Consider the following 72,089-nt stretch of genomic DNA (forward strand, 5'->3'; position numbering starts at 1 on the left):
GAAAGGCATTAGTCTATCTTAACGAGCTATCATGTCTTAAAGGCACTACCTCTAAACACCACCACACTGGGGACCAAGACTCAACATGAATTTTGGTGGGGACAAACCATATTCAAACCACAGTAAATATCCCAAACTGGGAGTTACCCAAATGTCCATTAATAATTGAATGGATAAATACATTATGGTGTAGTCACATAATGGAATGCTGTAAGCCAATGAAAATAAATAATCTACCATTAAATACCACACTTATTTATTTTTATTTTATATTTTTGGAACTGCTTAAATTTCATTTTTAAAATTTTGCCACATATATTACTTTTTCTGTCACAAATTCAATTAAAAACTTTAAATGTATTAAGCCTAATTGATTGTTCTCAGAATCCTGAAAGAAAACAGATATGAAAGAATATATATTGTGTGATTCCATTTATATAAAAGGAAAAATAAAAGTCATAACCTATAGGTAGCAGGGGCAGTGGCTCTCACCTGTAATCCCAGAACCTTGAGAGGCTGAGGCCATGGATGACCTGAGATCAGGAGTTTGAGACCAGGCTGGCCAACATTGTGAAACTCTGTCTCTACTAAAAAAATAAAAATTAGCTGGGTGTGGTGGCGGGTGCCTGTAATCCCAACTACTCGGGAGGCTGAGGCAGGAGAATCACTTGAACCCAAGAGGCAGCAGTTGCAGTGAGCCAAGATTGCACCACTGCACTCCAGCCTAGGTGGCAGAGCAAGACTCCACCTCAAAACAACAACAACAAAAACAAACCCATGTGCTTTGAAGAACCTGAACAGACATTTCTCAAAAGAAGAGATACAAACAGCCAACAGATATATGAAAAAGTGCTCAACACCTCTAATCACTGGGGAAATGCAAACTAAAACCATAATGAGGTATCACCCCATACCTGTTAGAATGGGTCGTATCAAAAGGACAAATAATAACAAATGTTGGCAAGGTAGGGGTGTAAAGGGAACCCTTGTACACTGTTGGTGGGAATGTAAATTAGTGCAGCCATCTTGGAAAACAGCATGGAGGCTCCTCAAAAAATTAGAAATAGAATTACCATATGATACAGCAATCTCATTGCCAGGTATACATCCAAAAGAACTGAAATTAGTATGTCAAGGAGACATCTGCTCTGATTTCAGCATTATTTACAATAGCCAAAATATGGATGCAACCTAAGTGTCCATCAACAGCTAGATGGAAGAAGAAAATATGGTACATATATACATGGAATACTATACAGCCTTTAAAAAGAAAGAAATTCTGTCATTCAAGACAACATGGATGGAACTGGAGGACATTGTGCTAAGTGAAATAAACCAGGAGCAGAAAGACAAATTTATTTGAGACTGTATGATCTCATTTATATCTGAAATCTTAAAAAGTCTTTCTCATGGAAACAGAGAGTAGAAAAGCAGTCATCAGAGGCTGATGGAGAGGGAGAGAGATGGGAAAAGGAAAGATGTTGATCAAAAGGTACAAAGTTTCAGTTACTGGAGGAATACATTTTAGTGATCTGTTGCACTGCATGGTGACCACAGCTGATAACAACGTATTGTATATTTCAAAATGGCTAAAAAAATAGATTTTTAATGTTGTCACCACAAAAAAATAAAAAGTTAGTGAGATTACATGCTATTTAACTTGATCAACTCATTCTATAATGTATATGTAAATCAAAACATCACATTGTACACCATAACTATGCACAATTATTATTTGCCAATTAAAAATAAATTTTAAAAATCTATATGCTAATCCCAGCACTTTGGGAGACTGAGGCGGGTGGATCACAAGGTCAAGAGATCGAGACCATCTGGTCAACACGGTGAAATCCCGTCTCTACTAAAACTACAAAAATAATTAGCTGGGCACGGTGGCACGTGCCTGTAATCCCAGCTACTCAGGAGGCTGAGGCAGGAGAATTGCCTGAACCCAAGAGGCGGAGGTTGCAGTGAGCCAAGATCGTGCCGTTGCACTCCAGCCTGGGTAACAAGAGTGAAACTCCATCTCAAAAAAAATCTATATGCTGTCAGAAGATTGGAAAGGGTACCCTAGAGGGGGACCATGTTGGGGACATGGGGGTGCCTATTGCAGAGGTGTGTTCACTCTGTGAAAATTCAAGCTATACACTTATGCTATGTGCATTAAATTTCTTGAAAGATTCAAAGGTCTGATAAAAGACACAGACACATGTATGTCAGAATGTAATGTATGTATGTGTGCCTACATACCACACACACAGAGAACACCACTTTTATAGAGGGCCTAATAAACTTAGCAAAAATATTTTATTTTTTTATTATTATTGTTATTTTTGAGACAGACTCTTGTTCTGTCGCCAGGCACCAGGCTGGAGTGCAGTGGTGCGATCTCGGCTCACTGCAACATCCGTCTCCCGGAGTCAAGCAATTCTCCTACCTCAGCCTCCTGAGTAGCTGGGACTACAGGCACGCACCAGCATGCCCAGCTAATTTTTGTATTTTCTAGTAGAGACAGGGTTTCACCAGCTGGCCAGGATGGTCTCAATCTCTTGACCTCATGATCCATAAAGCTGAGCACTGAAATTCCTTGTGTCCTCTGTGCTGACTTGCCCTTTCTCATAATGTTATTTGAAGTCACACGAAATTTAGTATTTTGGTATTTCAGCACATTTCTTTTCTCTTGGTAGATGGAAAAAAGAAAATGTCACATGAAGACATATACTTCAAATGCAATTCTGCAAACAGTTCTAAATCATCCCCAGTTTTCATCTCTGAGCTATTCTTCTTGACTAAGAGGGCTTATTTTTAGCTAGTTGTGCAGTTGACAGTTGAGAATCCAGCCTCTCCCCTCGCCTCCCCCACCTCTCTTCCAGATCCTGCTCAGTTGGGAATTTACATTTTCAACTGTCCCGTAAGGATTTTTAATGATGTTGGGAATGAGCTGACGTGGAAAGCACAAGCATAGAATTGGACCAAAACTGATGTTTGCAATGGAACATTTAGAAACTAAAACAATGACTATTTAATTTAAAACTGAGGCATCAAGAATGAGAAATGAGCTATGAAATTTTCACCTCTAAGTCACTAGATCAAGTTACAATTCTAAGCCATAAGAAATGATTAGTCCCCAAATTAAGTATCAGTTTAGAAAAATCAAGCACCCAACTCTATACTATACATCAGTGGCTCCCAAAGCATGTTCCTCAGACCAGCAGCAGCAGCTGCAGCTCCTAGGAACTTGTTAGAAATGCACATTTTTAGGCCTACCCTGGACCTTCTTAATCAGAAACTCTAGGAGCTGGCAAACACTGTTGAGGAACTATATGAAAATAAGTGAGCGTATCAGAAACAGCCCCACGATGTGTCTCAACACGCCCTTAAGGTGATGATGATGCCTGCTAAGGTCTGAGAACCACTGCTGTAAATAAGTGTTTGTTCATAAAGAGTTAAAACAGAACCATTGTGTTACATCATGTAATTGCATTTTCCACATATTTTAAAAAGTATAATAGAATATTCATTAGCATTTCTTTTCCTGAATTTCCCAATAAGCCAGACATAGTTAAAGAATTACCTGGCAACCCAAACTTCCTTTAAGCACTAAGGCAGGGATGCGAGCGGACAGGTGGTGTGTCTCCATGCACGTGTGCACGCCTGCATTGGACCAATGGAGCCACAGCAGCCTGCCTCTGAACATGCTGGTGTCCACTGTAACCTGCAATTATTTCATTTGCTTAGGTTTGAAAACTGCTTTAATTTTTGAAAACTCTGCCTGCCACCTAAAGACTTATAGGAACACCCAAAATTAGATCTATAATTCCATAAATATGGTCCCGTTAAATTCAAGGCAGCAGGTGAAAGCTTAATTCTTTTTTTCATGGGAAATTGTGAATGCTGGAAAAAGCTCCCAGATTGGGTTTTGAAGGTAATCGCACAATGCCATTGAAGAAACCCAACTTGAGCTAAAGAGAGAGAAGCACTGAATCTAATTCCCCATGTAAAAAGCTCCGTCGTTTAAGTTTAGAGTTACGCATGTACTGAGGATCCGTACGTGTAAAGATCTGTGATAGCATTTTATGCAGAAGAGCAGTCTTCTGATGGGACAGTACATCCCGACCTCCTCTCGTAACAGGGAGGCTGTTATGGTAAATGACAGAAAATCAACATGAATTTGCTTAAGCAAAAACAGTTTAAAAAGAAAAAAGAGAGGAAAGAAAGGCATTGAGATTGCGTTGGTTCATCAAACCAAACTTTGGAGAGATCAAGGGCAGAATATACATAACAAAAGTTTAGAACCAGTAACTCAAAAACATTCATCTGCTTCTGTTATGGCTAGCATGACTCTATTTCTCTCTTTTTTAATTGCTTTATTGAGATATAATTTGCATGCCATACACTTGACCTATTTAAAGTGTACAATTTAATGACTACAGTATATTCACAGAGTTCTGCATCTGTCATGATAATAAATTTTAGGATATTTTCATTACTCCATAAAGAAACCTTCCACCCCTTAGCCATCAACCCTCCCCAAAACCATCACTCCCATTTCTAGGTAACCTCTAATTTATGTTCTATCTCAATAGATTTGTCTTTTCTGAATATTTCATATAAATGGAATCATAAAATACATGATTTTTTGTGACTGGCTTATTTCACTCAGCATAAAGTTTTTAAAGCACATCCATGTTGTAGCATGTGTCAGTAATTCATTCCTTTTAATGACTGAATAATATTCATTATTATGAATATACCACTTTGTATCTATTCATCAGTTGGCTTATTTTCACTTTTTGACTATTATGAAAAATGCTAGCAGTACTTTCCTAAAACAGTTTCTCTAGGTGGCAGGAATCTAGTCATCACCACTCCTACGTTCACATCAAGTCCCAAAAACTTCCCAATCAGACAGAAGTAAAATCTTCCCTACAGATTTCAGATTAAAAAAAGAAACGGGCAAGGCACGGTGGCTCACACCTGTAATCCCAGCACTGTGGGAGGCCAAGGTGGGCAGATCACCTGAGGTCAGGAGTTCGAGACCAGCCTGTCCAACATAGTGAAACCCCATCTCTACTAAAAATACAAAACTTAGCCAAGTGTGTTATGGTGGTGGATGCCTCTAATCCCAGCTACTCCAAAGGCTGAGACCTGTACTCCAGCCTGAGCAACAGAGTGCAACTCTGTCAAGAAAGAAAGAAGGGAGGAAGGAAGGAAGGAAGGAAGGAAGGAAGGAAGGAAGGAAGGAAGGAAGGAAGGAAGGAAGGAAGGAAGGAGAGAGAAAGGAGGGGAGGGAAAGAAAGAAAGAAAAAGAAAGAAAGAAAGAGAAAGAGAGAGAAACAAAAGAAACTAAAAGAAACGAAACAGGGAGGAAATATGACTAGGCTGACTCAGTGCAACTCTCAATCAACCTAACTGAAGGGCCAGAGAGAAGGAGGCACCTAATAAGACAGCCACTCCTATTCAGATCACTTGTTTAGAGCAGATGAATGCTGTTTCCTGAAAGAAGCAGGAGTAGCATAGACATGATTACTGTGAGAACTCTGAGTTGGACAGCTTCTTCCATTTTTATCTAGCTCTTTTTTGCATATTGCCTGAACCGCAGGGACATAAAGTCCACAGACTTGGCATCTTGAGATGTGAAACCATCCAGCTCTACAGTCCTTCAGAAAGATCCTAGAGTTCTCAAGAACAAAGTACACAGCCAGGTCCAGATTTAAAAGCAAAGAGACTACATTAAAGGAATTCATACAGTTAGTCAACTATGAGATATTTATTACTTATTTATGTACCATGAGTTAAACACCATTGTAGGTAACAAAGCTAATAAGACCCATGAAATGGTTTGGGGACTGAAGTGATCCTGCTAAGCGCTTCTTTTCTTTCTTGCTCTTTCTTCTGCTTCTCCTTTTAACTCATGGTGGCCTGAGTATACAGGTTTGACACAGTGTGAATTTGTTCCACTGTCCATCATGCAAGTTTGTTCTGTTTCATGGTATCAAAACGCAACAAGCTTTTCAAGACTTGGCTTTGGACCAGGAGAGAGAACAAAGGATTCTCGAATCTGGAACAAATCTATGCTGGAAAACCACGCAGAGGTTACCAGGCACTAGGATTTTTGTTTTGTTTTGTTTTTATCAAAGGTAAGGATTGAGCTTAGGAGGAATTTCAAAAAAGGTAAAGACCTTAGAATATGTGGTCCTGACTTCACACTGCTGCATTTCCCTTGGGACTCTATTACCACCCCCATTATTCCCCTGAGAAAGAGTCCTCTTTAAAAGTCTGGATAAACTCAGACAAAACCTTTAATAAAGGTGGGTTGGCAAATGCTATTTCAGAACAATATGAAAATAAGTAAAAGTATCAGAAATAGCTCTGAAGCTCATCAGAACTGTTGTAGCACTTCTGATTTGTGGGATCCTGGAAAAGTCATTTATACTCTTTTAAATTATTTCTTCTCTTCTGGAAAATACGGTTACTACTTATCTTAGGCCAAGTATAGTAGCTTATGCCTGTAATTCCAGTGCTTTGAAAGTCCTAGGTGGAAGGATCACTTGAGGCCAGGAGTCTGAAACCAACCTAGACTACATAGCAAGACACCATCTCTATAAAAAATATATATGCATATATATGTTTATATATAAATAATATATAATATATATTTTAAATATATTTTATAGATATATACAAATATATATATTTAAAATACATATTTTAGTCCTAGCTACTCAGGAGGCTGAGGCAGGAGGATCACTTGAGCCCAGGAGTTCAAGGTTACAGTGAGCTATGATCATGCCACTGCACTCCAGCCTAGGACAGAGCAAGACCCTATCTCTAAAAAATTTTTAAAGACAAAATATAATACTTATCCCATAAGCCTATATTGAAGGTTAAATAAGATTTATTCACTTGACAAATATATACTGAGCGACTAATAAGTGTCAGACACTGTTTTAAATATAGCAATGACACACATACATACACAAAAATCATACCCTGATGGAGCCTACATTCCAGCAAGGGAAGACAGACAATAAGCAATTAAATAGATGGAAGATTTGGGCTACATATATTTTACATAATATTTGCTACTATAACAAAATACCTGAGACTGGGTAATTGATAAAGAACAAAAGTTTATTCCTCACAGTTCTGGAGGCTGAGAAGTCCAAGATCATAGCACCAACATCTGATAAGGACTTCTTACAGTGTCTTCACATGGCAGAAGAACAGAAGAGAGCAAACTCGCTCCTACTAGCCTTTTATATAGTGGCATTAATCCGTTTATGAGGGCAGAGCCCTCATGACCTAAACACCTCCCACTAGGTCCCACCGCCCAACACAGTTGCATTGGAAATTAAGTTTCCAACACACAAATTTAGGGGGATATATTCAGATCATACCAATGTGTGTAGACATATCTAAGAAAAACTATATAGAGATACAGATATAGATCTATAATTACCATCTGAAAGCCACTTGCAATTTGTACCTGTTGCTCAAGAATGTACTGTTGGAAGAAGCTGACGCTTTTGTCTGTGAAGAACATTTCAAAGGGGATTTTGCTATCTGAAGGAAAAGGCCTTTGGAGAATGAGGAGCTAGACTTCTGTGCATGATGTAAAAGGCTGGTCTGGGACATTCAGACAGGTTGAGGGAAACTTGGCCTAAATCCAGTGAGTACAGAGTTGAGGGAAAGGGGACAGCCCCTGAGCAGGGTAGCAGACTGGGGCTCAGGAGGAAGCAACCAATCACTGATCCTTTGTGAAGGAGCTTGGTTTGTGTTTCCAAGAGTAGGAATGTCGAATATATATAGTCTGAATTTTCCATTTTGGCATTGTAATTGCCTTCTGTTATTCTCAAGCCATTTGTAAAGTGTTATCATGCATTAAAAATTGGTAGGTAGTAACCACCACACTTTCTAAGAAAAGGAGAAGGGTATTTGTTCACACCGAGAGTGTCTCAGGGTGAGGCGAAGCCAGAGGGGATTACAGAAATCAAAAAGTGTGGGGAGAAATGCCTGAAAGAGAAGTCTAATGTGAGAGATGATGAAAGCCAGATCAGAAGACTGAGGGGGCATTTTCTAGCAAATGCCAGGATTACTAAGGGGAAACTCAGGAAGATGAGAACCTGTAGATTGGAGCCTTGGGTTACATTTGCTGAGCATTTAAAAGAAACTCCAAAGGCAAGAGAATTTGGGAACTTTATGAGCACATCTGTAACACTCTGGACACGTAATAGACACTCAATAGATGTTCATTCCCCTCTCTTCTTCCCTCTACTTTATTTCCATGTTAAAATGATAGGGAAAAAAATCAAAGGTGTGAGAAACTATTCACCCATCAAGGTAACAAGGAGATCCCAGAGTTAATTTGGCTACAAGGCAAAGTCGATTCAAAAGGTTTACAGAAATCTTCAAGGACTCTTGCTTCCTAGTTTTTATCTTGCTGCCGCATGACAAATACCTTTTTTCTTTTTGCTACATAAGAGTCAGTGTCCAAACGGTCTTTTTCTTTGTCCCTATTTGAAGCCTATGAGGCTTCAAGTGAATTCTCACTGGTCAACCATTTCAACATCCTAGCTCAGTTCCTGTTCCTGGTTGTAAATGTCTTCTCTCCACATAATTAAGCATTTTATTTGATGAAATGCATGGTCTTATCTCTAAGACCAATCTTGCTTTTTAAATACAGGGTAGCCTGACAATATGACCTGTATCCAAAGAATACTTCAGTAAACACAGCCATACAGCTAATGAGCCAAAAACACTATTATCAGGGTAGTTGTTTTGACAGAATGTAGTGAAAATTATATTTTCTTTCCCAGAGATTCTCATGGCTCTTTATCCCTCATTTCAATGTTTCTCAGTGAAGCAATTAAAATTTGGTTTTCTCTCCCCTCCGGTATTTCTTTTTCTGCTCCCTGTGGTTGTGAGTTACCATTGACAGGTAAGACAGTAGACGGAGTTTGGCTATAGTGTCATAATTTCATCTGTTTAGCCTCATCAGGAAGCATGCTGGAAAGATCTTAGAGGTGGTGCACATTTTGCAGGCTAGTAAATACCTTGTGGTGCTTTAATGTACTTTATAGCTTTTTTCCAAGCCTGGTGCTTGTCTGCAAGAGAAGAGTCAGCTCTTCCTTTAAGTGATGGAAATAAGCCATTCTCAAGTAGAAGGAATGCGTATTTAAATTTATGATAGCTGAATTGGCTGCAGCAGCCACATTCTTGGTCTACTTTGAGCTTGGCAGGCCACCCTAATACTTGTGTTTGGTCCATAGACGAGGGAACTCTTTATTTTTCTTTGTTGGGATCTTATAAATCTCAAGAATATATTCTTCATTTGAGACTTTGATAAACCATGCAAAGATTATGTGAACAGTCAAGCTTTGACCAGCCTGACAAACCAGTAAAAATAATGTATTTACACTATGTTTGTGTTTCACTGCCATGAGACTAGAATGTCTGGCCAACCACCTTCTTTATATGGAGGCAGATTTACAGTCAAACTCTAAGAGCAAATTATTTTATTCTAAACTATCCATTCAATTGGTTCAGTATGGAAGTCTGGTTTTAACAGAAATAATATTTTTAAAAGCATATATGCCCACAGTATAAGTGGTCTAGTTTAAAATCTAGAGATATTGCACTTATTTGGCTCAAGTCCACATCCTAAAACCTGGGGCAAAGTAGTGAATTATACCAATCTTTCCTTCCATCTACCTCCACATATTCAAACACACTCACAAGAATGTTGTCACAACATATCAGGAGGAAATTTTATTATAAGAAACACATGAGTCATCAGTATTCTGCAACCTATCAAGAGAGCACTGTTTTTCAGACTTTACCTCATTTAATAAGTAATCACTAAACATCTATTATGTACCAGATTTGGGGGATACACGTAGCAGTAAGCCAAAAGACAAATTTTATATAATCCTGGAGCATTCTACAGGGAGGGCAAGGAGTGGGTGTAACGAAAGAAGATAATAATCAGATGACTGTGTAATATCAAGTTAGCTAGTGGTTACAGCTTGGAAGAAAAGTTAGTTTCCATGAGAATCAAATGGACACTTGTTTAAGATGCAGATACCTGAGTCCACCCACATTGAACTAGGGTATTTATTCTAACACCTCCCACTGTAACCTGGGAAGTGTCTCCAATGCCACCTCCAGTCTGGGGAAAGTCTGGTTCATCTAGACAGCCCTGGTAGGGGAAAGTAAAGCATCATCCATTGCAGCCTGCCCTCCACATGGCTACCTATGTCTAGTGGGTAATGATTAGTCAGAACTGATGATCAACCAGTAGACTTTCTACCAGCCCCACGCAGCTGCAGTTCTGTCTGAGACAGCAAACGCCTCTGAAGTTAACTGTGCCCTGTGCCCACTCATAAGTTTGCTGTAGGCAGGGGTCCCTTTAAAGAAAAGAAAGCGGAAGATGTTAAAGAGAAGCATTTATTATTGGAGGTGGGGAGGTGGAAAAGGTCAGTTAGATTCTCCTCCTAATAATACATGACCCAGATGTCCCAGATATCAGATCTATCCCAATCAAATGACAAGGCTTCTTTAAAGGGAAATTAAATAGCTCGATCCATTATGTGAGCCTTAAATGGTATATGTATGTGAGAGACAGACAGAAAGAGAGAGAGTAAAAACTACAGAGCCTCTTCAAGAGGGAGCAGCTTGTATCCCTAGAAGGACCAGGACCACTGAGGTCAATAATAAGAAGGGTGAGAAGCTTAAACTTTTTATTTTTTGAGACAGGGTCTTGAAGCTTAAGCTTAAACTTTTGAGACAGGGTCTTGAACCTTAAACTTTTTATTTTTTGAGACAGGGTCTTTTTTTATTTTTTGAGAAGGACCACTGAGGTCAATAACAGGAAGGGTTAGAAGCTTAAACTTTTTATTTTTTGAGACAGGGTCTTGCTCTATTGCCCAGGCTGGAATACAGTGGTACCATCACAGATCACTGCAGCCTTGACCTCCCAAGCAATCCTCCCACCTCAGCCCCCCAAGTAGCTGGGACTATAGGCATGCACTACCACACCTAGCTAATTTTTTAATTTTTTGTAGTCATGAGTTCTTGCTGTTGCCCAGGCTGGTCTCAAATTCCTGAGCTTAAGCAATCCACCCACCTTGGCCTCCCAAGGTGCTAGGATTACAGGCATGAGCCACCACGCTCACCAGTAGCTTAATTTCATGCATGCTCTTATAACTTACACGTGAGCAAATGAAAATGGTATCTGTAATTTCATAGGTAAGTCAGTTCTGGAGGGAACTTTAAACAACATCTACCCAATATATAAGCAAGGAAAATGAGGACTAGAGGGGTGAATGATGTCTCCAAGTGTTCATGACAAGTTGAAGGAAAAGCCCGTAGAGCATGTGGTCTCCCAGTACTACCTAGTCCATTTCATATGTTAAAGGTAAATGTTATCGTTTACCCTATATAGCCCTTTTTAAAAAATCTAAGTTTTCTGCCAGGTGCGGTGGCTCATGTCTGTAATCCCAGCACTTTGGGAGATCAAAGCAGGTGGATCATGAGGTCAGGAGTTCAAGACCAGCCTGGCCAGCTACTCAGGAGTCTGAGGCAGAGAACTGCTTGAACCCAGGAGGTGGAGATTGCAGTGAGCCAAGATCGTGCCACTGCACTCCAGCCTGGGCAACAGAATGAAACTCTGTCTCAAAATAGATGATATATATATCATCTATATTGTATATATCATATATATATATATATGTTTTTATCAGAAATAACTGAATTCAGATGAACCGAACAAACAGTTTATTAAATGGATACCTCAAAAGAGCCTTAACTAAGGTTCACTGAAATGTACCTAGTGAGTTGAGTGAGGATTCTCTTGACATAGGAGGAAGACCTGGGTCAATTCACCTATGTCCATCTGTCATTTGCTGAGAAAGACCTCAGGGGAAAAAAAAGTTAAGGGTTAACTTCAGAATGTCTAACCCTGCATTAGAACAGTTAGAAGGACAATAAAGCATGGGGGAGATACACAAAGTGCTCCTCTGAAAACAACTCCAATGCTGCATAGCCAAAGGAAGGAGGCAGCAGTGTATCTGAGGCTCTGAATTGGGCACAGCCATTCACCAGTACAGAGCCCTCCTGAGGTGAGGTCACCTAGAGAAGCAGAGGTCCATTTATGACAACTTTGCTTAAAAGAAGAAAATTTTGCTGAATAGATTCTCAGTGTAGAAAGTAAATAAATATCTCAAGCAAAGACACCATAGCTCCCCCTTGTAAATGCTGGGCTATGCCTATGAGCCCAGGTTTGCACCCTGGAGGTTCATTTGACCAGCCTAAGGCAATACCAGCAGAGTAATTAGATCAGCTAGTGTCCCTTAACAATGGTGATGAAGAAGTGGAACCTACAGACAGGACTCAGAAGCAGAAATCCCAGCAAAATGTGGAGCTAAGCCAATGAGGTGAAGAGGCAGTCCATTCAGTTCTCAGCCCTGAAATCTCCTTCCTTCTATCTCCCCGGGAAAGTCTTGACCACTCAATCCCACTTGCTCCAAGAAGATAAGCCTGGCTAAGTGCAATGGCTCACGCCTGTAATCGCAAAACTTTGGGAGGCCGAGACAGGAGGATTGCTTGAGGCCAGGAGTTCTAGACCAGCGTAGGCAACATGGTGAGTTAGCATCTCTACAGGAAATTTAAAAAACCAGGTGTGATGGGGCATGCCTGTAGTCATAGCTACTTAGGAGGCTGAGGCAGGGGGAGCACTTGAGCCCAAGAGGTTGAGACTACTGTGAGTCATGATTGCACCACTCTGTTCCAGCTTTGGTTGCAGACCCTGTCTCACTAGGAAGAAGAAGAAGAAGAAGAAGGAAGAGGAAGGAGGAGGGAGGAGGAGGGAGGAGGAGGAGGAGAAGAAGAAGTGTCTCCAATGCCACCTCCAGTCTGGGGAAAGTCTGGTTCATCTAGACAGCCCTGGCAGGGGAAAGTAAAGCATCGTCCATTGCAGCCTGCCCTCCACGTGGAGGTAAGAACTAAATAAGGTATTGATTGTTTAAAAAAAAAGAAGAAGAAGAAAAAGATTTTCTAATTCAGTGTTCAGGACAAATACTTCCCTGTCATCCCAGTTACTGCTAGCTGGAATGGCTAGCCTTAACATTCTAATCCTCTTCCAGGCCTTTCTTCTTCTTCTTTTTCTTCTTCATCTTTATCTTCGTCTCTTTTTTGAGACAGGGTCTTACTCTGTCAGGCTGCTGCCACAGGCTTTCATTGTGTTCCTAAATTTTGCTGCTTCCCATCAAAATTCCCTACATAGGTGTTTCCACCAGTTTGTGAGCCAGATCTCATCTTATTCACATTCATATGTTCCTCCAGAGCCCAGCCACTTGCTTGCCTTTGTAGGAATGCAAAAATTTATTTACTGAGTTGGATATAGAAGCACACTTAAAGGCTTAAAATGTTAAGGCTAGGCGTTCCAGCTAGCACCAACTGGGATTGCAGGGAAATATTGCTAAATTGTCCTGAACTCTGAATTAGAAAATCCTTTTTTTTTTTACAAGACCCTATTCAATTCTCACCTCCATGAAGATGTTTCTTATTACATTACTCTAGCATGTGTAGCCAATGTGGCTACCGTTCCCTGTGCCGAGATTCTCTGCCTTCTGACATCTCTTCTACTTTTGTCCTTTATTGCTTTTCAACTCTAATATGTTTTTATTACTATATATCACAGAGATTAAGAACACAGACTTTGCTATCAAATAGATCTGAGTTCAACTTCTAAGTTGACAGTTGGTAATCAAGCTCCCTTTGATTTGCGTTCTCTCTCAGTTTTCATATCTGTAAAATGGGAAAATAGTAACACCTACTCCATAGGGTTATTGTGACCATTTAATAAGTCAACTGTAAAGTGCCTAGCCTGAATCTTGGCATAATAATAAATATTATTTCTTATTTTTACTATTAATATATAATAAATAGCTCCCAGGTTATTAAACATTTTTTTAGGAAATGGGTTCCTTTAAATATCTAATTTAAAACTCTTGCCATTTGGCCAGGCACGATGGCTCATGCCGGTAATCCCAGCACTTTGGGAGGCAAAGGTAGGTGGATCACCTGACATTAGGAGGTCGAGACCAGCCTGACTAACATGGTGAAACCCCATATCTACTAAAAATACAAAAATTAGCCAAGCATGGTGGCGCACGCCTGTAATCCCAGCTACTCGGGAGGTTGAGGCAGGAGAATCGCTTGAACCCAGGAGGTGGAGGTTGCAGTGAGTCAAAATCGTACCATTGCACTTCAGCCTGGTAGCAAGAGTGAACCTCCACCCTATCACCAAAAAAAAAACCTCTTGCCATTCTCCCCTGGAAAAAAAAAGATATACACAAAACTTTGCACATAATTACAGGAGAACCATGGAAGCCGTGAATCCATCCTTTCACCTCAGTTTTGGTATAGAATGTACTTCAGTCTTTAATCACAGTATATGATTTTTGAGGGCCGAAATCATGTCTTCTGAGTTTTCTGCTCCTTATAGCACCTATAACAGTGCCCAGGGTTGGAAAACACTCAATAAATATTTGAACATTTGTTGATGCCAAATTTTAATTCTCCATTGAACGGTGGAATTAATCTCTAAAAATTTGAAGTCATTCCCTTTATTAATAGAGGAAAAAATGAGTTTTGCTTTCATATTCTTTGGAGACTTGATGTTAGTATTACTTTTGCCCAGAACATGAGTTATCAATTCCAAATGGGACTCTCAGTTTCCAAAGTTCTGTTGCCATTTCCAAGGAAGGACATTCAAGCTCCTAAGCCAAGTCACACTAGTTGGGAAGAAAGGGCGTGGTTAGCCAGTGTCTGAAGCAAAAGTTCTTCACATCTCCTCTCACGACCAGATGTCATGGTGGACTATTGCAATTGCTCACATGAGGCCATTGGTAGCATGTCAATTTATACCAAGCCTAACATTTGCAAAATAGGCTAGAAATTGAACCAAAAATTAAACAGGAACTCTGTCAATAATTAACTCATATGATTGAACACCTTTGTTAATGTAGACACACTATAATTATATATTTATTCAAAAGAATTGATAAAAGGTGTGTTTGTCAAAATGTAAATACAGTCGTATGACATGACCTGGACTCTATGTCCTTCCCTCCCTTTTTCCTTTTTTTTTAATTTTTGATATTTTTCCTTCTCTTCTACTTACCTCTGAGTGATAACTGTAGCATGTTTTGGGGCTAAATATGCAGAAATAGCATATATTTTCTTGTTCTGTTATTGGAATTAGTTTCTACCTTTCTTGAAGTCATCTGTTAACTGTGCACTCTTACAACAATAATGTGAACTGAAAATGCAATAACAATAGCTAAAGAAGATAAAAGAAAAATTAAAGTCTCTTTTTATAGATCCTGTCAGTGTGAAAGCTCAGACTTCAACATTTTTGTTCCTTTTTATTTTCCTAACATATGTGTGGCAGATACTAAGCAGGTTCTTTTCCTTGAGCCTTTGTGTTCTTCAAACTAACTGACTCTGGCACCCTGCTCCCAAGAACGCAGAGCAGGCCCGTGGGCAAGTGCTGACTGGTTTAAAACACTGTTGAGAGAATGAGGAGGGTTTACGCAAGGAAATGGGAGCAGATTTTGCTAATTCTGACATACTGTGCTGCACTATCTTCTAGCCTGGAGGCACAGACTTCCTCTATGGACCTTAACACACAGAAATGCATACAAGGCAATCCTCTAACCCCCACAGGGAATGTGGGTGCGCATGCACACACACGCACACACACACTTCACAGTTCACTACCTAAAATATCATACACACTGTATTTGAAAGCATACTTAAAAGAGAAAAAAAAAAAACAGGCCAGGCGAGGTGGCCATGCCTGCAATCCCAGCATTTTGAGAGGCCGAGGCAGGTGAATCAGTTGAGGTCAGGAGTTAGAGACCAGCCTGGCCAACACAGCAAAACCCAATCTCTACCAAAAATACAAAAATTAGCCTGGCGTGGCGGCGCACATTTGTAATCCCAGCTACTCGGGAGGCTGAAGCAGGAGAATCGCAAATCAGTGGAATCCATGAGGCAGAGGTTGCAGTGAGCCGAGATCACACCACTGCACTCCAGCCTGGGTGATAGAGCAAGACTGTCTGAAAAAAAAAAAAAAAGAATCTAAAAGAAAAAAGAAAAGCAAAAAACAAAAGTCAAATTGTAAGCCCTGCACTTGGTTTTTCTACTCCCACCTACAAGCTAATTCTCTCTATCCTAGTTCTTTGGTACTCTTTGTGAGTGGAACTCAGAGAAGCCCCTCAGACACAGCTTCCTAAGTGACTTACAGAAGTGTTCAGAAAAAGCTCAGTTGCCCCGAGCCTTTCTTCCTGTGCCCCTTGTGCACTCTTTCTATTTGAATGCCAGCAAGAAAACCAGTGCCTCCTCCAGTGCATTCCTTTCTCCCAGACTTTGAGTGATCTCGAAGGCCCACTCTAGTTACTAACGAGTTAAACTTTCTGCCTTCTTACCCTACCCAACCCATTAATAATCTTGCTAATGTATAACTTATCTTTGAAGACAGAGATAAGAAGACCCAATCACTCACAACTTGTGTTTAGAACAGAGCTTTGGCTTAATAACTAGAACCACGAGCAAGTTAGAGGAAATAGGGAAATCTGGCTTAGGCCAAAGTCTGGAGCCCTAGTTGAGGCCAGGGGAGTGGGCTTATGGGTGGATTCAAAGTATGTGAGTAGAGAAAATCAGCCCTGCTTCTGACTCCCATTAAGAGAATTAGACTCTCCACTTTGCATTCCCTGCGTAGCTCTAACAAGCACGCCAAAGCTCGGCCACAAGCCAACAAGACTTGGCGCAGCCAGCGATTGAGATACCATTTTTTCCTGGTTCATAATGTCTCCAAGTTTCTAGATATGAACTTCCCTTCTTCCAGTCCATGAGAATTACATTTGCAAAGTGAGAAAACCTTTACAGACAGCAGGGTGGACAAAGCACCCTGGTAGAATCTGGTGCTTAGATCGAACCTGAGCCTGGTTCTATTCATCTTGGTCCTGGGTCTCCTTCCCACCATGCTGCCCATGTGGAGCACAGTAACGCTGTGCTGGCACCAGCCTGTGTGGGTTTAGATGCATCTGCCAGAAGGAGCTGGATTCGGGTGCCCAGGCCTCTGCTGCCTGTCTGGGGGTTTAAATGACCAAATCATGTGACTATAGGGAGTCATTCTGTTTCCTGCCCATTTCACAGCCCCTACAATTTAGTAGGAGCTAGACTCACCAAAGAATTTATTTTTACTTTGGAAAATGGAATAGTGTTATTTTGGCTAATTATCAACATGCAAAAAGCCTCATCGTGAAAACAAATTCACAGTGTGAATGGAACCTATGAGATTCACAGTCATCGTATTTTATATACCAAAAAGGATGTTGTCTCCTTGGACATAGTTTCTTCAACTAGTCAGAAGTTTAATATTTTAAATAAGAGTTCATGACATTTTTGTTTTCTAATATCCTCCATGGTGGTAGGTCTGTACTCTTTCATTGTGGATTTGGTTTTTGGAGGCAACCAGAGGTCATTTAGACTTCCATCTGAAGACTACCATTGGTTTTCCAGTTGGTTACAGGCAGCTACTCAAACCGTCCCTGGAAATCCCTGCCTCCTTGTTTACATGCTCTTGGGCAATCTCTTCCCATTGAGTGAACTCACTTTTAAGAAACAATATAGCAAAAATGACAGTGCACCACTTCCAAGGTAAGGTTACAAAAAGTGTGTGACTTCCATCTTGCTCACACTCTCTTCCTATTCCTTTACCCCTTATTTTATTTCTGAGGGAAGCCCCTGCCATGGTGTGAGCTGCTCTGTGAGAGGCAAGAAACTGGTGTCTCCAGCCAGCAGCTACAGAGAGCCAGAGGTTGGCCTGGAGCTAATGGAGTGAGTCTGGAGCAGATCTTCCCCCATTCAAACCACCACGTATCTGTGGCCCCAGCTGTCACTGTGCTTGCAGCCTCATGACAAACCCTAAGGCAAAGACCCATGTAAGCTTCACCCAGATGTCTGACCCACAGAAATGAAGAGGTAATAAATGTTTGTTTCAAGATACTCTGTGTTGGTGGTAACTTGTAACACAGTAATAGATAACACACACAGATTATGTTATAATCAAATCAGGGCGTGACCATTGAACAAGAAGAATGGTTTTCTTTTGCTTTTTTTTTTTTTTTAGATGGAGTCTCAGTCTGTCACCCAGGTTGGAGTGCAATGGCACAATCCTAGCTCACTGCAACCTCCACCTCCCGGGTTCAAGCAATTCTCCTGCCTCAGCCTCCTGAGTAGATGGGGTTACAGGTGCCTGCCACCATACCTGGCTAATTTTTTTGTACTTTTAGTACAAACAGGATTTCACCATGTTGGTCAGGCTGGTCTCAAACTCCTGACCTCGTGATCCATCAGCCTCTGCTTTCCAAAGTGCTAGGATTACAGGCATGAGCCACTGCGCCTGGCTAGTATGATTTTCTTTTGTTCCTCAAAACTGATGGCTTCAAATTAACTCTCATCCTGTGTTAACACGCATCTTACCTCTGGGAACCCCTATCTTCAAGACTACAAGTCTGATACCTTCCCTCTCTGCCTGACAGTGAGCTTAGGGTATGGGCCACCAGACCAAGGCTGATCTGAGTAGAAGGCTCCCTAGCAGGGTGCTTAAGGAATGCCTTTGAGTCTTCCATTCTTTTCCTTTTTAATTCAAATTACTACCCTGTCCTCCTGCCATGGCCAGGATGGGGAAACGTGTTTAAACATAGCTTCAGGTACAACAAGAGCAGTTCTGTCAAAGTAATAAGCAGACCAGTTTAAGTAAGCAATGAACTGAGTTCTAGAGATGGTAGGCTGCAGGGCAACAGCGCTCCCCGCCTCCCCACCCCTAGTATTAAAAATGCCCACCACCCAACCCACATTGTAAGCAATCCCTTATCATCTCCACTCCTTATAACCAAACTCTTCTTTGTCAGCCTTCTCCAGAACTAAATCAGAGGAAACAGGTCATTCAAACTGTTCCAGAGGAATTTCTTCACACAGTTAGCCTTCTCTTCCTGCCTCTTGGGAAGCTGCTGTGAGGCACATTCCGCTCCCTCATGATAAGAGATAGAGGGAAGATGAAAGGCAAGACAGAGGCAAAATAGAAAGTCAGGGAGAAAAAAAAAATAGAGGCCACCCACCTGCCCTGCCCTACCATGCCTGCTCCAGTAGAGTCACGTCTTTCTCTGACAATGGACTGGCAGGTGTGTGCCTGATTTCCTTGTCGTGTATTTGATATCACATGTCACATCAGTTAGTCCAGAGAGTGAAAATTGCTCAGAAATGTGGTCACAATATATCTCCATTTCTACTTTTGTCAACAAGCTTCTCAACAAAACTGGTCAACTTTTAAGTGTCTCTGCTATTCCTTGAGTGGGAAAAGTAAAGACTTCTTTAAAATCTGGAATCGCTGTTTTATGAACTCAACAAAACATTATTTGAAAAAAAAAGGAGAGGGGGTGGGGACTGTAATTTCCATGATAAGCCTTCCAGCCAGTAGGCCAAGTCTAATTTCTTATCTTAGGGGTTGAGTTTATATAGCTAACCTTCTAACAAGAGTATGTGTGGCTTCTGGGCTCAAAATTTTACAGAAATAACTTGTGGGGTTTTTTGTTCGTTTGTTTTGTTTTGTTTTGTTTTGTTTTGTTTTGTTTTGTTTTGTTTTGTTTTCAGATGGAGTCTCACTCGGTCACTCAGGCTGGAGTGCAGTGGCGCAATCCCAGCTCACTGCAACCTCCGTCTCCTGGCTTCAAGCATTTCTCCTGCCTCAGCCTCCCGAGTAGCTGGGATTATAGGCATGCACCACCACACCTGGCTGATTTTTATGTTTTTAGTAGAGACAGGGTTTTATCATGTTGACCAGGCTGGTCTGAACTTCTGATCTCAGATGATCCGCAACCCCCAGCCTACCAAAGTGCTGGGATTACAGGCATGAGCCACCGTACCCAGCCAGTAACTTGGGTTTTGTGTCCTTTTTTGTAGTTGTTGAATAATTACGGAAAAAAAATGCATACAAATATTTCCATGTGAAATTTTTTGCCTAATTTTAAGACTATTTCCTCAACTTGCTGTCCAACAGTCTCTTTCTTTTGATGCCACCATCATAGCTCTTATCCAGAACGCTCCTTTTGCCTACTGGCAATCAGGAGACAGAAAGCCCCTGCTATGCTGTCACGTGACAGAAACGATGGGGGAGAACCAGCGAGCTGTCCTCCTTGGACTGTGGGAAACAGAACTAAAAAAAAAAAAAAAATGCAAAGGCAACTCTGAGGCAGGGGAGTTTTCTTCCTGGCCCCAGTGAACATAGCGTTTTTCACGGGAACTAGGAAGGTGATGTGTCCCTTTCTCTCCTTACTGCAGTGACTAAATTCTAAACAGAGCAAGAACTTCTGTGATCTCACCCTTCTCTTACTTCATCATTCTTCCAAATTTGCAATTCTTTGTCAAGAACAGGAAATCATGTAGTTAAGATTTGCTTTGGATTAGTGAGTTTGTGAAGAGGAGGTATTTTTGGTGTATTAGTATGAGTGTATGTATCTATTAGAGACTCTCTCAGGTCTCCTCGTGGCAGGCACAACCTGGAAGCAACAGTAATAGCATTTTAAACTTTACTGTGAGGCCTGCAGAGAGATGATGTCAAATACCCTTCCAACCCCATCACCTTCCTGCTCCTCACACCTTCAGCAGCACTTCTCATCTGGTTTTCTGTTTGCAGCACAGGCTGGATGATACTTGCACATGCCCCTGCCATGGGTACCCAGAGAGCACATGCAAAATGAAGGTTCTAAGCTGTAATTTCCCATCAGGAAGAAAGCATATTAGTGAGTGGGGAAGATGTTATTAGAAGGCTGACATTGAATCTGCTATCACTTATATTTTTAAAAATAAAATAAACCATTCACATACCAGTATTTTCAAACACTACTGGTAGCCAACTGCCTGCTCCCCATTCCACCAGCTGATGCAGTGCAGTGTCATGGTATGCATGGAGGCTCTGTGTCTCAACCCTTCCTGTGTAACTTAGTGAAGCTTCTTAACCCTGAGCCTTGGTTTCTTTTGAAAAATTAGGATGATAATAATTCATAGTTCGTGAGGTTGATGGGATTGTAAAGTACACTAATCCATCTAAAGCTTTTGGAGTAACATTAACGTTAGGAAAGCAATAATATGAATAGTTCAATTACAGAAAATGTACCAAAGTGTTCTATGCGTGTTAAGACAGTAGAATGCTGCCCACCTCACCTATGTATCTCTTAGACAGCCTTGGTAACCTAAGATTAAGAACATTTGTTTAGCCTGGGGTGTGACAAGCTGTAGTACTAGGGGAACAAATGCAGCCCCCTTGTTTTTGTAAATAAAGTTTACGAAACTCACTTGCTTATGTATTGTCTATCACTCTTTTCAAGCTACAACACCAAGGTTGAGTGCTTGAGGCAAGAGACTGCGTGACCCACAAAATCTGAAATACATATTCTTAACTCTTTGCAGGAAAAGTTTGCCAACCGCTTATATAGCCTGCTGTGAGACATTAATTATATCCCAGCATAGTCTGTATTGATACAGCTTTTTTGCAGGACCAACTACATAATTTGTGGAGCACATTGCAAAATGAAAATGTGGAGCCCCTTGTTCCAACCCTCTTAGGAATTTCCAGACGGCAACAGCTTATCATTAAACCAAGCATGGGTTCTCCTGAATTGGAGCCCGTGTGACTGACTACAGAGGTAGCACACCATGAATCCAGTCCTGCCTTTATGTTCTCCAGAGTTTACCCCTAGTGTAAATTTTATTTTCATTTTCATTCTTAAAGTACTTTTGAGGCAAAATCCAGAACGAAAAAGAGAAGCATTACCAAAGTTATGCCATGAAATAATTCCAGACAAATTGGGTTTGGAGTTATCTATTGAAGGGAGAATTGTTCATATGAAACACTCTTCCTTCTCATAGCACAACGTTTTTTCTCTTGGTTCTTTGTAGTAAATTATTTTCCTGGGTTTGTTCTAATTTCTTAAGGTTTTTTAACCATACTGTCTACTCTTATCAATACTGGCTAGCTGACCCAGGGAGAGTCATCATATTTGGTATTTGGAGTCTGACAACTATTAATGCACTTTTCCTTGAATAATAAAGAAAGCATTTGTTATTTTTAACCTTGTAAAACTAGAAAATGTGTCCTAAAGGCCAGAAGAGCAACTCCAAGCTTGTTAGAGGCAAGAGTCCAAGATAGAATAAAAGTAATTACTCAAGTTTTCTTTTTCTCATTTTTTCTGTAAGATATCACCTCCCATTCAGTTCCCAATTTATATTCTTACTTTTTAAAAATAGAAATTCTATAGCTCTTTAAAAAGTATGTGCTTTTAATGCATTTGAACATTTCTGTCCCATCAATGTCAAGACTTAATCTTGATAATCCAAGATCAGCTAGGAAATAATTCTGCTTCCTTTCTTTGCTGGTTATGCTGGTAAATGAGGAACAAAATAGACAATCTCCCACCTCTTCATGTCATTTATGCTACAATAACACATGGGTTAAGGCACAGAAGAATTCATAAGTTAAAGCTGGGTAGACCCCTGCAGATCAGCATCCTTTCCAGACCCAGACCCCTGTTTTTTCTCTTGGATTAGCAGCATGACAGAGCCAATGGGAGCTGAGAGATGATTCTAGAAATTAGCCGAGCATGGTACTGCCCTCCTATAATCCCAGGTTCTGGAGAGGCTGGGATGAGAGGATTGCTGATGCCAAGGAGTTTGAGGCTATAGTGAGCTAGGATTGAGCCACTGCACTCCTGCCTGCATGACAGAGTCAGTTCCTGTCTTAAAAAAATAAAGAAAGAAAAAAGAGTGGATCTCTTCTCAGGCAACCCTTCCTAAACCCCTTTATCCACAAGCTTTCGAAGGTCAAGAACAGGAATAAGGGATGTATAAGGCCAGGCACAATGGCTCATGTCTGTAATTTCAACTCTTTGGGAAGTCAAGACAGGAGGATAGCTTGAGCCCAGGAGTTCAAGCCCGGGACAACAGAGAGAGACTTCATCCATATGAAAAAAAAAAGAAAAAGAAAAAGAAAGAGAAAAAAGTATAGATATATGTCAAGTACAGGACAAGACCCTGTCTCTCTACTCTCCTGTTTGCACATCTCTGGGCCCCACTCTCACACCTGAGATTCCTTGTTTTTATCCCCTTGAAGTAAGATTTTGTGCAAATTTACTGGAAGTTAGTCATGCCTTTGTATTCCTACTTCCACAACCTGTCGTGGTCCTCCAGCTTTCAACAACAAATGGCCTACTCTCAGCCAAGCAGACCACATGTCTTCTGAAGAGAGTGACCCTAAGAGGCAGCAAGAGCTGGAGACATGTCCGAGAGCCATGTGCTTGAGAGCCGGCAGTGTCCTGGCTGCGGCTGACTGGGCTGGCACCCTCGCCGTGGTCTCCCTGCAGCATGGTCTTGAGAGCTCCTCTGCTCCTAGACTCTAGTCGTCCAGCTCATGTCTTTTTTTCCCTAGCCCTCCCACCCACTTTGTGAGATCTCTGGTATCCTTCTAGTCATTAACTTTTCCACTTTTGTTCACCAGAATTGGCTTCTGCAGTTTGTAACCAGGAGCCCTAACTGATACCACTGATCTTTTAAAGAAGAAGGGTAGCAAAAGAAAAAAGAAAAGCCCAGTTGTTTAGAATGGGTCACATCTTCTGAGGGGGTTGAGGATATCTGTGCTGGCTTCCTATAAAAAGTACCTGTGGCCTGGTGCAGTGGCTCAAACCTGTAATCCCAGCATTTTGGGAGGCCGAAGTGGGTGGATCATCTGAGGTCAGGAGTTCAAGACCAGCCTGACTAATATGGCAAAACCTCGCCTCTATTAAAAATACAAAAATTAGTCAGGCATGGTGGCCCGCCCCTGTATTCTCAGATACTCGGGAGGCTGAGCTAGGAGAATCGCTTGAACCCAGGAGGCAGAGGTTGCAGTGAGCCAAGATTGTGCCACTGCACTCCAGCCTGGGCAACAGAGCCAGACTCTGTCTCAAAAAAAAAAAAAAAAGTACCTGTAGCTCTAGCCAGTGGAGCATCTTGAGCTCACTGCTCTGTGCAAATAGGTGTGTCTCACACTTCTGCCTGGCCACACCAACCTCTCAGGACTACCCCTCAAAACTGAGCAGTCTTCAACTACTGGTCAGAGAGAGGAAAGGCATCTTTAGGATGGAAGGAACTTGACTGACCACACCCTCCTGAGCCTTTTGCCTCCCTCCCCTCCCCTCAATGGTCATTACCATACCCAAAACGAGTTTAGAATCAGAAGCAAAATGGTATCAGAAAAACAAAACAAAATAAAACAAAAAAACTCTGTTTCATTTATTTCTATTGTTCCTTCTTCAGGATAAGAACACATAGAAATTACAAGTAAGGCCGGGCGCGGTGGCTCACGCCTGTAATCCCAGCACTTTGGGAGGCCGAGGCGGGTGGATCATGAGGTCAAGAGATCGAGACCATCCTGGTCAACATGGTGAAACCCCGTCTCTACTAAAAAATACAAAAAATTAGCTGGGCACGGTGGCGCGTGCCTGTAATCCCAGCTACTCAGGAGGCTGAGGCAGGAGAATTGCCTGAACGCAGGAGGCGGAGGTTGCGGTGAGCCGAGATCGCGCCATTGCACTCCAGCCTGGGTAACAAGAGCGAAACTCTGTCTCAAAAAAAAAAAAAGAAAGAAAGAAAGAAATTACAAGTAAGGATTTTAAAAAATAGATGACCTGGGTTCAAATTCCAGCTCCACCATTCACTTGTTCCCTTAAACTCTTTAGGCCTCAGTTTCCCCATCAATAAAATGAATATAAAAATGATATCTACCTCAAAAGGGTTGTGAGAATCAAAAGAGTCCCATGTAAAGCCTTCAGAACTGTGATCGACACATTAGGCGCTCATTAAATGTTAATTACTGTTATCGTTATTGTATTATTTCAATCTCATCATAGTGCTTTGCTGCCTAGTATTTTTTCCAAGGTGGGGCAAGGTTATATGAGTGGAAAAAGTATCAGCTGATTCTTTTTAAATGCAAAGGAAATACATGTTTTTAACATCACAGTAGGATTTCACTTCATTAGAAAACCCAAGTAGAACATAACTAACTGTTTCAGGAAGTGGTGTGGGTAATTATAACTCAGTCTCATTGACAACGTGAAGCAGGGCCTCCATTTTAAAGGGCTCACTTGGCATATTATACGGCTATCTGCTGCCCCTCCGTTCCAAGTTCAGTTTAATCTGCCCTTCTGGACCCAAATAGAGATCACTGACACATTCAAATAGACACATCTTTCTGTTTTAAATAGATTTTAGTACATTTTGGTACAAGCAAAAGAAGTTTCACAAACGTGATTTCTAGAACTTCAGCCTAGTGGACCAAAATCTGCTGAGTAATCACATGACCTCAGGCTGGGGGACTCTTTGCGCTAATACAAAATTGACTTAAAAATGAAATTTTTGCTCACGCCTGTAATCCCAGCACTTTGGGAGGCTGAGACAGGAGGATCACTTGAGCCTAGGAATTTGAGACCAGAAAACAAAAATCAAAAAATTAGCCAGGTGTGGCTGTGCATGCCTGTGGTCCCAGCTACTCTGGAAGCTGAGGTGGGAGTATCACCTGAGCCCTGGAGGTCAAGGATGCAGTAAGCTGTGATCTCGCCACATACTCCAGCCTGGACAACAAAATAAAGTAAGGCCCTTCTCAAAAAATTTGAATTTTTTTTCTAGAAAGAACCATTGACTGCCAGGCTTCTTTTTAGCATTTGAATAATATCACATGATTAGTTCACCATGCTGGAGTGAAGCCTTCCTCTCTGGAGAATATGAACCTGTGATCACAGCCCTGCTGTGTCCAGGGAAGCATGTGGCCTTGTGTGTGCCATGGGAATTATACATGGGTTCTCTGGAAGATTTCCTTGTGAACGAATGCAGAAACCTACCAAGAGGACAAAGAAGTTAGATTCATGACCCACAAAAGGGGAGACTGAGCCTGAGTAGTGCGTGTAAACAGAGTGATGCCATATAAACAGAAAGAAAGATCAGGTGCCAGGAATGCCAGGAAGAGTCAAGGGCGAGAAGAAGAGGGGTTAGATTGCCAGGGTTTGGATCCTGGCTTCAATACTTATAAGCTATGTGAGTTTAAGCAAGTTGGTTGAATTATCTGTACTTCATTTTTCTCATCTGTAAAATAAAGATGAGAATAATAGTATCTCTCTCACAAGGCTATTGTGTGGATTAAGCTTGTTAATATACATAACAAGCTTGTCCAGCCTACAGCCTGTGGGCCACATGTGGCCCACGATGTCTCTGAATGTGGCCCAACACAAATTTATAAACTTTCTTAAAACATTATGAGATTTTCTGCGATTTTTTTTTAGCTCATCAGCTATCATTAATGTCAGTGTATTTTATGTGTGGCCCAAGAGAATTCTTTTTCTTCCAGTATGGCCCAGGGAAGACAAAAGTTTGGACACCCCTGATATATAAAGTGCTTAGAACATTGCCTAGCACATAGTAACACTGTATGAGTGTTAGCTGGGATTACCAACATTTGCAATGATTAACATACTGATGATGGGTCAATGGGTGCACCTAACCACCAAGGCACACGTTTATCTATGCAACAAACCTGCACGTCCTGCATATGTATCCTGGAACTTTAAATTAAATTAAATTTTAAAAATATTGAAACGCTGACCTGGCGCAGTGGCTCATGCCTGTAATCCCAGCACTTTGGGAGGCTGAGGCAGTCAGATCACCAGGTCAAGAGATGGAGACCATCTGCCCAATATGGTGAAATCTCATCTGTACTAAAAACACAAAAATTAGCTGAGTGTGGTGGCACGTGCCTGTAGTCCCAGCTACTTGGGAGGCTGAGGCAGAAGAATCGCTTGAACCTGGGAGGCGGAGGTTGCAGCGAGCCAAGATCACGCTATTTGCACTCCAGCCTGGCGACAGAGTGAGACTGTCTCAAAAAATATATATATATATAGAAATGCTTTCCAGTGTACAAAGCAATATGTGCTAGATTGATCAATGTATGTGTCTGCTAGGGCTGCCCTAACAAAGTACCACAGACTGAGTGGCTTCAACAACAGAAGTGTATTTCCTCATAGTTCTGGAGGCTGGAAGTCTGAGATCAAGGTAGTCAGCAGGGCTGATTCCTTCTAGGATCTCTCTCCTTGGCTTGTAGATGACCATCTTCTTCTCAATGCATCTTCACATGGTCTTTCCTCTGTGCCAGTCTGTGCCCCAATCAACTCTTCATATAAGAATACCAATCACATTGGATTAGGGTCCACCCTATGAACCTCATCCAACCTTAGTTACCTCTTTGCATCCTTTCTTCAAATATAGTCACATTCTGAGGTACTAGGGGTTAGGACTTCAACATATGAATTTGAGAAGATGGGAAGTACAATTCAACCCCTAACAATTGGTTATCAGTTTGGTTCATCAGGAACTGTATTGCCCTCCTCTAAATGTTCCTGGTGAGAATTGGCCAGATGTGTTGAGATTTTAGAGACAGAAAAACAGCAGCAGTCACCGTTTTGGTGCTCATGGTGGTTAGTAGAAGTTGGCAGACAGACTCAAAGATATCAGTGAGATCCAGCTTCTCCCTGCTCTCCTCTGCTCCCCAGTCCTTCTTCCAGATTCCTGACCCCACTTATCAGCAGTAGCCCTAAGCCTATCACCAGATATTAGGCTGAGGACTCACAGACATTTCCCATCCCCCTCACCATCACACTTCGGTGGCTGAATGTGCCTGGCTCCTCCAATTGGCCAGCTGGTGAATCCTCTGATCCTTCAACTGCCCCTCACCTCCCACAGCTGCACAAAATCTAGCCATGAAGTACATCTCTTATACTACAACACTCATAGTGACTCTGCTCCCATGATTGGACCTTGCTTAGCCAGAATAATATTGAATAATAATGTTACTATTATTCTTTTCTAGGCATGCTGTTACTGAACCAGAAAGAAGTCTCTGCCTCACTGATAAGCATACAAAGTTCTAATTATCTCAAGCCAGAGCTAATTCCAAAGTCCTCTGAATTTGTTCTTCTTCCATCTCTCCTGGCTTCAATATGTCCCACAAGTGGCTACCAGATAAAATTTCCTGAGTCACATTTACGTCATCAAGCAATGGTCAAGGGTAGTCCCAAGCTGTCAGCTGAGTAGCAGGCCGAGAGGGCAACATGTTCACACTGGAGCAAAGGAACCAAGCAATGGAGGGTTCCCAGCAGTGGCGTTCAGAAAAAAACAAATGGAATGAATGCACTCAAAGTATGGGAAGCATTGGAGGGTGGTTTACAGTGCAATTGGGTCACTGTGGGAAAAAAAATAGGAGCGAGGTATAGAAAATTATGCAATTTTTTTTAAAAGGTCATTACAGTTGTCTTCCTTATCCGTGGGGGATATATTCTAAGACCCTCAGTGGATGCCTGAAACCACAAATCGTACAGAACCTGATTGCTGTCAATCAGAATACATTTCTGTTCATGTCTCCCATCCACAGATTTAATTCCTGCTCCATCTTCACTAAGCACTTATGCACTGTGGTCATTATAACTTTTGCCATTTGATATGTGACAGCAAAACTAGCATGAGTTTCTTTTCCCTTCTTCACAATTTGATGGATGAAAGATTTGTTCTTACCTTAGATCTTAGAAACCTCAACGTATGATTTTTTTTCCTTTCCTTATTAAAACTTTCACCTTTTCACTTAAAGGAAGTACTTTGCAGCTTGCTTTTCTTTGGCGTATCCGAATTGCCAGCATTACAACTTTTTTTTTTTTTTTTTTTTTTGAGATGGAGTCTCGCTCTGTCTCCCAGGCTGTAGTGCAGTGGCACAATCTCAGCTCACTGCAGTCTCTGTCCCCTGGGTTCAAGCGATTCTCCTGCCTCAGCCTCTCAAGTAGCTGGGATTACAGGAATGCACCACCATGCCTGGCTAATTTTTGTATTTTTGGTAGAGACAGGGTTTCACCATGTTGGCCAGGCTGGTCTCGAACTCCTGACCTCATGTGATCCACCTGCCTCAGCCTCCCAAAGCAGTATCATAGCTCTTGCACTTAGGGCCACAATCAAGTAGATCAGATTTACTTGGACACAAGCACTGCAATACCGTGACAGTGGATCTGATAGCTGAGCTGGCTACTAAGTGACTAATGGGCAGGGAATGTAGAAAGCATGGGGATGCTGGGCAAAGGGATGACTCACATCCAGGGCAGGACGGAGGGACATGGTTCGAGATTTCATCACATTTCTCAGAAGGGCATGCAATTAAAACACATGAGTTGTTATGCAGCCATAAAAAAGAACAAGATTATGTTCTTTGCAGAAACATGGATGGAGCTGGAGGCCATTATCTTTAGGAAACGAACGCAGGAATAGAAAAACAAATAGCACATGTTCTCACTTATAAGTGGGAGCTAAATGATAAGAACACATGGACACATGGGAAGAACTACAGATACTAGGGCCTACCAGAGGTGGGAGGCTGGGAGGAGGGAGAGGATCAGGAAACACAATGAATGGGTACTAAGCTAATCTATACGACAAACCCCCATAACACAAGTTTATCTATATAACAAACCTGCACATGTACCCCTGAACTTAAAATAAAAGTTAAATTTTTAAAAATGGGCAGAGGACAACCACGTCTCAAAAGAAGACATACAAGTGGCCAACAAACATATAAAAAATGTTCAACATCACTAATCATCAGAAAAATGCAAATCAAAACCACAATGAGACATCATCTCACTACAGTAAGAATGGCTGTTATTAAAAACTCAAAAAACAACAGATGCTGGCAAGGCTGTGGACAAAAATGAAAGCTTATACATTGTAAGTGGGAATGCAAACTCAGCCATTGTGGAAAGCAGTTTGGAGATTTCTCAATGAACTTAGAACTACCATTCAACCAAACAATCCCACTATTGGGTGTATACCCAAAGGGAAATAGTTTCTTCTATCAAAAAGACACATTCACCCACATGTTCATTGCAGCACGATTTACAAGAGTGAAAATGTGGAATCAACCTAGGTGCCCATCAACAGTGGACTGGATAAAGTAAATGTGGTTCATGTACATCATGGAACACTACACAGCCATAAAAAGAATGAAATTATGTCCTTTGCTGCAATGTGGTCAGAACTCAAGTCCATTATCCTAAATGAACTAACACAGGAACAAAAAAACAAATACTGTATGTTCTCACTTATAAGTGGGAGGTAAACATCGAATACACATAAGCATAAAGATGGGATTAATAGAAAGTGGGGACCACTAAGATGGTGGAGGGAGAGAAGGGGATGTGAGCTGAAGAACCACCTGTTGGGCTCTATGCTTACTGCCTGGGTGATGGGATCATTGGAACCTCAAGCCTCAGTGTCATATATATACCCATAAAACAAACCTGCACATGTACCCTTCAATCAATAATAAAAGTTGAAATTATTTTTTAAATAAATAAAATGTATGAGTTGTTTATTTCTGTAACTTTTCATTTAATATTTTCAGATCACACTGGACTGTGGGTAACAGAAAGCAAAATCCCAGAAAGCAAAACTGTGAATAATTGGGAACTACTGCATTAATTCCAGGACATACAGAAAATCCTATGTGGAAAAAAAAATCATCAAATTACACTACTATACAAAAAGGTGAAGACTACTTGGGCATAAGAACATATAATGCCATGACTATTTACAGAATATTAAGTTGTGAAGAAGCGCTAGAGAAAATGGGAAAGGGGCTGACCTAGCAGGGCAGAGGTCACAGAAATGTGTTTCATGGTGTAGCAGGCAGCCTATGTGGACAACACCTTAAAGAAGGCAGACTGCAAATGGGTAGCTGAGAAATGCAGCAATAACTCGCAGGGCATGTAGGACAAGGAAGACATGGGGAGATGCAGGAGAGAGGAAAGCTGATAGCAGGAAAGCAGATAACCAAAGAGTATTTGAGAGGGCTAAGAGGATGGACTTAAAGCCCAAATGGAAGATTGGGGTTTCAATAGGAACAGGGATGTGTCTTTCATTACATCGGGGGGAAAGAAGACAGATCCAGGCACAAGAAGGCTTTTGTGTCTGAGTTGAGAGGAGAATGATTTCCTTTCTCCTCATCTCCACCTCCACTTTCTTAGGTGTGGAGTCTCAATGCACTTCCTTAGAGCTGCCTCTTCTCTCTACTAATTGGGGAGGTCATAGGGGAGTAGAAAAAGCTTAGGTTGGTGATGGGGAGATCGTAAACCAAGGCAGAGATGAACCAACTCATTGGAGTCACATGGCTAATTAGTGACAAAGCCAGAACTAGAATCAAACTGGCTCCTAGCCTAGTACTCTTTCACTACCAAATTACCATGTAATATTGAACAGATGGGAGTGATTAAGGTTTAGAGCCATTACAAAGACTAACAGAACCCGAGTTACATGAAATAAGGAACCAAACAGAAATACAGCTGAGATGTTTAAACTTCACTTCACAGGAAGGGGTAATTTTTACCCACTGTGAGACCATGATTAGATCAGGGTGGATTCAACTGAACTGTAAACTTTTTCAAGGCACTGCCTTTGCTGTTCTCTAATCCTGCCAGACTGGGAGAAGCCCTCACTGTATTAGGTGGCGCTCAGAGGATAGGACGGAGATAAATGTCAGCCAATAGTATTTACCAGTTAATTTACCCAAATTAACTCTTTAAATTACATAGCGCCTCTGGCAATCTTTGCCCTACTCCATTCAGAAGTATGCATTAAATACGCTGAAAAGTAGAAAGTGCCTAAAAATAACAGGTACTGTTTCACCCCCATGCATGTGGGGCCCCTGGCATTTGTAACTTTAATTAGAAGAGGTTTTTCTTCAAAATATTCTTTCCATAAACTTCTCTGTCATGGCATTCATGTGGCTCTTGTTTCATTTGCAGCAAAAGTCCTGCATTGCTGTGTATTTGAATTTCCAACATACCTTGGACCTTGGTGTTTATTTTGATTGATATTTGGTTATCTGTCATCCAAGTATTATTTTTCTCTCAACATCAGAGTATGATATATGTTTGATTATGAATGTTGGCATTGGTCAGGTAGGTTAGTTTTGCTGTTACATAACTTTGAGGATGGGGGCAATTTGTTAATGCCCACATTGACAAGTTACCGGCAGGTTATGCTAATTTGCAGTACCCTTTATAATTAAAATCCTTCTCACTGAATATTCAGCGTTTATATTTTTAAACATTCAACCAATGTTCACTTTTTCCACTATGGTTGAACCCGAGTGCCCTGCCGCATAGCCCAAGACAGAGCTCCTGGGCCAGGGGAGATCTGAAAGAATTCCATGGGATTCCTGATTGCCCCAGGCGTCAGAGGGAAAATACTCCAGCTATTGAGATGCATTCTATTAGATTCCTACTCTTACTAATTTCTCATCATCTCACCTCAGACTAGATTCATATAATTATATGTTCAGGTCTCACTTTCACCTCACAGAAAGGCTCTGGAGCATCTAGGGACAAAGAGTATAACAGACACTAGGCAGAGTCCCATTCCACACCCACTTCACTGGGATAGAGTGTAACTTCCAATGGGGAAGTGATACGATTATAAATGCAGAAGCCTTCTTTGATCAACCTACATAAAGAAAATATCATGCATATCTTTCCTTGTTATTCTGTGTTTCAATATCCTGTGCATTTTCTTCATTGCACTCACCATGATCATTTGAATTTCTATTTTACTTGCTTATTATTATCTTCTTCACTAAAATGTAGGAGTCCTAAGGGCAGAAGCCATGGCCATCTTGTTTCCTATGGAATCCCCAAGTGCCAGGAACAATGCCTGGTGCAGAGTAGGTACCAGATAAATATTAATTGGATGGAGAGATGGATGAATAGAAGTAATATGCTCTCTTCTCCCACAGTGAGAGTAAGATGGGGCCCAGTGAGCCCCCTGTTTAAGAGGCACCCTAGGTCTGGATAACTAGTGGGTCTCAGGTGAGTGTAGAAGAAAAGATGACACTTGCTCACTCTTTTGATCCAACTGACATTTAAACTTGAAAGAAAAGAAATAAATCCAGATGGGGAGTTGGGGGGAAATCCAACACTATAGGGAAGAAAGAAAACTTTGTAACACAAAACTACCTTTGTCATGTCTTGGAAACCTAAGTGAAACACAAAGGTAAATTGGACAAGAGATTAGGAGATATTTAACAAATACATATTGATTGACTAGTTAGCTGACAAAACAAAAGAACAAAAGGTAGACATACAAATTATATTCCAACCTGTGAGAGTGGAGTCTTCTGTACTGTTGAAGAGGATCTATCCTTGGTGTGAAGCAGGGAAGAGTCCTCTTTAGGGTCCACTCCTCCTCCCTGCACCCCCGACACACACAGTCCTCCTATCCACATCCACAGGTTCATGTTGACATCCTGCTAATCCTGCCACCCATGGGCTGCGTTCTCCATCAGTCTGCCATCATTCTGCCCACATTGCAATGTATTAGAAGAATCTGGGTTTTCTTTCCCCCATCAAAAATACTTGTCCTGGATTTTATCCACTCAAAATCCTGATGATAAATAGTTAACTGAAAACCCCTCAAGAGTGGGTCATTTCCATCAGGGAAAAAAGTAATTTTTTCAACTTAAAAATAATAATTCATTGACCTCATCTCCCCTCTTGACACAGCTCCATCTGGTCCCCATTCCTCTGCTCCTCTTTACAATAAAACTCATTAAATTGTGGTCTACACTTGCCATTTCCAATTTTTCTCCTCTTATTATCTTTTGAATCGACTTCAATAAGAGTTTTATCTCAACCATTTCCCCGAAACTTCTTTCATCAAGGCCACCAAGAGCCTCCAAGTTGCTAAAGCCAGTGGCTATTTTCAGTCCTCCATTTCCTTAACTCTCCGTGATATCTGACATGATAGCGTGTTCCCTCATCCTTGAGAGGCTCTCTTCTCTGGCCTTTCAGGATATGCCCTGTCCTAACTTCCTTGTGTTTCACTGGTCACTCCTTCTCAGAGGCCTTTGCTGATCTCATCAACGGGATCTCTCAACTCAATTCTTGGTCCTTTTCTTTTCTTACCTGCTCTCGCTTCCTCAGTGATCTGTTCTAGCCTAGGGGCTTTCATGGCCATTTAAAAGCTGAGGAAGTTACATTTCCATCCTGAATTGCACTCCTGAACTGCAGATCCATAGATTCCACTGCCTAACTGATTCTTCCGCACAGGTATCTATACCTGCAGATTTTCCTCCCAAATCTGCTGGTCCCACATTGTTCCCCACATGAATAATGGTAATTCCACTCTTCAAAATGCTTAGACTCAAAAACACCAACATCACGCTTGGTTGCTTTTTTTTTTCCTCTAATGTCCAGCAACCAAACACTAGTAAATTCTTTAGACTATGTTTTTCAAACTATATCCAAATTTAGATCATTTTTTACCACCTCTTTGATTTCAACCTGGTCAAAGTCATCAATACCTCACCCCGAATAGAATAGAAATTTTCTAAGGAGTCTTCCTGCCTCTGTCCTTGCCCATGTACAGTCTATTCTCAACACAGAAGCTACAGGATTCTTGCAACAGAAGGTCAGATGACGTCACTACTCTGTTCAGAACCTTCCTATGGTCTCATATCTCACTCAGAGCAAAAGTCAGAACCTTTACAATAGCCTGCCTAACCTATACAACCTGGTGCCTGTTGTCTCTCTGCTCATCTCTTACTGTTTTTCTTGTCATCACTTCTCTTGTCATCTGGTCTTCCTGGTATTCCTCAATCATGCCAGACATGTTCCCACAGTCTTAGCACCTACTGTTCTGCTCTCCTGCTGCTTTTCCCCCAGATCGCCTTGAGGATTCCTCCTGTATCTCCTTCAGGGCTTTACTCAAATTTCCCCTTCTTAAGTGAGGCCCTCTCTGACTACTCCATTTCAAATCACGTCTCCTCTCCTACCACATCTCATTCTTCCCCTCTGCTCTATCTTTTTCTCCACAGCACTTATTACCAGCTATTTTATAACTGTTTTTATATTGTCTATCATCCCACATTATAGCATAGGCTCCATCAGGACAGGTATTTCATCTTGTTTGCTCATTGTCTTATCCCCAGTGTCTAAAACAATGGTAAGCAATCAATAAATCAATACATATTTGTTGATGCAATGGAAAAGCATTCATGATTTCTAGAATTCTAATGGGAACAGCCTAGACTCAATTTATTCCCCCAACCATAGATGTCTAACCCAAAGGAGTAACATAACTGGAGGGATATCAGACCACATAGAATGAGCCCATAGCACTAAATAGCCTAGTAAAGAGATATGTTGGGGTGGCTGGGCTCTTGTGGTGTCCCTCAAATTATACTGCATTGTTGACTGCTATGTGAAAATGACCTAGGCTACATGCTCAATATGAGTCACAAGAGTGGTACGGCTGCCAAAAAAAATGAATGCAATTGTTAACTACATTAATGGTGGTATGTTTTAATGGGTATTACATTCCCATTGTTTTCTGGTCTAGTCATACCACACTGGGAGTACTGTGTTCAACTCTGGGAGTTATTTTTCAAGAGGAATGTTTGTTCAGAGGAAATCAAACAGGATAGTGAAGTAGCTAACCATGATATATGAAAATAAAACAATTTAGGTGACCAAAGGTACTGAGGGATTATATTACATTTAAGGACAGTCTAAAAAGGTGCACCATCCCTGCCACCACTCTCCTCCTCTGCCCATGGAAGACATTAATAATCAATCATAATTCTTTTTCTATAGTGTTTTCCCAATTCATAGCCCTCCCGGCAACCACTATGCAATCTATTGGATTGGACAACTAAGACAAAATTTATTAGTTATTCCAGCTTTAAGACAGGTATAATTTTCTCATTGAAATATTTTAATGCAGCCAGGCACAGTAGCTCGTGCCTGTAATCCCAGTACTTTGGGAAGCCGAGGCAGGCAGATCACTTGAGGCCAGGGGTTCAAGACCAGCCTGGCCAACATGGCAAAATCCTCTATAAAAATACAAAAATTAGCTGGACATGGTGGCAGGTGCCTGCAATCCCAGCTACTTGGGAGACTGAAGCAGGAGAACTGCTTGAACCTGGGAGGTAGAGGTTGTAGTGAACCGAGATGGCACCACTGCACTCCAGTCTGGGCAACAGAGCAAGAGACTATCTCAAACAAAACAAAACAAACAACAAAGAAAGAAAGAAAGAAAGAAAGAAATATTTGAATGCATATGCTGTGAAATAAAACTGTTTAGTTTTTTTGTTAAAACTAGTCCCATCTAGTTCTAGAGGGTAAAACTAGAACCTCTGAGTAGTAAAAATTCAGGATCAAGAAGAATATTCTAATGGTAATAACTGTCCAAAGAGAGGTATTGAAAGGTAGGAAGTCTGGAAGACCACCTGCCAAGGAATAGTAGATGAAATCTCCTATCTTAGGTGGGAGATTGTACTGGATAACCTCTAAACTTCATCCAGCTCTAAAATTCTGCAGATTTTTTCCTACTTGGCTCTGCTAGGCAGGGCCAGGGTCTTTTCCTACTTGGATCTGCTAGGCAGTGGAGGTGGCTGGCAAAAAAAAAAAAAGTCTGCAAAGCAAAACCATTCACCTTTAAATTGCAGTTATCTCACTGAAGAAGATAACAGAAAAACAGAATAAAAGAGATGATGGATTCAGCACAAAGAGATAAAGTGATTATATCTAAGCTTAATAACAATAGAAACAAAAATCTTTTTGTTAGTTTTTAGACACTCTTGTCTTCCATTTATCTTAGTTCTTCCTTATTCCCAAATTCGTTAACCTCATGCCCTAATCTTTTTGGTGAGAAGCCAATTAACTCTATAAAAACTCGGGCAGCTGATGTCAGAAGCATGGCTCACTGTGTTCCAAGACTTGGTAATTCCTTCCCTAATGACATAGCAGAAATTCTGTCGCCACAGTTAAGAGCAGGCTAGAGACAATTACTATATTTAAGCTGTGCTTTGCAGGTTATCATACCCACATCTGCAAGCTATTCCCTTTGTAAGGCATTTGGATTCATTGGCCACAGAAAACTCATTGCAAAGGGCCAGCAAGCAACTACATGAGGACCAAGGACTGAGACTTATTCCATGTGGCTAGCAAGAGAGAGATGCATGACTTCCTTTCAGCGACTCCAAACCCACTTCTGCTTCCTGGAGCCAGGCTCCTCTTATCCAAACAGGACATCTATAGAGGTCCAAAGCAGGGCAGGTGAGGAAAAAATGCTCTAGCAGACACTCACACAGTGGTCTGTGAAGAGACAGAGACCAATCCAGCAAGCTGGTCAGCTGGAGGGTACTCGCTGAACAATCTCCCTGAAAGCACAGGACTGCTGCACAGGATGGCATTATCTGAAAGAAATCACAGGACATGCTGGGTCCTTCTGAATGCTGAACTGCTGGCATTTCTGAAATGGAGCAATTCGTGGCCTGGAGTTAACAACTGCTCTGGACCTTGGCCTCTTCATTCATAAAATGGGAATATCAGTGCTTAAATGGCACTGCTCTGGGGAAAATGGAAAGATTAAAGTAATAGATGTGAAAGCAATTTCAAAAGCATTTTAAGAATTATCCAAATGTCAGTATTAGCATTATTTCGAGCCTGTCATGATAATTATCTATAAGATTTCATATGATGATGATTATCCTAATACCAAAAGAAAATCAAGGCCAGTGTCACTCTAATGTTTTTACATAGGACCTTTGACTGAGTTCATCTTTTCTGAGTTCATACCTTTCTAGAATTTTCAGTCCTTCTCTTGGTTAATTCTTTCAATCATCACCTAAAAATGGAGTCAGCTATCATTTGAAAGAGTGTGTTGGAGCTGAAAGTGGGGAGACAGATGGAGCAGCTGGGCAGGCATGACCGGAGAGAGAGGAGCTGAAAGCAGGGAGACAGACAGCGTGGCCAGGTGGGTCCCTACCCTCCCCCACAAACCCCAGAGGACAGAAGAACTAACTCTAGCAGGTTACACAGCCAGTGCCTCAGTCTGAGCTGAACCCTGAATGATCCAGCTCCAAGGAGGAAGGGTGAAACCCACCATTAAAGAGGTGGGACTAGGTTTCATGTTTTAACAAAAAACACAGGAAGCCTACGTAGCAATGGGACGGTGTTTTTGACCACCCAGCAGTGCCTCCAGGTCAGTGGAAGAGGTGGGCCTAACCTCCCAATGTAAACAAAAAGACACAGGAAGCTTACCTAGTAACCTGAAGGAGTCCCTGGAAACCCAGTAGTGCCTCCACAGGCAGACAAGTGACCTCATTAAGCAGCTCCCTGAGATCAGAGCCAGGTAAATCCATGAAGATGGGAAACAAAAAAACAGTGCAAAAAAGATGAAACCATCAAAGACCAGAACACCTCTTCTAGTTCAAGGGATCACAACTCCTCATGAACACAGGAACACAACATGACCAAAAAAGAGTGCAACAAATTGACAGAAATAGGCTTCAGAAGGTGGGTAATAATAAACTTTTCTGAGCTAAAGGAACACATTCTAACCCAAAGCAAAGAAACTAAAAACCTTGAAAAAGGTTAGACAAAATGCTAACTAGAATAACCAGCTTAGAAAAGAACATAAATGACTTGATGGAGTTGAAAAACATAGCACAATAACTACGTGAAGCAAACACAGGTTTTAATAGCCAAATCAATCAAGCAGAAGAAAGGATATCAGGAATTGCAGATCAACTCAATGAAATAAAAAGAGAAGGCAAGACAAGAGAAAAAAAAGTGAAAAGAAATGAATAAAGCCTCCAAGAAGTATGGGATTATGTGAAAAGACCTAATCTACACTTGATCAGTATACCTGAATGTGATGGGGGAGAATTAATCCAAGCTGGAAAACACTCTCCAGGATATTATCCAGGAGAACTTCCCCAGCCTAACGAGGCAGTCCAACATCCAAATCCAAGAAATACAGAGAACTCCACAAAAATATTCCTCAAGAAGAACAACCCCAAGGCACATAATTGTTAGATTCACCAGGGTTGAAATGAAAGAAAAAATGCTAAGGGCAGCCAGAGTGAAAGGACAGGTCACTCACAGAGGGAAGCCAATCAGACTCACGGTGGATCTCTCGGCAGAAACCCTAGAAGCCAGAAGAGAGTGGGGGCCAATATTCAACATCCTTAAAGAAAAGAACTTTCAATCCATAATCTCCTATCTAGCCAAACTAAGCTTCTTAATTGAAGGAGAAATAAAATTCTTTATGGACAAGCAATTACTGAGAGATTTCATCACCACCAGACCTGCCTTACAAGAGCTCCTGAAAGAAATACTAAACATGGAAAGGAATAAGTACCAGCTACTGCAAAAGCATACCAAATGGCAAAGACCAAAAATGCAATGAAGAAACTGAGTCAACCAACAGGCAAGAAAACTAGCCAGTAACAAAATGGCAGGATCAAATTCACACATAACAATATTAACATTGAATGTAAACGGCCTAAACACCCCAATCAAAAAACTGGAAAACTGGATAAAAAGTCAAGACCCATCAGCGTGCTGTATTCAGGAAACCCATCTCAAGTACAAAGACACACATAGACTGAAAATAAAGGGATGGAAGAAGATTTACCAAGCAAATGGAGAACAAAAAAAAGCAGGGGTTGCAATCCTAGTCTCTGATAAAACAGATTTCAAACCAACAAAGATCAAAAGAGACAAAGAAGGGCATTACATAATGGTAAAAGGATCAATGCAACAAGAAGAGCTAACTGTCCTAAATATATACGCACCCAACACAGGAGCACCCAGATACATAAGCAATTTCTTAACAGCCTAAAACAAGATTTAGACTCCCGCACAATAATAGTGGGAGACTTCAACACTCCACTGTCAATATTAGACAGATTAATGAGGCAGAAAATTAACAAGGACATCCAGGACTTGAATGCAGAGCTGGACCAAGTGGACCTAATAGACATATACAGAACGCTCCACCCCAAATCCACAGAATATACATTCTTCTCAGCATCACATCACACTTACTCTAAAATTGACCACATAATTGGAAGCAAATCACTCCTCAGCAAATGCAAAAGAATGGAAATCATAACCAACAGTCTATGAGACCACCATGCAATCAGATTCAAACTCTGGATTAAGAAACTCACTCAAATCCCCATAACTACTTGGAAACTGAACAACTTGCTTCTGAGTGTCGACTGGATAAACAATGAAATAAAGGCAGAAATAGAGATGTTTTTCGAAACCAATCAGAATGAAAACACAACTTACCAGAATCTCTGGAACACCTTTAAAGCAGTGTTGAGAGGGAAATTTATAGCAATAAATCCCCACATGAGAAACAAGGAAAGATCTAAAATCAACACCCTATCATCAAAATTGAAAGAGCTAGAGGAGCAAGATCAAAAAACTCAAAAGCTAGCAGAAGACAAGAAATAACTAAGATCAGAGCAGAACTGAAGGAGATAGAGACACACAAAAAAAAAACCTTCAAAAAAATCAATAAATCCAGGAGCTTGTTTTTTGGAAAGATCAACAAAATAGACAGAGTGCTAGCCAGACTGATAAAAAAGAAAAGAGAGGAGAATCAAATAGATGCAATAAAAAATGATAAAGGGGATATCACCACCAATTCCACAGAAATACAAACTACATCAGAGATTACTACAAACAACTGTATGCACATAAACCAGTAAACCTGGAAAAAATGGATAAATTCCTGACACTTGCACTCTACCAAGACTAAACCAGGAAGAAGTCAAAACCCTGAATAGATCAATAACAAAGGCTGAAGTTGAGGCAGCAATCAATAGCCTACCAACCAAAAAAAGTCCAGGTCCAGAAGGGTTTACAGCTGAATTCTACCAGACGTACAAAGAGGAGCTGGTTCCATTCCTTCTGAAACTATTCCAAACAATACAAAAAAAGGGAATCCTCCCTAACTCTTTCTATGAGGCCAACATCATCCTGATACCAAAACCAGGCACAGACTCAAGAAAAAAAGAAAACTTCAGGCCAATATCCATGATGAACATTGATGCAAAAATCTTCAATAAAATACTGGCAAGCCGATTGCAACAGCATATCAAAAAGCTTATTTATCATGATCAAGTAGGCTTCATCCCTGGGATGCAAGGCTGGTTTAACATATGCAAGTCCATAAACATAATCCACATAAACAGAACCAAAGACAAAAACCACATGATTATCTCAACAGATGCAGAGAAGGCCTTCAACGAAATTCAACAGCTCTTCATGCTAAAAACTCTCAATAAACTAGGTATTGATGGAACATATCATAAAATAATAAAAGCTATTTATGACAAACCTACAGCCAATATCATACTGAATGGGCAAAAGCTAGAAGCATTCCCTTTGAAATCAGGCACTAGATAAGGATGCCCTCTCTCACCACTCCTATTCAATATAGTATTGGAAGTTCTAGCCAGAGCAATCAGGCAAGAAAAAGAAATAAAGGATATTCAATTAGGAAAGGAGGAAGTCAAATTGTCTCTATTTGCAGACAACATGATTGTATATTTAGAAGACTCCATCATCTCAGCCCAAAATCTCTTCAAACTGATAAGCAACTTCAGCAAAGTCTCAGGATACAAAATCAATGTGCAGAAATCACAAGCATTCCTGTACATCAATAACAGACTTGAAGAGAGCCAAATCAAGAACGAACTGCCATTCACAATTGCTACAAAGAGAATAAAATACCTAGGAATACAACTAACAAAGGAGGTAAAGGACCTCTTTAAGGAGAACTACAAACCCACTGCTCAACGAAATAAGAGAGGACACAAACAGATGGAAAAACGTTCCATGCTCATGGTTAGGAAGAATCAATATCATGAAAATAGCCATACTGTCGAAAGTAGTTTACAGATTCAATGCTGTTCCCATCAAGTTACCAATGATCTTCTTCACAGAACTGGAAAAAACCACTTTAAACTTCCCATGGAACCACAAGAGAGCCTGCATAGCCAAGACAATCCTAAGCAAAAAAACACAAAGCTGGAGGCATCACACTGCCAGACTTCAAACTATACTACATGGGAACAGTAATCAAAACAGCATGGTACTGGTACCAAAACAGAGACATAAACCAATGGAACAGAACAGAGGCCTCAGAGGTAATGCCACACATCTATAACCATCTGATCTTGGACAAACCTGGCAAAAATAAGCAATGGGGAAAGGACTCCATGTTTAATAAATGATATTGGCAAAACTGGCTAGCAATGTGCAGAAAGCAGAAATTGGACCCCTTCCTGTCACTTTACACTAAAATTATCTGATGAATTAAAGATTTAAACATAAAACCTAACACCATAAAAACTCTAGAAGAAAACGTAGGCAAAACCATCCAGGACATAGGCATAGGCAAGGACTTCATGACTAAAACACTAAAAGCAATGACAACAAAAGCCAAGAGAGACAAATGGGATCTAATTAAACTTCAGAGCTTCTGTACAGCAAAAGAAGCAATCATTAGAGTGAACCAACAACCAACAGAAGGGAAAAGATGTTTGCAATCTACCCATCTGACAAAGGGCTAATATCCAGAATCTATAAAGAACTAAAACAGATATACAAGCAATAAACAAACCCATTCAAAAGTGGGCGAAGGATATGAACAGATACTTTTCAAAAGAAGACATATATGAGGCCAAAAAACATATGAAAAAATGCTCATCATCACTGATCATTAGAGAAATGCAAATCAAAACCACATTGAGGTATCATCTCACTCCAGTTAGAATGGCGATCATTAAAAAATCTGGAGAAAACAGATGCTGGAGAGGATATGGAGAAATAGGAACACTCTTACATTGTTGGTGGGAGTGTAAACTAGTTCAACCATTGTGGAAGATAGTATGGTGATTTCTCCATGATCTAGAAATAGAAATTGCATTTGACCCAGTAATCCCATTACTGGGTATATACCCAAAGGATTATAAATCATTCTATTATAAAGATACATGCACACATATGTTCATTGCAGCCCTGTGTACAATAGCAAAGACCTAGAACCAACTCAAATGCCCATCAATGATAGACTGGACAAAGAAAATGTGGCACTACACACCCATTAAAAAATGATGAGTTCAGGTCCTTTGTAGGGACTTGGATGAATCTGGAAACCATCATTCTCAGCAAACTGACACAAGAACAGAAAATCAAACACCACATGTTCTCACTCATAGGCAAGTGTTGAACAATGAGAACACATGGACTCAAGGAGAGGAGCATCACGCACTGGGAGCAGTGTGGTGGTGGGGCTAGGGGAGGGACAGTGGGAGGTGGGGAGGGATAACATGGGGAGAAATGCCAAATATAGATGAAGGGGGAATAGAGGCAGCAAACCACCTGGTTATGTATGCACCTATGCAACAACTCTGCATGACCTGCACATGTACCCCAGAACCTAAAGTTAAAAAAAAAGAAAAAGAGTGTGTCAATTATTTAGGACAGATGCTTAGCAAAGCCCTCTTACATAGAAATATCACACTTCCATCTGCTAACCACTAAGACTCCCACTTTGAATTTCGCCCGATTTTACCCCTTGTGTTACCTCATCCCCATCCTCCCTCTCCCAATGATTAGACTTAATTAGATGTGCCCATGTTTTGTCACTGCTACCAAATAGATGAGTCTGCAAGATACATGGATACCTCCATTTTTGATTGACTGATGATTCTAGTAGTTTATTGAAAGGATCTAAGACATGGTTTTCATTTGCGTTCATCTGTATAAATTTTAATTTTACCCCAGAGGTAGACAGAACAAATAAGATTAAAAAAATTAAACTGTTTAACAAGTACTTAGAAATGAACAGGGAGCCGGTACATATGACAAGGAAAACAAGTGAGAAAGCAGGATTGAACCGCTGGCTAAAAGGATATTTATAGATACCATTTAGAATAACATTGATGTCGCCAATTATCATGTGTGTATTGGCTAAATCTCTGTCAAGGGAACTATTCTCAGAGGTTCTCCAAGACTTCCCAACACAATAAATTAACTATGCTAGAGCATAATTGGTTTTATGCCAGTGAGATACAATCTTGCAATATTTATTGAACATTAGGTTCTTTACTTTTCAGTTCACTATTTTCAGTTCAGTCATGGAACTGTAAGAGACACCAAATAAAAATTAACACTAACACACTTCTTAAAGTAGTTTAACAACTAACAAATGACAAATTTCTGCATTATCTTCAGACACATAAGCTAACCCTACTTTCACTTTATAGGACCAAATAGAAGATATAATTCTAATTTTTGTTGCATTGAATGTTTCACAAGAACATATATATGCTAATATATTTTATTACAATAAATTGGAAGAGAAAAAATTGAACCAACACAGCAAATAGACAAAGTTACAACATCTAATCTGTCACTTTAAACATCCTTATTTTGCTTCCTGTTATAAGCATGGTTGGTGTGTAACTTGATATGACAATGTAAGGTTATGACAAATGTATCTTCATGCATGTGTCTCACATTGATTATTCTAAATAGCAAATAAATCACACAGCATTAACCAAGAAAGGACCAAATTTTGAATATACAGAATGAGATACGTATGTATTAAAGAACTATGATTCCAGCAATCAATCACTAAATATTTAGTTTCTTTTTCATGGTCTTTTTCTACTCCTTCCAATCCCTCATTTAGCTCTGGTCAGGATCTTAAAACCTGCAGGAACTCTATAAATAGCTAGTCCCCAGGTCCATAGAAGTCTATAAAGGTGGTGATAAAGACTCATAAATTATTTTCAGTATTTCAGAAATTCTAACAGACATTATATATTTGCCATAGATCTGAGTGGTAGTTATAGATGTCTTTTGTAAATAAAATATTTGAAACAAATAAGCAACAACTTCTCAGTAAATGTTTCTAGGTAAATTTGTGAAAAGATAGGATCCATGTACATGGAAAATACTCCTAAAAAGGAAACACTCTTAAGCAGTCCTGCACTGGTGATGAAAACTTTGGAAACTTCTCAAGTAGCAACTTCTTGAGAGTAAGTTGTGGAGCAGATAAGAAACAAGAACTACTGTAGGATGATTTGACCTTCTGATACAAGGCATTCCTATCTTCCTGAGAGGGCTATTCACATACTTAATTCTTTCTCACTCTCATCCAGGAGCAAACTCACTGGCGATAACTATATAAATAAAATGATAATCTGCACATGGATACACAGGTAAGTTTTCAGAGGAAATCTAAAAAATGTGAAAATAAAAATGATCATATCTTATCTGATATACAACATGAGCCCTTGGCATGTTGTATATAGAACTGGCAGAGAATCTTGGAAATAAAGTATTACTGAAGTATGGCTCCTAAAGAGCAGTTCCTTTAAGAGAATCTGTTAAAAAAATTATGCATTCCCTATTATTTTTGAAGGACCCAGGGTTTTCTTTATAAAGGAAAGGATAGCACGCCACAGTATCTGGGGGAAAAGTAAGAGTCAGGCCCTAAAAGAAAATCGAAGAAGCCACCAGTTCAGATTTGTAACTGGAGTCCAGGCTAGTTTGCTTAATCAACAGTGATGATCTACTTCTGATGTTAAAAGCCTATCCTTGTTCTATTCATTCATGTATTTATTCCTTTATTTTTCACTCATTTTTCTTTTTATGTAATATTCAGCAAACATTTCTGAGCACCAATCATGTACTAATATAAGTTGCAGAACTATAAAGATGAATATAGTATGATCCATACCACCAAAGAGCTTACAGTATAACAAAGAATGCAGTAAAAAAAAGTATCATTGAACAAGTGTCTACTGAACACCTGCTAGGCACCAGACAATGTTCTAGGTGCTGGGACACAGCAGATCAAAGCAGACACAAATCCCAGCTCTTGTGCAGCTTATTTTGTAGAGTGAAGCTTGCTATGATAAAGATACACCCAAGGTGCCATGGGAGTACGAGGCTAAGCTAACTAATCGAGATTTGGAGTCTGGAGCTAGAGTAGATTCAAATTTGTGACATCCTTTCCTCGTACGGCACAACAATCCCTTCCTCCCAACCCTCCCACAGCATAAAGCCTCAACCTGTTGAAATATCACTGGACATGTTTCGAAAAGTCAGTCATGGTGAATAAAAAATAGGTGGTGTACATTTTACAACATGCTTTGAAGTATTTTGATAAAGTTAGGTCCAGGAATCACTGTCTACAGCTGTTATTTCAACACATACTATTTAATCCATCCAACTGAATGTGATCTTTTCACAACTTTTTAGAAATCTAGAAATATGAAAATTTATTTGTTTTCACTCTTGTTATCTTCCTGGAGGACAGAGTTGACCTCTGTTGTATCATCAAGCCTTAGTTTCCCCTAAAACAAGAGGTACTGGGAGGATGATGGCTGTGATTCTCTCAAGGTCATACATGTTGAGTTTTTCAAAGATTATGCATAATCTAATATGATATTGTTTATGTGTCCAAATATTTATATGTACACTTTTATATATGTATGCATGAAAATTAATTCAATATTTGAGAGCTATACATATCATATCAGCAGTGGTTGGCTCTGGAGTGTAGAAATAAAATTGGGAAATAGAGTATTTTAATTTTTAAATGATTACATAGTTACGTTATTTGTATAATTTTTAAATGATTTTATTAAGATTGACATATAAAAAAACGGTGTATATAATATATGTATAACTTGATGAGTTTGGAGATAAATATATGCCCATGAAACCATAATCACAATCTATGCCATAACCTATCCATCATATTCAGAAGTTTCCTTTCACCTTCTTAGTTTTTATTATTATTGTGATAAAAACACTTAACATAAGGTATACCTTCTTTAAAAAATTTTATGTATAAAATACAGTATTGTTGGCTGGGCACGGTGGCTCACACCTGTAATCTCAGCACTTTGGGAGTCCAAGGTGGGAGGATTGCTTCAGTCCAGGAGTTCGAGACCAGCCTGGACAATGTAGCAAAACTCCATCTTTATTTACAAGATATTAAATCTTAAAAAAGAGAAAAATACAGTATAGTTAACTACGCTGTACCATAAATCTCTATGACCAAGCTTGCCTACAAATAACACCTTTTTTAAAAATAACATAACAAAATAATTATAATTCCTTCCTCTCATCCTTTGTATCATTGCTTCACTTATTTTAGTTATATATATGCATACATATGCACACAGAAAACATACATAAGCATACAGAATCACATATATTGTTGCTATTATTATTATTATGAACAGGTATCTGTTAGATCAATTAAAAGTAAGAGAAATAAAGTTTTTCTTTATTTATTTTTTTGAGATGGAGTTTTACTCTTGTTTCCAGGCTGGAGTGCAGTGGCGCTGTCTCAGCTCACCGCCACCTCCGCCTCCCAAGTAGCTGGGATTACAGGAGCCTGCCAACACACTTGGCTAATTTTATAGTTTTAGTAGAGGTGGGGCTTCTACGTGTTGGTCATGCTGGTCTCGAACTCCCGACCTCAGGTGATCCGCCCACCTCAGTCTCCCAAATAAAGTTTTTATTTTACGTTCAACTACACCTTCTTCAATGCTCTTCCTTTTTCGTGTAGATCCAAGTTGCAGACCTTTATTATATTCCTTCTCTCTGAAGAATTTAACATTACTTGTAAGGCAGGTTTACTGGGAACAAATTCCCTCAACAAATTACTACTTTGTATGAGAAAGTCTTTTTTACTTTCACTTTTAAAGGACAACGTTGCAGGTTGCAGAATTCTAGGTTGAGTTTCTTTTTTTCTTTACGCTTTAAACATTTTTCTCCACTCTCTTCTTGCTTACGTGTTATCTGAGAAGTCAGATCCAATTCTTTGCTTTTCCATGGGTCAGGGAATTTTTTCCTCTGGCTTCTTTCAGTCTTTACCTTGATTTTCTATAATTTAAGAATAATATACCTAGTGTCATTTTCTGGTTTTACTTTTTGTTTTTTGCTTTTGTGGGGTTTTTTGAACATTTATCTTGCTTGGTATTCTATGAGCTTCCTAGATTTGTGATTTGGTGTCTGACACTAATTTGGGGAAATTCTCAGTCATTATTGTTCCAAACATTCCCTCTAGTCCTTTCTCTTTTCTTACATTTCATTCTCTCTTCTGGTAAATCCTCCTGGTATTTCCATTATACATATGTCACAACTTCTGTAGCAGTTCCATAGTTCTCGAATATTCTGTTCTGTTTCTTCTTAGTCTTTATTCTTTTCATTTTTCAGTTTGGGAGGTTTCCATCGAAATATCCTTAAGCTCAGAGATTCTTTCCTTAGCCATGTCCAGGCATTCTTCATTTCATTACAGTTGGCTGTTTTTGTTGTTTTTGTTTTTGTTTTTGTTTTTGAGATGGAGTCTTGCTCTGTCACCCAGGCTGGAGTGCAGTAGTGCAATCTCGGCTCACTGCAATCTCTGCCTCCCAGGTTCAAGTGATTCTCCTGCCTCAGCCTCCTGAGGAGCTGGGGTTACAGGCACCTGCCACCACACCCAGCTAATTTTTGTATTTTTAGTAGAGAATGAGTTGTGCCATGTTGGCCAGGCTGGTCTCAAACTCCTAACGTCAGGTGATCCACTCGCCTCATCCTCCCAAAGTGCTGAGATTACAGGTGTGAATCACTGTGCCTGACCATTACAGTGTTGTTGTTGTTGTTTTTAACTCTAGTATTTATTGTTGGTTCTTTCTTAGGATTTACTTCTTTGTTTACATTGATGCTATAGTTCAAATGTTGGTACCCCCCAAAATTCATCTATTGTTACCTAATACTCAATGTGTTAGTATTAAGAGCTTTTTGGCAAGTAACTAAGTAGTGAGGACCCCATCCTCATGAGTAGATTAGTGCCCTTATAAAAGAGGTTGGAGGGAGCCTCTTTGCCCTGTCTGTCATGTCAGGATGCAACTAGAAGGTGCCATCTTTGAAGCAGAAAGCAAGTCTTTCCCAGACACCAAATCTTCTGGTCCCTTGATCTTGGACTTCCCAGACTGCAAAATTGTGAGCATTAAATTTCTGTTGTTTATAAGTTACCCAGCCTAAGATATTTTGTTATACCAGCAGGAATGAAGACACTTGCTCATCTGTTCTTGCATGCTCTCTACTTTATCCATTAGAGCTGTTAGCACATTAATCACAGCTGTTTTAAATTTTCTGTCTGATTATTTCAACATCCCTTCTATGTCTGGTTCTGAAGTTTGCTCTGTCTCTTTAAACTGTATATTTTGCCTTTTAGTATACCGTGTAATTCTCTCTTAGTAGCCAAAAATGATGTACTGGGTAAAAGGAATAGGCCTTTACTAATGTGATGGCAAGGACTGAGAAAACAGAAAGCATTCTACAGTCAGTCCTGTGATCTGGTCTCAGTCATTTTAGTGAGCCTGTGCCCCCACGTTGTGAACTTCACAATTGTTTCTCTTTTTTCTCCTCCCTTAGGTGATACAGGATGACTAGAGTGGATGACAGTGTGTTTCCCTTCTCCTACATTGAAGGCTAACTAGAGCTGGATATTTGACTTCCCTCAGGTGAATCAGGCTCTGATAAAACCTCAGCCAGTTAGACTCTGGTTAAATAATTTATCCTGAGGGAAGCCTTATTAAGAACAGTGTTTGAAGGCCAGATGCGGTGGCTCACACCTGTAATCCCAACACTGGGAGGCCAAGGCGGGTTAATCACAAGGTCAGGAGTTCAAGAGCAGCCTAACCAACATGGTGAAATCCCATCTACTAAAAATACAAAACTTAGCTGGGAGTGGTGGCATGAGCCTGTAATCCCAGCTACTCAGTAGACTGAGGCAGGAAAATTGCTTGAACCCAGGAGGCAGAGGTTGCAGTGAGCCAAGATCATACCACTGCACTCCAACCTGGTCAAACAGTGTTTTGAAATATTTCTAAATTGTTTATTTTCTCCTCCTGCTTTCAGAAGCATGCGGGGATTTTTCTCCAATTTTTACTGTAAGAACCAGATTGGGGTTCCTAGAGGTAAATTCACAAAAGTGTGGGCCCCTAATGACTGGCTTCTGTGGAATTTTTAACTCTCAGACTTGTCCACATTCCCTCCAGCAATTCATCAAGTACAGTTCAGGTTTTCCTACTCGAGCACTGGTTTCTGTAGAGGTTTCTACTCCAGTAAGTTGTGATTCTCTATACACCTATCTCTTCAATTTTGAGGGCAGAGGTTTGCCCTGTGACCTCACTTCTCTTAAATATTTAAGAAGAGTTGCTGATTTTTCAGTTTGTTCAGCTTTTTACTTGTGGTTAAGATGGAATGGTAACACTAAAGCTCCTCATATGCAGAACTGGCAACTGAAAGTCCTTTGTCTAATTTTTAAAAAACATATACAATATGCAAAATGAAGGGGATAGCCTCATTTCAAAACAAAAATTAAGTACTACCTAGAAGTTAATTCATTTATCGGAATCACTAGGCTTTGTTTTAATTGTCTAATGACCTTTTCTTGTTTTCAACTGAGTAAGATGTGACCATCTATTACTATTTACCCAGAGACCTTCCTGACAAGAAAATACAAAAGCATCAGCAGAAACTTTGGGGGCTGCAGGTGTGTCATGAGCAGTGAAAAGAGGGAGAAGGAGTTCATAAGGGGATCTCTCACCCACTCAGGTTTGTCCTGCATTTTCTTTTTGAATAGGAAAAGGCAAAGGAAGTCAGAAAAATATAAAAATAAATTAAAAATGTAGAACTAGAAGAGACTCTATGGGTTTTTTTTTTTTACCTCTAAAACAAATAAAGCCGAAAACTTTTCAATGAGTTACCCAAAGTCAGGCGTTGAATAAGTATGATAGTGTGACGTTGAAATCTACATCTTTTTATGTCCTGCTCTTTATACTGCATGTCCCTGTCTTTTGATCTCCAAGTGTCTCATAACATCTAATTGCAAAAGCTTTAAAATGAAAGGTTTACATAACTGCAGTTTTTTACATATAGACACCAAATCAGGAGATCCCCTCCCGTCTTCACTAACATTTCACCCCAGGTTTACTAGAAATAGGTTTTTAAAGCTTCTCTGGAAGTCCAGGCTACGCTTCAACTTCAAATCCAGATAGTTGTCTTAACTGTTGGATATTTTCAGCTGTCAGGCTCTCTGGAGAGCCCACATCAGTGTTGTAACATTTGTCTTTCAGTCCTATTCAAACTGCACCCAGTTGGTACCTGCATACTTCCATGCCCTGATGGGGTTGGCCTGGAGACATCCACATACTCATCTCTTTTCCTTCCTTCTACTTTTCTCCAAAACACTGGAGGTACAAAGACAAAACTTCAATCCCTTAGTCCTAAAGACCTCTTTTAGATGACTTGGACCCCAAACCCAACTATTTAAGACTATTTAAGGGTTTTTTTTTTTTTTTTTTTTTTTGAGATGGAGTTTCGCTCTTGTTACCCAGGCTGGAGTGCAATGGCGCAATCTCGGCTCACTGCAACCTCCACCTCCTGGGTTCAGGCAATTCTGCCTCAGCCTCCTGAGTAGCTGGGATTACAGGCACGCGCCACCATGCCCAGCTAATTTTTTGTATTTTTAGTAGAGACGGGGTTTCACCATGTTGACCAGGATGATCTCGATCTCTTGACCTTGTGATCCACCCACCTCGGCCTCCCAAAGGGCTGGGATTACAGGCGTGAGCCACCGCGCCCGGCCCTTAAGGGTTTATTTCTACAACTGCTCACCGAAAGTGACAAGAAGCAAAACCCAACAGCAAATTAAAATCAGAAGTGACAGTAGAAAACAAACCAAATATTTGTATAGAAAAGGTTTGTCCATTTGGGAAGTGGGAAAAAAGACTGGGATTGCTCAAGATCCCTTTCAACAGGTCCAATTTGGGACACAGAAATTTAATAATGAAATGTGGTGTTTCGAGGGACATTAAAGATGCGACATGCTGTTTTCATCAGGCACCCTGACTCAAGCACTGAATGTATTTTCTAACATCATTTGTCAGAACCCTTAAAGCCAATGCTGTTAACAATAGCAGAGGGGCCCATGAATCACCAGCTCTAGCCTGCAGGAGAATGCTGTGTACAAACTACGTTGACATAATTGGGCTGAAATTCAGAAGCTACACATTGACCTCGGAAGTAAGTACATTAGTTGTCCTCCGGAGTCGACCCTCAGTTAACAAAGATATGCACTTGGACTAACTCACATGCCCTTCATTTCTTTGAGTTCACTCAAGCGAAGGCATTTTTAAAGATGGTCATGAACAATGCCCATTGAACACCATCCTGAAATCAGCTGAGTGACCCTAAGGGCGATTTTCTGAAGTCCTCTTCTGTGTCACTCATTCTTTCTCTCCAGTCAACCAAATACCATTTTCCTGAACCCCGTGGGGATCTTTGGCTTGATATCTAATAGTTTGCTATATTTGTATCCCGCAGGTGGTTGCAAGATGGAAGATAGGGATACATCTATTTCTCAAATGTAATTTATTTTAATTTTTTATTTTAATTTTTTTTGTTTTTTGAGATAGAGTCTTGCTCTGTCACACAGGCTGGAGTGCAGTGGTGCAATCTCGGCTTACTACAACCTCCGCCTCCCTGCTTCAAGTGATTCTTTCACCTCAGCCTCCTAAACAGCTGGGATTACAAGCACCTGTCGCCACGCCCGGCTAATTTTTTGTACTTTACATTAGTAAAGAAGGGGTTTCACCATGTTGCCCAAGCTGGTCTCAAATGCCTGGCCTCAGGTGATCCGCCCACCTCGGCTTCCCCAAAGTGCTGGGATTACGAGTGTGAGCCACTGGGCCGGGCCTAATGTAATTTATTTTAATACCAGGTGTAAATACTTGAAAACTGAAGAAGTCTACAAAAACAGACATTTCTGGTCATACCATACTCCAAGAGGTATTTTATAATTAGAGTTTGTTTCTGAGCCCCTATGGTAAGTATACTAGTCTCAGGAAAAAGTGAAGACTTATCACTCTTCCAAAGCTTCATCTACTTAAGAAAAAAGCATTTGTATTTGTATAAGGAATTCATTTACAGTACAATTGTCACAATTGTACATTTGTTTTTCTACTTGATTTTGTTTTTCACTTTCTTGTGCTTGAATAAATTTTATAAATCTACATAAATAATGAATCTTCAAATTTCAGGTTAAGATATGTTTATGTATAAAATACCCTTCTTAAAAATATCATATTCATAATAAATGTTATAAAAATAGCCTACAATATTTCTAGTTGCATTCAATTTGCCTAGGAGTCTTAAATTAGCAAGGATTTAAAATAAACTTAGACCAAAAAAGGTTGTTACCTTTATCAAAGTGGGGCTTTGGTAGAACCAGCTAAGTCTGAATACCAGATCCCATAACATTTGACCAAGAAATATTTTGGCCCATACAGTCAGTGTCTCTGTGTCCTGGTTATTATTTGAAAACTTGAGCACTGGTTGCATTCCTATTCTCAGAAGTCAGAAATACACTTGAAATTATTAAAATCTCATTGCACTCATCATATGCATGGAGATGAAAATGTCTTGTAATGGGATGTAAATTTAATCTAGTTTCCAATTTTAACACTCTCTAAGACATTGGGAATAAATAAAATGGAGAACGTTTCTATTCTCCCCAGTGACACTAAAGCTCTTTTTTGGTGCTCATTCAGCTTAGCCTCTGCACGCTAGCTTTATTTTCATTTCACTTTTCAATTGTCTAGAGATACCAATTATTTTCAACTTATAATCACAGTAAAGTTGTGAATCAAGTTCCGTTTTTATTTATTTCTTTTTATATATCTTACAATAAGTGGAACAAATTGAAAATTTTGAAGTTCTAAAATTCTAGTTTTTATTTTATCCAATTGTGCATCAGACACATGCCTTTGAAAACTTAAGATGACACTGCAAAATTCCCTTAGGGACTTTCTAAGATGACTGTCCTTTAGCTTGGTTTCGCTAGCAAATTGCTGGTCTTCTGAGGTTGTTGTAAAGCTCCATCTGCACAACAGCAACAGAAAAGGATGTGATATGGGTGAGCTCATGCGACTGCACACACACTTCCTCTCTGGAGATAGGCCTTCAAATGACAGCAGAACCAAAACGTTTCCAAATATGATTTAACGAAACCAAATATTTGAATTGTTTTAATGAATACTAAAATACTGACTCAATATGATACCACAAGCCAAGATGACAGAAGGTGACTACTATGACTACAAGTCATGAAACCAACAAGCAAATAAAATTTCTGTTCACAAAAAGATATCCAAAATGTGGTCCTAGTGCACGATTTAGAGTAATCCTAAGGAGCGAAACTATATTTTTTAATAGAGTTACAGATCCATGAAGTCGTTTAGCCTCCAAAAATCTCAGTTTACTACACAGATAGATTTATAACAACCTCTAATGGGTGTAACTTAAGATGGAACAGATGACTCTACCAGTGGATTAATCAACCTCTTCCAAACTGCAAATTAAAAAAGAAACAAATCAAACACTGCATTTTCCTCACAGATGTTTAGCAAAACATATTCAATCTTACTCCTATAATTGCAGCATTAGGAGAGATTTACCAGCATCAAAGTAAATAAAAACATACCAAATGAAAGCTGATGAAAAACTAACAAGAGACTGAATAATAATTTTTAAAAATCTCACAGCCAGAGAATCTTATTGATTTCAATTATATATTCATTACTTTCAAATGGGGAACCCTGGAGTAAGAAAGAAAATGTGACTCTTGTGGGGACCTGAGCTATGTTCTAACCACAGTATCCAACAAAATTCATCTCCAACATCTGCAGTTGATTTAAAAAAAAAAAAGCACTTTTTTTTTCAGCCAAGGTTCATTTGAGCTTTTTTAGCACCAGAGGGAGGGGAAAAAAAAAAAAGAAAGAAACCTGTAGAGATACCCCAAATCTGAGATATTCAAAACAAACATGAATTTACCTTCACATTCAATGTTAACATTGAGTACAAATTAGCAAATTTTCACGGGTGATTTTCTATTAATGACTCTTCTACGTGACTTCCGGGAAATAAATGAGTCAGAAAGGACTAACCTCTCAAGAGATTTATTAGCATCTCCTGCCCTCATTTCTTCATTTCCTAATGCTCACGTGACTTAACCACACAAAATCACGGTAGTGTTGCCTACAAACAGACCAAGGTTGGACATCATCTGCGCTATCTCAATCTCTGAACAGCAGCCAATCAACATGCTCAATAGTCTCAACTCTGCTCAAGGCTCTTGGAAGACAGAATGATAGAGGGGCGGTCAATCAAAGCTATAACTACTTCAGCTCCCGCCAGTCTGTCTCCACTCAAAGTGTCCATTTAGCCGGGAAGCACAGCAAAATTTATAGCCTGTACTTTTATTGTGCAGAGCTTTAACACTGTAAGGAACCCTATATTCATGCCTGAAAGTCTTTAAGAAGGGCAGACCCTGAATTTGTTTTAACCAATAGGCAAGTTCAATAGCTTACGCAGTGATCGGCCGGAATTTAATCAGTTTGACATTCACAAATCTCCCAAGCTATTACTTTGCATTTTATATCTGATGATGCCAGAGGTTAAAAAAAAAAAAAGCATTCATTCCATTTTTTAATACATTTTCTTTTTGCACAATGTATCTGTTGAGACTTCCAGATAATGACTGTCTGGAAAACACTTCTAAAAATGGTAATCTCTTTTTTTAAATTAATTTTTTGTGTGTTTTGTTGATGAGGCTAATAAAGAGGCCCATAAAAAACAAACCCACTTCTCTTTACTCCAACTTCTTCTTTCTTCTTTTTGAGACAGTCCCACTCTCTTGCCCAGGCTGGAGTACAATGGCACAATCTTGGCTCACGGCATCCTCTGCCTCCCGGGTTCAGGTGATTCTCCTGTCTAAGCCTCTCCAGTGGCTGGGACTACAAGTGTGCACCACCACACCTGGCTAATTTTTATATTTTTAGTAGGGACAAGGTTTCACCATGTTGGCCAGGCTGGTCTTGAACTCCTGACCTCAGGTGATCCACCTGCCTCGGCCTCCCAAAGCGTTGGGATTACAGGCATGAGCCACTGTGCCTGACCTTCTTTACTCCAACTTCTCAGGAGTCGTGCCCTGGTTCACCACATAAAATGTCAGTGCTACCTCCAACCCCTAAACACATGTATATCATATCCCACTTCCCATCTTTATTTTTTCTCCCTAGTAATCATCACTATATATACACTATCTTATGTATTACTCTTATTTATATTGCTTGTTGTCTGTCTTATTTGGTGGACTCTAAGTTGCATCAGGATTGCCTGCAAATGCCTCTGCATTGCCTGTCAATAGATTGTGATGTGGTTATGCATTCATTCAACAATTTGTTGAGCACCCACCCTGTGCCAGGCCTTGCTCTAGATAAACAAAACAGATAAAATTTCCTTTTCCTGACTTTTCTATCAATGCTAATGAATCCTGTGCTTCACTGTGGAATTATTGGCAATGAAAGCCATTTTTAAAAAATGATATTCTTAGCTTGATCTTTTTCATAGGCAGTTGATCACAGGAAACAAGCTGCTTGGAAATTAAATTGACATAGGCACAAGTCAGGAAAGGGGATTTTTGTGTTATGTTCATTGCTGCATCTCTAGCACCTAGAGCAGAGCCCAGCACATAGCACATGCTCAATAAATATTTGTTGAATGAAAGCATTTGCCATCATCATAATTTACTAACATAGGAAATGATTACTCTATTTCATCTCCTCACTCTTAATGGATTTCTAAGCTAGAATCCCAGTGTCCTCTCCTGAAGCATCAAGCCTAGACCTCGGCTTCTCACCCAACCATATCCCATATCCCTTATCCCTATCCTCAAATCTCACGAATCTAGTCCTGGTAGTTAATCTGATAAATGAAACCTGCCGAATAACAGTAATTGAATATGTCACCCTTTCACATATAATTAATGATCACTTTAACTGTGATTTAAAGCCATTGCCTCAAGCAGTGACTATTGTGGCAAATCAAGTTCCAAGTATCCTACTCTTATCCCTACCCCTCTCCCCACCATTATACAATGTGGGTGATCGTCTGGGCCAGAAGGAGTTTTCAGAGGCTTCTAATTAATTCCACAATGGTCCTCAGGTTGGGCATCAGGCCAGTCACATACAGGGGATAATTAGAGGGCAGTTATTACACTAGGTAAGGAGTCAGCAAACTTTTTCTATGAAGGGTCAGAAATAATGTAAATATTTCAGGCTTTTAGGGCCATATTCTACTCTGCCATTGTAGTGCCAATGTAGCCATACACTATATAGAAAAATATGCTCCTGGCTGTGTTCTGATAACACTTTATTTACAAAAAACGGGCTGTGGGTCAGTCTGATTTTGTCGACAGGCTATAGTTTGTTGACCCCTGCTCTAGACCCAGGTGATATGTAAAATAATCCCAAACCCTACTCTCTAGGCCCTTAAAATTGAATATGATCCTGTTGCTTAATTAATTACAACTTAATGTATCACATGTATCTGCATACCTAAGTGGTTATTTTTCATAAAAGAAAAAGAAAGATGATAGTCATTTCCTGATGAAAATTAAGTCGTCTCTCTCTCTCCCCTTCTCTTTTCATGTGTTCACCCACCCATTCCCCAGCACTCACCCCCACCCAGTGGCAGCTGTGGTACCTGCTTAGGCCTCCCTCAGGAAAGCAACTTGCCAGTCACCTAACAACTGTTAGGTGACAGTCTCCTGGGACAGTGCCGTTAGGATCTGCCACAGTGTCACTCTGAGTTGTGGTCTTCCCAGGCAGCTACCAGCCAATGACTGAGCACAGTGGAGCGCCAGGACCCAGCCCTGGCCCTGGCTGGTGGTGGGTTCCTCACAGACCAGCTTGGCACCAAAACTCCCTATTGGGTTGGCCAAGCTCTGTCAGGTGTGAATTGCGGCCAGAGGATTTCCCAGGCCCGTTCTGCTGTCCCCTCCTTTTCCTTTTCTAGGCATTGGCTCTTCATCACCGTCTGATCTCCCCGGCCCAATCTGGTTTTCTATCTCTTTATCTTTCAGACATTCTACAAAAACAACAACTTCTACAAAACAACTTCCCCCACCCCAAGGGGAAAAAAAAGAACACTGTACTCTTAATTCCTATGGATGAGTGCCTCACTTCCACTCACCACAACCCCCTACTCACCTCCTATTCTGTTGAGATCCTTATATGTTCATGTTATTTTAAAAATCTCAAAGTGGGTCTGTGAATATTGCAGTGAAAACAAGAAAAAGAAAGTTCTCCTGCTTCTCAGTGATGCCTTTATGTAGTTTTGGGTTTTTTAACTTACTCTTCCAAATGTTACTCAAATCACTGTTAGGGACTTGGGGAGTAATCATAGTACCTGCTCATGTCATCCAAAGTGGACAGAGGGTCAGGGCTGCTTTGAAGGGCTGCACTTCTGAATACAGGACACATCCAAGCAGTAATTATTGTCCAGGGACCCTGAGTTTCAGTACTAGGCTAAGACCCATACAGCTAGCAACTCCCAAGGTCTAGAAGAGATGAAATCCATAGGTTGCAAACCTATTCAGATGAGAGCATCGGTTAAAGGGAGGCTCTGTCACAACCACTCTGAAAACTATCTGGAAGCACAGGGGACAGAGTGTCCCTAACTTGAGTCCCTGAGCAGTAGTGGCTATCTATGAACCAGAAGAAGAAGCCAGGGCTCCCTTCCCTATATCCTGCAGGCAGAGTGCATTTCATTAGAAAGCAGGACTTGAAGCCTACTTTAAGGAGCTCTGCTCAGCTTGCATAAAAGACAGAGCGAAGTCCACAATGCCTACAATGACACTGACAACTGGTCATAGGGGCTTATATGTGTAATTGTGACTAATAATTTGCCTTCTTGCAGATAGCTGACAATATAAGAACAGGAGGAAATGGGAGGAAGAAGAAGCAAAGAAGAAGGAAAAATATGAGAAAAGAGAAGAAAACAATTTAAAGTAAGACACAAAACAAGGTAGGACGTGAGATTTGTTGTTCAAAGCACCTGCAATTAATGAATCATTGTAATTGATCATTAACTTCCATTCTGAGCTTCCTGACCACCCAAGGCTTAGTGGAAAGGCAAGTCTTCTGATGAGGCGAACTCTTTGTGGGCCCAGAGTTCTGGGAATCCATCCATTCATGAGAAGTATAGCCAAGTCATTTCATTTTCCTGGGCCTCAGTCTCCTTACCTCAATAAGAGTAGGGCTTATATTAGATGAACATTGGCTCCCATCACTGCTACCACTGTGATTGAGCCCAGAAAAGCAAGAGAATCCCTCAGGACTTATCAGTCACTCTTTCTCCTCCTATTCCTATAAACATATGGGAGGTTTTAGGGGCCAGGAGTGGACACAGAATTTATATTGAGTTCACGCATATCCTTACCCCATCTGCAAGAAAGGCTGAAATAGAATTCAGCCGTGTGCCCAAGAAGACGGAACCAGTCTGGTAGGCATCTAGTCCACAATCATTGAAGACTCTGCTTCAACATTAACTAGTGAGAAGTAACCACTCTCCCTCTGAGCCTCCACTCTACTTCCTTCATGTTTCTATCACAATACCTTAATAAAAGACTGCACATGTGTGTCTCCTTCATCTCCTCTCATTGACTATAAGAACCTTGAAGATAAAGCACATACCTTATTTACCTCTGGGCTCCCAGCTGCTAGCACTATGCACAGTGCCTGGTGCATGCCAATTGTTCAGTAAATACTGGTTTGAGAGAAAAAAGACAGGGGCAGCAGACTGGGAGAAAGAAGGAGACAGAGACAGGAGTAAGTAAAAAAAACTGTGTAGATAATAACAAAATTCACCGCTTTATTTAAAAACCTTCAATAGCTCTCCATTGCCCAGAGGATTACAGCCAAATTCCTCATTATGACACTCAAGATAATCCTTTCTTACCTCCTCAATCTTAATCCCATTACTCGATATCATGAAAATGCTTAAATTATTTTGTTCTTTCTTTCTCTCTTATTTTCTTTTTCTTTTGAGACAGAGTCTCACTCTGTCACCCAGGTTGGAGTGCAGTGGCACTGTCTCAGCTCACTGCAACCTCCGCCTCCAGGGTTCAAGCGATTCTCCTGCCTCAGCCTCCCAAGTAGCTGGACTACAGGTACATGTCACCATACCCAGCTAATTTTTGTGTTTTTAGTAGAGACAGGGTTTTACTATGTTGGCCAGGCTGGTCTTGAACTCCTGACCTCATAATTCGTCCACCTCGGCCTCCAAAGTACTGGGATTACAGGCATGAGCCACTGCGCCTGGCCTCCCTCTTTCTTTCATTCCTTTCTCTTTTCTCTCTCCCTCCCTTTCTTTCCCCTCATCTCCTTGCTCTCCTTCTTTCTTTATCCTACTTGTACTCATTGACCTGACACTTCAGCACCTGCTATATGTCAGGAAACTTGCCAGCTACAGGAGATACAAAGATAAGCTGCCTTCAGAGTCTACTGCAGATAGACTTGGTGAGAGGCAAGTGCAATGTGCCCTGAAAGCCAAGGTAGTTTTGAAGCTCAGAAGAGGAGCAACTATGCAGACTGAAGAAGAGGGGCAGAGAGCAGAGAAGGCTCAGAAGAGATGACAGTCTCTTACTGGATTCTTAAAGACTGAATGGGCTTATTCAAGCCCAAAATGGTGGGAAGGAAATTGCTGGCAAGAAGTATGTACCCAGGTATGGAGGCATGTGCAAGCACAGCACATCTGAGGAGCTCTAAGTACTTCCCTTATCTGCAGAATGAAAGCAGAAAGCTTTCAACAGATGGGGTAGGTCAGGAGCCAGCTCACAAAGGTAACATTATGTTAACTAAGTTTTGCACAGAGGTGATGGGAGGTGAGGAGATGGTCCAGAGGGAGGAGTGCAGTGACAGGAAGATATAGGCCTGCCCTGAGGCAAGGGCTCTGGAACCAGAGATGCAGAGTCAAGAGATATTCAGGAGAAAAAAATGGCCAGATTTTGTGATTAGTGGAACAAAAGACAGGCAGATTATGGTAGGAAAAAAGGAAGGCGATTAGGTTAGCTCCAGTGGCTTTGCTCTTGGATGGCCAGCTGGACAATGGCTCCCTTCACTGTGCTGGAGGACAGGAGAAGAGTAAGTCATAGGGACAATCCTACAAGCCGATGAGGTCAATCCTGGATCAGGTGAAACTGTGCTATGTGAAATATTCATAGGTAGAGATGGCAGGTAGGATTTTAGGGGTGATCTTTTTCAAACAGGGCAACTGGCCAAAGAGGTGACGTGAATCAGTCAACTCCACACAGCCGATGAGTGGCAGAGAGTAACTCAAGGCTCAACTGTGCCCAGGTATGCTACTCTAGTCCAGTGCTCTTTCCACTACACCTTCTGCCTTCACCTTCCGCCTTCCTCCCTCGCAACAGCAACTCAAGATGAGGCCTCCACCACTCAGCCACTGGCTGGTAAGTTACTCTTCATTTTTTTGTTGTTGTTGTTACTCGTTTGAAGGAAGCCCTCAGGAAACCTCATCAAAAAATCAAAAATCATTTTAGATTGTAAGCACTTGAACTAATTTTTAATTGACTTAGGTTAACATTCAATAATCTGAATGATAGACTCGTTCCATTTTGAATTCAAATATGAAGACTCAACCTACTAAAAAAAAAAAGATTTGTTTCTAATTTCTCAAAGTCCGAGTGAATTGAAAATATCCTCAGTGGGACTCAAAACACCAATTTCAAGAAAATGTGGTAATAAAAATGTTACTGTAGCTTTGCCCGAATAGCCTGCCTTTCTGCCTCCCTAGTTCAATTTCAAGTACAAAACACATGCAAATGGAAAGCCTGCTCCCAGAGGCAGGTCCTTGCTTACTCCTATCTCCAGAAAGATGGCCTATGGGAGGCGGTGGTGGGGTTCACTTTATGGGAATTCATTGATCTTCAGATTTTCCTCATAGTAAAGTCAGAGATAGCAAATATCATGAGGAAAGTCACATTTTCCAATGTTTTCCCAGAATATCTCACACAATAACTATCCCCATGAAACGATTTTCTCTCTAAACTCCTTAGAGAGTTGTGATCAGCATATGAACTTTTAGAATAATCATCTAAGAACCAAAAGCATCACCAAAATGTGCTGTACTTTACCAGTCTCTGTGTTCCAGGTCTGTCTGTGAGATTACCACTGATTAAGTGGTTAAACAGAAGCTTGAAACTGTAAGAGGTACACTTGCAAGAATTTCTCAACCTACCTTTCAAAAGGCCAAATTTTCGGTACACTTGCTCGGTCCTTTTTTTTTTTTAAAGTGCTTTTTCTGTGGAGCTCTCTGGCAAAACAGAAGCATTTTGACCTTCAACTAGAATTAAAAACTCGGTGGGCAGCAGGAGGAACAACACCGCCTCGTCCCCCCTCCACCGCCCCAAGCCCTTTGCAGAGAAGAGCCTGAAGTGGCTGCTGGAGGGGTTGACACTACACTCAGAATAGAAAGAATTGGCAAATACTGAAAATAATTGGCTGTATGTGAACCTTAATAAAAAAGATGGCCTAATATTTACACAGCGCCTTCCACTCTGAGAACTCCAAACATGACCTCCCCTTTTCAGCAGGCCACCTTGGATTCATCAACCCACCCCTTTCCTACCGGCAGTGAAGTTCTCACCAAGTCACACTCTGTCGGCTTCCTCCTCAACATCCCAGAGCGGAGTCCTGTCTGCTAACACTCCTCATACCCTGTTGTGTTTCAGTCATTTCCCAACTCCTGACCTCTTTTGCCTCTTAAAGAAGCACAGAAATGGCCAGTGGCTTGAGATTTCATTCCTGGCACAACTGTATCCCAAGAAACAGATTGACAAGTGCTCCTGGAGACAATCTCCATACCTTCTGTCAAGAACCCATGAGGTCTCCACAGGCTCCCTTCAAGGTGGCTTCTCCTAAATGTTACCATCTAAATCACTATTGTTTCAGATGTGTCCTACTTTTTATTTACATAGGCATGAGGTCACATTATGTTGCCCAGGGCTAGTCTTGAACTCCTGGCCTCAAGCGATCCTCCTGCCTTGACCTTGCAAAGCGTTGGAGTTACAGGCGTGAGCTATGATGCACAGCTACGTGTTTTTTTTTTGAAATGAAGTCTCACTCTGTCACCCAGGCTGGAGTGCAGTGGCATGATCTCAGCTCACTGCAACCTCTGCTGCCCAGGTTCAAGTGATTCTCCTGCCTCAGCTCCCCAGTAGCTGGAATTACAAGCGCCTGCCACCGTGCTAGGCTAATTTTTTGTATTTTTAGTAGAGATGAGGGTTCACCATGTTGGCCAGGCTGATCTTGAACTCCTGACCTCCTAATCCACCCACCTTGGCCTCCCAAAGTGCTGGGATTACAGGCATGAGCCACTGCGCCCGGCCACCTATTTTTTATTATCATATAAGATGGATAACTGCTGGTCACCAATTTTGTGTGATCTCCCTTTGCAGAATCATGTGTAGAAAAATGTTCCTATTTTTTCATGTTTCCTCTCCAAGCCAAACACCTTTGGTTTCTTTAACCCGTTTTCAAATACTTGCCGGATGCCATTTTCCACCATCTTCATCAGGCTTTATTTTCTCTCCTCTCTTGAATAGTGAAGGTGTTAACTGAACACTGTCCTCTCTGAAGAGTCTGATCATTGCTAAATATGTCCAATGTCCTCTTGGCTGCTTCATTTCACATGCTAGCCTTGAATTGGTCTTTCAAAAACCACTTTTGGTACATTTCTGATCAATGTCTAACCTTTGAGACCGATTCTTTGGACACATGTGAAAAACCAATGTTGCACTGGTGCAGTTGATTTTTCTCTTTGCTCCACTGTCCCCCTAACCTACCCCATTCATTCAGCTTCCTCCAGTTTGGCCAAGTGGTTTTGAGGTCTAATATTCCCTTTCCCTATGGCTTTTCCCTGTTTGGGGATGTGAGCCTGGCCATGGAGAAGCAATATCCATAAAGTCCCCATAATTTTTATGCTTTTCTGTGTGCCATCAGCATCCCCCAGCCAATACTGCCTGCTTCCCGACTCTTAGCTTAGGAGAATTTAGGGCAATAAATAGAGCTGTGTAATCCAAACCAGATTCTCAAGTCTTATATGTGTATATCTTTAAAAAATTAATATGGTACACATGGTGTCTTTTTTCTCTTCAAAATTGCAAAATAAGAGGTGAGGTCTCCTTCTGAGGTTCACAGAAAACATGATGGGAGATTTGAGGAGAGCTGAGATTAAAGAAGGAACTGCCAGTCTTGCATAATTTGTGTTCTTATCTGTCCCACACCTTGCTGCTAGAGAGATATTTCTAAAATGTGGATCCAATAATGATGCTTTTGGGCTCCCAGGTTCCCACAAGATAAAATCCTATCCATAGTGTATTCTGTGGATACGCTTCCATAGTGCAGCTCCCACTCATCTCAAGCCAGATCAGCAGCACCTCCCCACCCAGGTTCCAGCATCATCATTATTCAAACATGTCACATGCCAGAACTCCCTGCCTAGGATTCCCTTAACCTCACTTCTCTGCCCCGAAAATCTCTATCCACCCTACAAAATTCAGTTTAAGCATTTCTTCCACTCAGGCGTGGTGGTTCATACCTGTAATCCCAGCACTTTTAGAGGTCAAGGAAGGATTGCTTGAGGCCAGGAGTTTGAGACCAGCATGGGCAACATAGAGAGACTCTGTCTCTATAAAAGAAATTATAATTTTAATATTCTTGATTTTTTTAAGTATCTTTTTAGTCTGGATATATCTTATTTTTTATAACCTGTTTTCTCTGTACACTGATTTTATTTATTTATGCACTGATTTATTTTTACTCTTAAGTATTTTGTATGGTGTTTTAAATCCCCTTGAGAGATATGTTTCCATTAATTTAATTAACTAGCTAATGAACATGTATTCTACAATATATAATGTATAACTTTAAGGAGCTCCAAGGAAACAAGCAGCCATAATTCAGTGTAACCTGTGCTGTAAAGAAGGTCTGGCGACGCTGCCACAGGCTTGAAGTGGAGAGAATATAAATGGGGATGGGGTAAAGGAGGCCACTGAAGGCTTCCTATATGCGTGTTTGTGTTTCTCTCACAAGGAGTTTCACGGTCAGTTCCATGAAGTCTAGGGCAGTGCCTTGTCCAATAGGGTGTCCCTGGATGCAGCACATTGACTATTACATTGTGCCTGCTCTGTAAGGTTAAGCAGGTGCTTGTATCGAGGAAGCGATTGTATAGCTTCCTACTTTCAGGATCTTATGGACTTCTGATATAATTATTTTCAGCCGGAAAGATTAATTATTCTTTCTAGCATTTTGCCGCTTCTTAAAATATCTGTTCTGCCAGGCGCCATGGCTCACGCCTATAATCCCAGCACTTTGGGAGGCCGAGGTGAGCAGATCACGAGGTCAAGAGATCAAGACCATCCTGTCCAATGTGGTGAAACCCCGTCTCTACTAAAAATACAAAAATTAGCTGGGCGTGGTGGCACGCACCTGTAGTCCCAGCTACTCAGGAGGCTGAGGCAGGAGAATTGCTTGAACCCAGGAGGCGGAGGTTGCAGTGAGCTGAGATCATGCCACTGCACTCCAGCCTGGCGCCTGGCGACACAACAAGACTCTGTCTCAAAAAAAAAAAAAAAAATCTGTTCATGGCTATTGAGAGAAAAAAAAAAGCCCTTTTTGATGCCATCTGAAAGTCCGGTCATACTGCTGTCAGTGTGGCCATCTGTTTCTTGCTCTGGTCTCGTTTCCCTGAATCCCTGACTCAGCTTCTCCACTATCACGAGGGCCCTGCCAAGGGCAAATTCCTCTTCTGCAATCACAACCAAAGATTCGGCTTCTTCCTTCCTTCAATTCTTTTGTCTATGCTAATCATTTGCTGTTAAGTTGCCTGAAAAGAAATGGATGTGATCATTGTATAGGACTTTTTTCTTTTTTAATAAAAAGAAAGAAAGAAAATGTTCTGCTTTCTCCTTGCACATCACTGTGTGGTGCTCAATCTAGCATGACTTCTGCTTTGTATATTTGGGTTGCTAAACAAGAGAGTCATTGTTATCTGCTTAATTTGAAATCATGGTTTTTCTGCGAACCATTCTAATCTCAGCTTTACCAGCAGATGGGCTTACACCTAAAATAAAACCAGCTTCCCGCCTACCTACTTTGTCTGCTTAAATCCTTTTTTATCGGTGTATAAAAGGGTACGGTTGAAATTTTCACATGTTCTGTGACTACTTGTTGCAGAAATTTCCAGACTTGAAATATGCAGCTCTGAAATATACAACTGCAAAGGCGGCAACACTGAGTCCCACAGCTGTCAACGTCTTGCCAGGCCCTGGCAATGTCTGCATGAGGTCTGGTGGTCCCAGGCCCATCTTACTTGTCTTAGTACAATGGCTGGTGATGGTTCTGAGTCCATCTTTTTCTCCAGGTGGGAGTCATACTTTCTCCTGCCATTTCTTTCTGAACATTCAAATCTTTCAGATTGTTTGTATATTCTCTTTTCCTCCCAAGTCTCATTTCTAGCAACAAGCAACTGTTTTGTTCAAATTCCTTTTATCAAATAGCAGTACATTTGGAATGGTGATAATAGCAATACAGCAATAGGAGTCCATTTGGAATAGCAATAGTACACTATTGGAATAGCAATGGTGAGGAGGTGAGAGTCAAAACTAAAAGAGTTACAGTAGACAGTCCCTGGGGAAGGTGGGTTCAATCAACTGCAGAGTTGTTGTTTTGTTTCCTTGATATGGGTATGCAACTTCGGGGTTAAAGAATGTCTCAGGACAACAGAAGACATTAGAGCTGTCAAGACGGTAGAGCTGCGGCCTTCTTGGCTCTTTCCCCAGGCAGCCTTAGGCCTTTCTTATAAATAAGTGCTTAGTAAATACTTTAACACTGTTTGAAGGGGTGCCAAATGATTAGCTTCTCCAGAGAACCAAATGTCCTAGTTCCCTTGCTTGCTAGTAACAGCTCAGAACTCATCACCTCCTAAAACCAGCCTCTGTTGTGTTTTCTCCAAGGCTCTCTCTGTCATTGCCAGGACACAGACTCATTGGTCACATCTTTGATGACATGTACCCTACCAAAGTTTTCTTGAGTTTTCCCTTTTTTGATTGGTACTCTATTTCTGAGAAAGATTTCATTGTGAATTCTCTTCCCAAAATTGCTAAATGAAACAGGTGTGTACCCTTTTGGGGTTCCCCACCATATGACCTCCCTGTTCACAAAAGGGCCCCATTTTCTCTGGGCGGAAGGTTGTAAACATATGGAATTCGTTACTAGAAGCATTGGTTCAGGCTGTTTCCGATCCCTAAGCCAGTTCCCTCACCATGACAAAACATTCCCCACAATCTCATCATGACTCATTTTTATTTTTAAATAACTCTGGTGTGGAACATTGTCAAGGCTTTTGAAAAGTTTAAGAAATGGGGTCCACATGCTTATTGATCCCCTCAGAGAATGCTAGTAGATAAAGCATATTGTCTCCTAACAGAAATCACTGGCTGGGTTTGCTGAATAGCCCATGACTGCCCTGGAACTTAAGAAGGTGAATTTATGTAAATCCTAATGTGTGTTCATCGTTGTGCTCAACTCTAGGAGGGGAGAGAAAGAAGTACAAAGGCATGGTCTTGGGTACTAAACACCTTAAAATCAAGTCAGATGGGTTAAAGGAAGTCACAAAATGATTAGTAAAACAAGAAGATACATAAATGTGGTGAGGTGACTAGAATTATAAAAGGAGTTCAGGAAATAAAGAAACAAGTATATTCGAGGAAGAAGGACAAATCTTCAGAGAGAAGAGAGCCCTTGAGTTGAGTCTTGAAACCTAAGTAGGCTTTACAGAGACAGAGCAAAGTGAAGACTGCAGAGAGCTTCCAGGCCTTCCAGAAATAAAAGGGAAATAGCATGAGAGAAGACTTGGAAGTAGGACCGCCTGGTTACATACAGCAAACATGTAAAGGAGTCTGAGAAGTTTAGGATGAAATTAAGGAAAGCCTAGAACAGCAGGCCAGAGGAGTGAGAACTTGATAAGATGCAGGATAAATAGTTTTGAAGGGGCTTTACGCAATTTAGGAATTTAGTATTACAAAGAAGAGAAGATGTTTGGAAGTGAGAAATGGAAACAGTTTATTGAAGGACTATCAAGACAAGCCAAAATTGAGAGCTATTTTTAAAAAATATTTAAGGCCAGGCATGGTGGTTCATGCCTGTAATCCCAGCACTTTGGGAGGCCAAGGAGGAAGGATCACTTGGGCCCAGGAGTTCGAAACCACCCTAGGCAATATAGTCAGACCCTGTCTCTACAAAAAATAAAAAAATCAGTCAAATGTGGTGGCACACACCTGTGGTCTCAGCTACTCAGGAGGCTGAGGCAGGAGGATTGTATGAGCCCAGGTGTTCGCGGCTGCAGTGATTGTGCCACTATACTCCAGGCTGGGCAACAGAGTGACAGCCTGTCTCAGAAAAAATAATTATATTAGGATAGAGTGAACATGAATGAAGACAGAAGTGAAAGAGCACAAGGAGAAATTGAAAGTTCAAGGAATAGTAATAATAGATGTGGAGTTCTAAAGGAACAACTACTGTTATTAGAATCTGTAACAAGTTTCCTGGGACTGTCCTAACAAAATGTCACAAACTAAGTAGCTTTAAGTGACAGAATTCATTCTCTCACAGTTCTGGAGGCCCTAAGTCCAAAGCCAAGGTGTTGGCAGGGCTGTGCTCTGTGGGCCCTAAGAAGGAAACCCTTCCTTGCCTCTTTTAGCTTCTGGTGGTGGTTGGCAATCCTCAGCATTCCTTGGCTAGTAGCAGCATCACTCCAGTTTCTGCCTCCATCTTCACACGGGTTTCTTCCAGCCATGTCTTGTGCCTCTGTATGTCCTCTCCTCTTCTTGCAAGAATGGCAGTCACATTGGACTTAGGACACACCCTAATCTAGTATGTTTCTTCTTAATTAACTGCATCAGCAAAGATTTTATTTCCAAATAAAGTCACATGCAGAGGTTCCAGGTGGACATGAATTTGGGGAGATTACTATTCAATCCAGAAAGCATATGAAGGGATTAATCTTACAGGACCTCAAGGGAAGAGTCTCTTCCTCTAGGATTCTAGGGAGAATGACAGGCGATTCAGGACCAGTGAGTATGAGAATGAGAAGAGAGTCTGATCATCTGTAAAGCAGAACAGGCTTCTATTGAGAGGGGACCGTGCTTATGGGAAGCAGAAACAGCAGGTTAAAAGGAAAGGGGGCCTGGAGTAGTCACAGTGGAGAGTAACAGAGAGAGGCACAAAGCATCCATGAGTTCCCAGTGTCAGAGTGGGTCTGGAGGCTATGAGTGTTCAGTGAATCAGCTCATCACAGTGTTTCTACTTCCTCTAACACTGTTTTCATTTTTTTAAATTTTTTACAGATTATATTTTTTAGAGCAGTTTTAGGTTCACAGCAAAATTGAACAGAAAGTACAGAGTTCCCGGGTACCCTCTGCCCACCCCACACCCACCAGCCTCCCGCAGTATCAACACCCCCACCAGAGTTGTATGTTTGTTAGAGTCCATGAACTTACATGACTCATCAGTCACCCAAAGTCCGTGATTTATATTAGGGTTGACTCTGTGTTGCACATTCTACATGTGTTGAAAAATGTATAATGACTATTTTTAAATTTTGTTAATCTACCAGTTTTCAGTTACAAGAGTTAGTCTTGGTCTACAATTCCCATAGTATTCTCTCAAGCATTTCCTGCGGACAAGGGTCACATTGTGTTTAGGGGATAACAGGTTTCACATTTTGGCCAGCAGATCAATAGAATTACACTTGAGTCCTTCACATTTTCTGACAAGATACTAGTCAGTGAAAATGATCTCCTTTGGGCAAATATATTTGTATAAAAAAAAAACAAAACCTAAAGTACATGGATAGTTAAGTTTTTTGTTTTTTTTTTTTCGCAAATGAGGTTTTAATCTAAACCTAAAGTACATGGATAGTTGTCTTTTTGTTTGTTTTTTTTTTTCTTCAAATGAGGTTTTAATCTAAACAGGGTACTCCAGTTTATTGTATGTATTTACTGTGGGCATTCAATGTTTCATATTTCAAGAAACACATTTTATGTAAAAAATGCACATTCAATCTAAGAACACAGTATTTTTCACACATACACACTCACATACGCCAGATAATTCTGAAAGATTTAATTGAGCTCCTAAAAAATAAAATAGGAGCCAGGCGCGATGGCTCATGCCTGTAATCCTAGCACTTTGGGAGGCTGAGGCGGATGGATCACAAGGTCAGGGGTTCAAGACCAGCCTGACCAACATGATGAAACCCCATCTCTACTTAAAAATACAAAAATTAGCCAGGCATGGTGGCACATCCCCGTAATCCCAGCTACTTGGGAGGCTGAGGCAGGAGAATTGCTTGAACCTGGGAGGCGGAGGTTGTAGTGAGCCAAGAGCATGCCATCGCACTCCAGCCTGGGCAACAGAGCAAGACTCCGTCTCAAAAAATAAAAAAATAAAAATAAAAATAAATAAATAAAATAGGACTACACAGTACTTAATTGAATTATTTTTATAAAATCTGATAATGCCATCTTGAAAAGGGTTGGGAGGGTACTTTAAAACTTTTTTTAATGTCTAACTTCTGTTTCTAGGGTCAGAACTCCACTCAGCTGACCTATTGATTCATGGAGCGAAAACTGTAAGAACCAAAATGTAGATTCACAGGTGGAACCCTACTGCAGGAATTGCCTTCAAACATTGTACCCATGGAAAGAACAGGGCCTTTGGAGCCAGAAAACCTGAGTTAGAATTTAGACTTTGATCTTATTGACTCCATGATTTGGGGCAAAACACTTAAATTCTTTGAACTTCAGTTTTTGAATTTTTAAATAAAATTAATAATCTCTACCTGGTAAGTCTCTTGTGAGTAGTCAATAATATATAATATACATTTAGTAAGTGTCAATAAACTATAGCAAGAATTATAGTCACTGTTACCACTGTGATTCCTCAAGACAAAGTCACATGGTTTTCTTCACATTCTGATGTTTCTAAAATGCAGATATTTTATTCAATTTATGTCAAAAAAAACCTTACCAATTTCCCTACCAAGGAGATAGTTTTTGCCTACATATATGCAGAGCAAACCATGCCTAAATATTATTTATTGAATTGATATCTAACTTAAATTATTTGCATTTATGGCATCATATAGGATTGAAATTTAATCTAAATTTTGATTCCAAATTGTTGCTTAAAGCATCTTCACCAAGTTAAAACCATGATGCAGCATTGATGGGCACTTGTATTTTTTTTAATGTTTTACTTTCAAATAAGATGTAATCCCTGAGTGACTTTGCACCTGCATGACCCTGGGAGGGAGGGTGTCTGTAAATTTTGTATCCAATGAGCTCTATCCACCACAGCCTAGTCCTAGTCTTGTGTGGAAAGGAGACAAAAGCAAGAGTGGGCAAAGAGGAAAGTCAGGCTGTCATGCAGATCTCAATGAAATCCTTGGCCTATCCCATGGGCAGTCATGAAGTGAGAAAAGAAATGGCTTTTCAGCACAGGCTTCTGCTGACCAGAGTTCAAGCCAGGACTTCCAGTCCTAGATCAGTCATTGGATTTGCATTAGACAAGGCAGCTCTCTGAAGCTGAGGCAATCCCTCTAAGGACTAAAGTCATCTACGGCAGCCCTACCAGCAACCATCAGCAGGTTCTTCATTGAAGGGAGACCTGGGCAGGACATCACGGCATCCTTCACACTATCTAACATATCACTTAATATATGTCTTTATCTTGGTTGTTATCTAGAATGTTAGCATCTTGAGGGCAGGGATTTTTGTCTCTTTTATTCACTACTATATCCTCAAACTTGGTAGTTTCTGATACATGGTAGATACAAGACAAATATCTAAGAATATTCCAAATTCTTTTATGTACTAGCTCAAAGAGGGAAGAGAATTCATTTCCCACAGCTGCTGGCCAAACGCTCAACTCAGAACTAAAATAAATTTTCTATGGGCCAATTCTCAATCTTGAAAACTCATGTTTCCTACTGAGAAACATAAATGTCTCATAGTTTTTCTAAATGGTGTATTATAAAAACATT

This window comes from Aotus nancymaae, unplaced genomic scaffold (genome assembly GCF_030222135.1).
Source record: "Aotus nancymaae isolate 86718 unplaced genomic scaffold, 86718_ANA_hifiasm-v0.15.2.pri h1tg000014l, whole genome shotgun sequence".
In the NCBI taxonomy this organism is placed as follows: domain Eukaryota; kingdom Metazoa; phylum Chordata; class Mammalia; order Primates; family Aotidae; genus Aotus; species Aotus nancymaae.